Source organism: Eublepharis macularius, chromosome 6 (assembly GCF_028583425.1).
Source record: "Eublepharis macularius isolate TG4126 chromosome 6, MPM_Emac_v1.0, whole genome shotgun sequence".
Classification (NCBI taxonomy): domain Eukaryota; kingdom Metazoa; phylum Chordata; class Lepidosauria; order Squamata; family Eublepharidae; genus Eublepharis; species Eublepharis macularius.
This window is the reverse complement of record NC_072795.1, coordinates 2,322,235-2,393,394: the sequence shown is the minus strand read 5'-3', so window position 1 is coordinate 2,393,394 and position 71,160 is coordinate 2,322,235. Positions and strand designations below refer to the sequence as shown.

Here is a 71,160-nt window from a genome sequence, read left to right as displayed (position 1 = left end):
CATTCAGTCCACTTGTGGGAAGGTGGAATAGACATGTGAAATAAAATAAATAAAATAAAAATAAATAACAGAGCCACTGCTCACCATGGAGCCAGCTTGGTAATTCAGTTGTCCCCAGTCAGCACCAGATGCAACTTCTTGTGTCTCCCTAAGGCTGACATGGGCCAGCCTTTGAACAGATGGAGCTCATGAGTGTTGGAGCATAGCAACATTTTGCGTACAAAGAAGAAGAGATGCTGCAGGGGTCTCCTTGTCTGTCTGCAGACTGCTACTCGAAGAGAGGCATCTCCTCCTTCTTCTAAGGACTCTCTTGAACTCTCTTATCTAGCAAGGCAGCTAGATTTATTTTCTTCTCTTTCCTATCCACTTTGTTAGTACTATTAAAAAAGCTTTTCTTACTTTAAATCAGTTGAGTGTCCTCACTGCTGCCTAAGCACTCTGCCAACAATTAGGAGCTGGTTGGGTGTTGTGGCCAAGAGTGAAAGTGATGAGGCGGGACGCTAGCATGGTGTAAAGGAGAGAGTGACCCAGGATCGGATCCCATCTATGCTATGGCAGCTTCCTGAGTAATAGAATTCCCAGCCCTGTGCCAGCAAATGCCAAGAGATGCTGGGAGAAGTACCTGGGAAGGGCGGAGTTTGAGATGTGACATCACTTCTGGGTGACGTTCTAGGAATGGGGAAATTCCTAAAGCATTGCCCTCCATGCCACCCCATCTCTTTTTCCTCCCACTCCTCCAAATATCGAGAGCAGCTACCAGCGGGGAAGTGGCAGCCCTTCTTCTGGGGGGGGGGGCTTGGGCCCCTCAGTCTTTCTCTCAGCCTAACCTACTTCACAGGTTTGTTGTTGGTATGAGAATAAAATGAAGGAGGGGAGAATGACGTAAGCTGTTTTGGGTACCCACGGGTGAGGAAAGCTGGATAAAAATATCTAAAATGAAAAAAAAATACTTCCAGTCTCATCTCTGCCCCAAATTCTCTGGGTTCCTTTGCAAGGGGACTGGTACCTCAGTCTAGCCCTTGCACACATAAACAAGGACTGCCTCCTCCCGCATGCAACCATCCAATCTGATAATGTACTTCATTTATTCTCTGCCTTTTCCTCCAATGGGGACTCAAAGCAGTTCATGTCATTCTCGATTTTAGTCTCAACAACAAACCTGTGGGGTAGGGTTAGGCTAAGAGAAGCTGACTGGCCCAAGATCGCCCAATAAGCTTCTGTGGCATGTTCAAAGCTGGGCCTCCCAGAGCCGCGTCTGACTCTCTAACCAATGCCTCCCAGGTAGGTAATAATTAAAGTTGCCCCCAAAAGCTGGCCTGGCTCATGCTTGGCCCTTTTAGGGTAGGAAGGTTTCCGGACAGAGCTTCCCCCAGGGCCACAGCATTTCTGAGCTGGGGAAAAGCCAAGAGTAGAAAAGCATCTGCTTTGCATACAGAAGTTCTCAGGCCTTCAGGCCTTGGCGTCTCTGGACGAATGCTGCGGCAGAGCCTGGCTGGGAAAGGCCGCGGAGACTTGCTCTGACCGGCAGAGACCCGGCATCCGGTTGCCTCGGAGATCACTTCACATATTCAGCGGCAAATCATAGCTCAGTTCAGGGGTGGAACTCTTGCTTCGCGAAGGTCTCAGGTTCAATCCCTGACTGTGGTGTATTTCTTGTGTACATTACAATGGAACAGCCTATCCCCCTCCCTCTGCTATTGTGTGCTTTGTTCAGTCCCATGGGTAGAGCCCCTGCACAGTTACTTCTGTTTGTCAGCTGGAATTGTAGACTGCGTGAGCTCCCTTGTCCAGAAACCAGTCACTCCCCATCCTGGAGTCTCCCTGCTAGTAAATGGATGTTGTTATGAACACACACACAAACACACACACCTCTGCAGTGTGAACCTAAGAACGGCAGTCTGAGGAGTGCCCCGTTCCTGACTTGCAAGCAAAAGGGAACATCGCGTGGTGTCAGAAGCGGCCCTGTGATTTCTTTTGGTCTCCAGTAGTATCCTGGAAGATTCCAGTCAACAGTTGAGCATTTCAAATCTCCATCCGATCTACCAGTTCTGGGGAATTTAGGGGAGAACTGGAGACAATGAGGACAGACTGTCCCATTGTAATGTATACAATGAACACAGACCTCTCTGCCTGAGCCACTGGAGGACCAGCTGCAAGAAAGCCATTGGGGAATGCAAGCTCTCTCTTCGTAACTGGACAGGGACCTACCCTGCTCCTATTTGGAGCCCCCAGCCCTGACCCCTCCTTCCCTGCCCATGTCCTGTGAGGTTAGGAGTTTCAGCCGGCCCAGGAACCTCTTGCCGCTGCAGATTTGCCACTCAGCTTGAAGATGCTGCAATTTCCCTCTCCAGAGAGGCAGCTCCAGGGCCAAGCCAGGGACGCCCTGTTGCCTCTGGCAAACAAGGTTTGCCGATCCGGCCGGCTGGCATCCAGGCCTCTAGCTTTGTCCATTGTGGCTGGCATCAAGAAGATGCACAGAGTGCCAGGCAGAGATTTCATTAATCCCACCCTCAGTTGGTCTGAATTCATGGCCTCTAATACAATGCCTTTTTCTGTGTGTGATGCCAGGGCTGGGCATGTTTCCTGTGCCATGTAGGACCGCCTGCGATTTCTCGACAAAAGCTGGCAAGCACAACACAGCCGGTGGAGCAAAACAGCCCAGCGTGTCACGTACGACTGAGTGCACACGGGCTGGAACCGATGTCAGGTTCTGAGAGAAGCTCAAACAGCGAATAAATCAATCAGCATCACTCCAGAGGATGGGAGGCAGTCAGGAGATTGGCCCAGTCCCCGGTCTGCTCTGGCACTTCCACCAAGTACAGAACGGAGGGGCTGCTCCAGGGAGCGGCAAACTCAAACACTGAATCAGGGCCCAAGCCCATCCAAGAGCTCTGGGTCCCAACTCTGCCCCCAACCCTCCCTCGTGGGGAGTACCCCAGAACCCCACATTCTAAGTTTGCACGTCCCGTGCACTCTTATTGGGAGGGCTTAGTAATTCTGGGACCTGGGCAAAAGTCCAAAGTGGGGCACCAGAATCACCGCCATCCCCCACATACAGGGGCCACCCCCACTGCTGGGGCCAAGCAAGGAGCGGGCTTCATCCCGTGTAAGGCAGGTGTGAGGAACCTGCTGTCCATGTCCCAGAGAGGGCAGCTGCAAATGGTAGCAGCAATGGAAGCCCTCTTCTTCTTCTTCTTCTTCTTTTTCTACTACTACTACTACTACTACTATTCAGGGCTTTTTTTCTGGGAAAAGAGGTGGTGGAACTCAGTGGGTTGCCCTCGGAGAAAATGGTCACATGGCCGGTGGCCTCGGCCCCTGATCTCCAGACAGAGGGGAGTTGGGATTGCCCTCTGGAGGAGGGCAATCTCACCTCCCCTCTGCCTGGAGATCAGGGGGCGGGGCCACCAGCCATGTGACAATTTTCAAGAGGTTCTGGAACTCCATTCCACTGCGTTCCTGCTGAAAAAAAGCCCTGACTATGATGATGACTACTTCCATTTCCACTTCCACTTCCACTTCTCCCCCCTCCATCAAGGGCTGCAGGGGGCTAGAGTGAGCCAAGATCTGTTATGGCTCACATAACTGTTTAAGCTGGGCACCCTCTGTCATTCTCCCCACTCCCTAGTTGCCTTTTTCCAAGAAAGAAAGAACGAAAGAACGAAAGAACGAAAGAACGAAAGAACGAAAGGTTCCCCCAATTCTTTTCTACAGGTTTTCCAGCTCTCCTGTATCACTTTTGAGAAGCTTGCTTGGAGCAATAACAACATTCATTTTCAGCACCATAGCAAAGAACTCATTTGAGGAACTTGGCTAAAATCTGCCTGTTTCAGAAAGCCTGCTAGATTCTTAGGATCGCTGCTGACATGCTGGAATCGGATGAGTCGGCTGTTCTGGGTTGGATCGGAGGATTTCTTTCTGCTGAGCCTGCCGTGAATGATGGTCCATTATTGGTTTTCTGTCACTGGTACATGATTTTATATTGTCAGCTGTTTTGGATGGACTGTCATGAGCTAGTTAAAATTTAAGCATAAATACAATGCACCCACATGGAAACTCCGCACCGTATCTAAAATAACAGGTGCTAGTTGCACATGTAATAAATGGCTAGTTTGCACATGTAAGGCTAGTTGCACATGTAATAAATAAATGCCATTTGGATTGTCTGCAAAGAGAGACTACAATGGCCTGGCAGGAACAAGGCAGTTTGAAGACAACAAACTGCACATATCTTCGGCATGAGACGGGTGAAAGGAAGAGCATGCATAACTATCATTAACTAAAGGGAAGTTGTATTGTCGAAGGCTTTCACGGCCGGAGAACGATGGCTGTTGTGGGTTTTCCGGGCTGTATTGCCGTGGTCTTGGCATTGTAGTTCCTGACGTTTCGCCAGCAGCTGTGGCTGGCATCTTCAGAGGTGTAGCACCAAAAGACAGAGATCTCTCAGTGTCACAGTGTGGAAAGGATGTTGGCAGGTCATTTATATCCACTCAGGAGGGGTGGGGTTGGGCTGAGTCATCCTGTAAGAGTTTCCCAGGGTGTGGAATGCTAATGGCGGGAGGCTTCACTGTATCCTGAGGAGGTTCTTTTGCATATGGATTGGGGCTTGATGTGCTAATCTTCTCTGCAGGGCTATTGTCGGGTGTAGAGTGTTTTGTTAGCCTGGTGTTTTTCAGAACTGGAAACCATGCTCTGTTCGTTCTTAAGGTTTCTTCTTTCCTGTTGAAGTTTTGCTTATGCAAACTTCAGCTAATGGGAAGTTAACTAATCAACTAAAGGGAAGTTAACTAATCAGGCCACACCCCAAGACGTCAAAATGACAATAGCTTTTTTGAAAGGCAAATTTCAGCCCACGTCATGCAGTCTCAGCTCTTATCTGTAACTTGCTTCTGTGATACTGATTTAAATGAACCCTTCTCTATTTATTTGGTGTATGTGTTTTCATGCAATAAGGACACATAACCCTGTCCTAGATCCAGAGGAGTTAGCCATGTTAGTCTGTAGTAGCAAAATAGTAAAAAGTCCAGTGGCACTTTTAAGACTAACCAACTTTATTGTAGCATAAGCTTTCGAGAACCACAGCTCTCTTTGTCAGATGCATCATCAGCTTTCAAGAACCACAGCATTCTTTGCCAGATGCAATGTCAGCTTTTGAGAGCCACAGCTCTCTTCATCAGATGCATCATCAGCTTTCTATAACCACAGTTCTCTTCGTCAGATACATCGTCAGCTTTCAAGAACCACAGCTCTTTTTGTCAGATGCACTGTCAGCTTTTGAGAACCACAGCTCTATTATGCCCCTGTCCGTGTCTCATAACATTTGGCTTTTTCTATCCTTCTGCACTTCCATTTGAAACATGTCCCATTCAAATAAACATAATTCAGAGAATTGAAAAATAACCAATAAACAAATGATCAAGGAACTGAAAGTCAGGGCCACCAAGAAAGGAGGGACCAGGGGCACAAAATTCCTGGAGCCGGAATTGCTCGGGAGACATCCAAAATCCAGGAAGCTTCCCAGACTGATTTACAGGGGAGCAGCCAGCACAATGCCTGTGATGCCAACATTGATTCAGGACAACGGCCTAAATCTTGGGGCTTCAGAGACGGCTAGAAGCTTCTTCTAAAATCAGTAATTCTAATACTCATTTAATCCTTTGCTTGACTCAGAACTATAGCAAATGCTCTCCTGCAACCAAGAGTATTTGTTAGGATTTCCAGATTAAGCGAAAGGGTCTTGAGTCACTGTTTACACACATTTTTCTCTGACTCTCTTCCTTCTTAATTTCATGTGTTTGTTAGATGTGTGACACAAAACACACACACACCCAGAGGGGGCTTTGTCCAAGGAGCACTGCTGGCTCTTCATAGAAGATGGTTGACAAAACCAGACATCTTGGGCAGCTCCTGTTCACGTCAATGAGTTTTACACAGTTAGACACCTTGGTGGATCATGCCCCCCCCCCCAGTGAAAGGAAGAGAAGTCTCCCAGCAGGAACGAGAAGCAAAATTCTGCACGTGTTCGAAACGTGAGTGAATCTTTTTGAAACATTTGCACCTGGATCTCCAGATTTTGATTTCAAAACTCAAGTCATGGGGCACAGCGTGTTTGCGAACGTCGGTTGTAATGCACATATTATGATTCCCCCTCCCCCAGAATCTTTGATTGTACATTAGAATATTCATTCCATTTATTTAATTGTGCATATTCATTTTGAAGTTGCAGTAGTTAGCAAGTTCTGGTGGGGTTTTTCCTTGTTGGTTTGGCTATTTTCCGTAACACTCTTTTGTGGTTGGAATATGTCAAACTGACAAGGCTGAACTGCAGGCCTCGTGTCCCCTCTTCCCCACCCACCCATAAATCCTGTCATAGCAAAAATAGGAATGTGCCGCCTTCCACCTGAGTGCAGAGAGGGGGGTAGGCAAGACGCTGTTCCTTCTCACCTCCTGAAGGAGGCCGAGCCAGCGCCCTCCCCATCAGTTGTGTGACAGGCCTCTCCACGGTACCAAGCGGAGCTGACAAGAGCAGGGCATTCAGTCAAACCAACTCCCCGGATCCATTTTTCAGCTGCCTGTCAACTGGGCCTTTTCCAAGCTAAGGAGGAGGGCCTCATCCATTTGGAGGCTTCAGCCTTCAGGCAGATGGAGAGTGCAGGAGGCTGAAATACTACCCAGGGTGTGCTGGTGGAGCCACTGGGGCTTGCTGTCCTTTTACTCAGGCCAAGAAGGAAATGAGGGAGGATGGGGAGCGGGGGCGGGGGGGGGGAGCGGCCAAATGGCACAGAGAGGCACCAAAGGTGACTGCAGGTGGGTGAGCAGCTCCTGGGCTCCTTGTCGATCTTTAAGGTGCTATTGGGCCCGGATCTTGCAAACCAGAGCAGTGTGATTGATAGAACATGGGACTGGAGATTCCGTCTTGCAAATCCTGCTTTGCTACAGAGGTTTCTGGGGAACTTGGCTAAGTTTGGTGCAGAGGTTAAGAGTGGCAGGACTGTAATCTGGAGAGCCGGGTTTGATTCCCCACTCCTCCGCTTGAAGCCAGCTGGGTGACCTTGGGCTAGTCACAGCTCTCTCAGAGCTCTCTCAGCCCCAACCACCTCACAGGGTGATTGTCGTGAGGATAATAACAACACACTTTGTAAACTGCTCTGAGTGGGTGTTAAGTTATTCTGAAGGGCGGTATATAAATCGAACGTTGTCGTTGTTATTATTTGTTATAGTTCATATCTAGCCTACCTTACAGTGGTCTTTTTCCTCCCCTCCAGCTGCTTCCTTCTTTTTCTTGGCTACTTTGCATCACAGCTGACTAGGCTGCCTTGATGTGCATCTCGCTGGGTGGGTGACATGAGCATTGACTTGGAAACATATGAGTTGAGGGGAGGGGCCATGGCTCAGGGGAAGAGCCTCCGTTTTGCACGCAGAAGGTACAAGGTTCAGCCCCAACATCTCCCATTTAAAAAGTCCAGTCTCCAACATCTCCAGGCAGTGGGTGATGTGGAAGACCTCTGCCTGAGATGCTGGAGAGCCACTGTCAGACCTTATTGGACTAAGGGTCTCTTTCAGAATAAGGAAGCTTCATGTGTGTTCATGTGTCTGCCAAGTGTCATGGCCCATAGCACAAAAAGGCAAAGAGAAGCCAGCCAGGACAGCTACTGTGGTGTTGAGATTGGAGTGCTGGGCTAGATCCTAAGAGTCCAGGGTTTGAATTCTCAGTCTGCCATGAGAGCCAGTTTAGTGTAGTGGTTAAGAGCAGCAGAACTCTAATCTGGACAGGCAGGTTGGATTCCCAATCCTCTGCTTGAAGCCAGCTGGGTGACCTTGGGTCAGTCACAGCTTCTAGGAGCTCTCTCAGCCCCACTCACCTCACATATACTAAGACACTACACAATGCTGTCATTATATTCCATTAAATGGTAGAAACAAAAATGCAGAATGTTTAATTCCTATCACACCTACAAGCTACAGTAAGTCTAATATTTCTGTAAGAGCAGCAGGATGCTAATCTGATTCCCCACTCCTCTGCTTGAAGCAGCTGGGTGACCTTGTCAGTCACAGCTCTCTCAGAGCTCTCTCAGCCCCACCCACCTCACAGGGTGGTTGTCGTGGGGATAAAAATAACTCACTTTGCAAACCACTCTGAGAGGGCATCAAGTTGTCCTGCAGGACGGTATAGAAATCACATGTTGTTGTTATTGTTACTGTTGTTATTATTATTATGCAGTTTGCTTGGTGGCCTTGAGCCAGTCACTCTCAGCATAATCTAGCTATTATGATGATGATGTTGTGAGGTTTTACTTGGGACAGCATTTGACTAATCTTTTTTCCCCCTATTTATTGACCATCATAAATTGTGATTTTATGCTGTGGTCTTTTAAGTATTTTTATGACGGTTTATTTATATTGTAAGCTGCCTTGAGTGCCATAAAGTAGAAAGGAAACAGAAAACACAGAAACTAGGGATCTCAGGTCCCCTGGTGGGGGCAGGGGATCCCCTGTTCCCACCCCCCCACCCTCCACCAACACTCACCTGGCAGTTGGGGAGGGAGAAGCATGGGAACAGGCCACTTGAGAGTACTCCTGTGCTTTGCAGCAGGCTGATTTGGGCCCCAAATGGGCCAAGTCAGGCCTGTTTGGGGCCCAAATTAGGGTTGCCAGCCTCTAGATGGTAGCAGGAGATCTCCTGGAATTGCAACTGATCTCCAGGCCATAGAGATCATTTCCCCTGGAGAAAATGGAAGCTTCATATGGTGAACTCTATGGTATTATGCACTGCTGAGGTCACTGCTCTCTCCACTCCCTGTCCTCTCCAGGCTCCACCCCCAGATCTCCAGGAATTTCCCAACCTGGAGCTGGCAACCCTAGCCCAAATTGGTCCGGTGAGTCCTATGTGCATGCTCCTGTATCTGTGCAATGATGTCACTTCCTGGAAGTGATGTCATCGCACAGGCATGGGAGAGTGTGGTGTGAAGAGCAAAAAGAAGGTGAGTGCCAGGTCCCCTCTGCCCATGAGGAGGGTAAGGAGACCTGGCAACCAGAGTAATCTAGTCCAGCCCCTGGAGGAAATTCACCGCTATCTACCCCTCTCACCTCCCCCAGTGACCCCTGCTCTATGCCCAGAAGAAGGAGGCTAAGAAATGTTTTAAATAAATACATAACATAGAGGAAGAGAGAACAACATATTCCACTGCAAGTTCCCTAAAGGAAAAAAAATGAGAGAATTAGTCAGTGACGAGACTGGAGTCCAGGAGTCAAGGCAACTTTAGAGGTCCAAGCTTTCCAGACGGACTTTCGCCTTTCAGCACCTTGGTCAGAGACATGACCTCTAGCTGAGGGAAGCGGTTTCCCAAAAACGGGGAGCATGGGGGTGGGGGGTAGGTCCACAGGGGCCAGAAAGGGACCTTAGGGAGAACTGCAGAAAGAATCTGTGCCCCCCCCCATTCCTGGTTCCTGTCCCTCCCCCCCAAGACCTGCAGCTTTCTCTGCTAAGCGTCAGCTGATTTGTCCAACAAGAATCAGTTTTAATTGATGGGTTGGATCTTGCCTAAAACATCTGTGCATAAAAGGACTTCCGTGTACAGAATTGTGACGTAGCCCCTCCTGCTGCATCCTGAAATGTCCCCCGAAAGGATGCTTTTGGGTATGGGGGATCCCCAAGGGAAGCTGGGGGGGGGGAGGCTCTCATGAGAGGGGGGATGGGCAGAATTGCCCTCCCCCCTTGTGCACACAGATCTCTTCTGATGGGATTCAACCCCATATTTAAGAAAACGTTAGATGGCCTTTCCTTCTGATGACTGGTAGCTTTTGATAAGTAAGTTGAAAGATGTTTCACAACAAGGTCTCAAAAATGGAGTATCTGCTGGCCCATATTAAGCTTCTGGTCCACTAGAACCCCCAAATCCTTTCCCCAGGTGGTGCTGCCTACCCAGGTTTCACCCATCCAGTATTTGTACAACTGATTTTATCTCCCAAGTCCAATTCTTTACACTTGTCCGTATAACACTTCATTTTATTTGTCTTGGCACATTCCTCCATCTTATCCAAGTCCAACTGCATCCTATTCCTATCCCCCAAAACCTGATGAACACCTTCTGTACTCCCTCATCCCTGTCATTTATAAAGATGTTAAACAGCACTGGGCCCAAAACAGAACCCCGAGGCACCAGACTTTACACCTCCCTCTAGGCTGACAGGGAGATTTAGCAATCACACCGCATCTCTCCAAACATCCACAACAGCCCACTTAATAATTTGTTCTAACATCTTTTCTGGAATTAACATCAGACTGACCAGCTGATTAGTTCCTGGGTAATCTTTTCCCAATCTCTGGTACCTCCTCCATCCACCAAGAGATCAGGTAAAGATTTGGTCTGGGATCAGAATCGACGGGATTGGTTTAAGTTCTCTTTCTCTTTCTCCCCCCTCCCCTGGGGACGCTGGCTCTGATCTTTGGCTGGGGGCCCCAGGGGAGGTCTCCTGGCTGACTTCGTCCCCCCACAGCATGGCGCTGGTCAGCTTTGCCCTCCTTTCCAAGCCAGTGGTTTTGCAGTCACCCTCAAGCATCCCACTCCTTGTAAAAAACAACAACAACATTCCAGTTTTTTCTTTTGGATTTATGGATTTTTTTCTTTATTTAAACTATAAACAATAACATAAAAGCCATAGACAACAAACATAGAAGATTAAAAGCAACATTCTAAAAAGAAAACACACAAACAATACGTAAACAAGTGAAAAAAGAAAAAAAAGAAACCCTTAAACTAAACTACGGATTTGAGTTCTGATTTTCTCCGCTACAAATATAGATCATTTTCAGACTCACTTATTCTAAGTTAAACCTAAAAAGCCCTCTTTTTTCTATTGCTCAGGGTTCTTAATCCATAAACCCAGATGTCATCAAGTCCTTATTATCCATTTCGTGTAAAAAGTCTATAAACGGTTTCCATTCAGTCAAAAATGTAGCTAATGTCTTTTCTCTAGTCAGCGAAGGAGGTTTTGCCTCCTTCCAATCAAGGGCCCCAGCGGTGGAGAGAAAAGGACTGGGGTGGAGCGGCCATTTATCTTCCAGGAAAAGCTCCCAGTGGGCCACTGTCAGCCACAGAGAAGCCGAGCTAAGCCTTTGGCTCAGATCCGGCCAGTGATAGCCTGGCCTAGGTAAGTCCATGTCTACAACCCAGTCTGAGCATTCCTGATGGGATGGTGGCGCAGCTCCCAGCTGGCCCGTTTTCACATCCCAGCCCGTCCTGAATAAAGTCACAGCCCCTGGGTCTTGGGGCTGGAGAGTGCCTGAGAGCCTGGTGCTCTTTCCCCACTCAGAGCCAAGCTACAAGTGACGCCTGACACAGGTTGGACACTAGTCGGCTTCCCTCAAGTTTTGATGGGAAATGTAGGCGTCCTGGTTTTACAGCTTGGCTCTTCATTACAGCTGCAAGACCAGGGTGCCTACATTTCCCATCAAAACTTGAGGGAAGCTGGCAAGTGTCCAACCTGTGTCAGGCGTCACTTGTGGCTTGGCTCTCAATTGTCAGGGTCTCTGCTTTGGGGTATTGAGCGGACGTAGGAACCAAGGAACCACCTGAGCCACCCTCTGCTCCTTCCAGCAGCACCTGGCTTCCATCCTATTAATCATTCATAGATCACTTGATGTTGCCTAGGGGGAGACGATGATATGAAATCGGCAAGAGTCCAGCTCTGGACTGGACATCAAATGTGGCTTGCAGGGGGGCGACAGGAACTGTGGCACAGCAGGTGTCTCTTTGCATTCCAGGAGAAGGAACATCTCTTTCTGATCCCACCTGGTCCAAGATTACTCATCAACCTGTCCAGAGGGAGGAGTTAATCAGTAACGGGTCTGTCCTTTAGATGAGGCTCCAGTGACTTGCTCAAGAATCCGCATTTTCAGCCCTGGCTTCAATCTCACAACGCCACGCCAGGTGCGGTCTCTCTCTCGGAGGCAGGAACAGGCAGTGGACACAGATTCAAGCATGGCAATAAGGCCCAGCTTTGTGGCCCGCTATGGAAAGTGTAGAACCTCTATGGGGAGAGGGATCCGGGGTGGTATTAGTGGCACTGGGTCCCTGGGTAAAAATCCAGGATGAGGTCCCAGAGTGACTGCTGCCCTCCACAAGGCCCCCTGCCATGCCTAGAGATCATAGAATCATAGGGTTGGGAGGGACCTCTAGGGTCATCTAGTCCAACCCCCTACACAACACAGGAAATTCACAACTACATCCCCCCCACACCCCAGCGACCCCTGCTCCATGCCCAGAAGATGGAAAACCACCATCAGGACCCCTAGCCAAGCTGGCCTGAGGAAAATTGCTACCTGACCCCCAAGGTGGCAATTGGCCTTACCCTGGGCATGTAGGAAGGGGCCACGAGAACTAAGCACTGATGCAACCCTTCCTGCCCTCCCTCTCATCATCTGTCCAGGTTCACAGAATCTGTTAGAGGGCCATCTAGCCTCTGCTTGAAAACCTCCAAAGAAGGAGAGCCCACCACCTCCCGAGGAAGCCTGTTCCGCTTAGGAACTGCTCTAACTGTCAGGAAGTTCTTCCTAAAGTTTAACCAAAAACTCTTTTGATTTAATTTCAATTTGCTAGTTCTGGTCCGCTCTTCTGGGGCAATGGAGAACAGCTCAATGCCGTAGGGCAGCCCTCTCACTGAATAAGATGGGTGGGATAAGAGGCGAGTCCTCGGCAGCAGGGCTTGCCGGGGAGGTCAGACGTAGGCGCATGCCAGGCCGCTGGCATCCCCCTGTAGCACTCCCCACCACTCCACCTGCCCAATTTGGCCCCAATGGAGCCAAAGTCGGTGGCTACCACCTGCCCCCTCCCCCCAGCAGTGCTCCTGCCATGCCAGCAATCTGGTTCAGCCCTACAGGGCCGAACCAGGGGGCTGGCAGGCTGGTTCTGTTCTTGTATTGATGTATGACTATTTATTGTAATTTATTGTAATAGTATTTATTGGGTCATTGAGCATTGTATGTATTATTAATGCGTACTGTCACTTTAAATGAGCTCCGAGAGGAACGGTTGCGCTGGTGTCTAAATCAATTTGTAAATCTGCATTTATGAGTTTTGCACGAGCACTTTAAATTACAATTGTTAAAAATGATTTGTCATTGTAATACTGTGTTAATTATGGGAACAGTGGTTTTCTATTGATTGGCAGCACTCCCTGTGGCTCGCTGCAATGCCGGGCTGCCCCGCCCAGTGGTCCATTGCGGTGCAGGGCGGGTCGGCCCGGTGGCCACTGCTAGAGCCTGTTGTATTATTTCACAACGGACTCTGGCGCGAGTTGTGAATATTTTCCCTAAGAAGATCCCTCCTCTTTCACTCTCTTCCTGCCCCTTCTGCCTGGATCTGCCCACCTAGAACCTCAACTGCCACTCCTGACGTCCTTGATATCCCCGGTTTCCATGAAAACTCTGGCGCAACCACTTTAGCTGCCTTGAGCCACAACAGAAGGAGGGAGTACAACTATCTCAGTGAATAGGTGCTTCTCCTTTCCATAAGCCTCTTCACAGCTGCCTGCAACGGACACGGAGTTCTCTGTCTCCCCCCCCCCCTTTCTTCTCTTTGATTTGTCCCTTAAGACAAATTTTCACTTTCAAGCTGGCTTTCTTTTGAATGGATGTGTTTCAATGGTATTATTACCTTCGCTGTAAATTGTAAGCCACTCCAAGGAGGCCTATGGACAGGCGGCATATAAATGTTCTAAATAAATAAATAAATACTCAACATGTGATAAGGCCTATGGACAGGCGGCATATAAATGTTCTAAATAAATAAATAAATACTCAACATGTGATAAGGCCAGCTGGGACCAAAAATGGTTTGCAAGTTTGAACAAGTTTACGCACAGTATAAAGAACATGCAAAACTCCAAAAGGTAAACAAGACCTCCTGGGCAGATATTCAACAGATCAATCCTACTGGCCAAGGCTACAGAATGTAATCTACAAACTATAAGTCACAGGCAAAGAGCCCTTTGACAATACCTGCAGCAAGAGAAAGAACATTCCACCCAGTCGTTTCAAGCTATGCTGCTATCTTCCGTGAATTCTGTTGGAAATAGCAATGTCTGGTGTACAACAGCAGCAAGAAGGAAGAAGAGCCTACCATGCAGGGGGCAGCAAGGGTCACTTAGTTAGGACAGTGAGGGCAGTATCTCTCGTTTCCTGGGGGTCATTTCCTTGTCTTGTCTCCTGTTGAGCTCAACAGGGCAATATCCTGCTTCTTCTCTCTCTCTGCAAGATGTAGCCAGATAGCAAGGAATCTCTCTCTCCTCTTTACTCTCAAGTATGTGACTTCCTCAAATAAAACTTTTTTGCCTCTCTAATCAGCACAGCGTAATTCTGCTGAGTTATTTACACTCATTCCATCAAATTCCACATATCCACACATTTCCAGCTGAAAGGGCCATTCCATACATGGGGAGTGTTCGGGAATTTTTATGACCCCTATTCTAAAAGTCCTATGTATGAACATTTCTTGGAGTTGACCTGTTGCACAGAAGGCAAACGTTATTATTTATAAGCAGATTCCTTTTCCGATGCTGCTGTGGTTAAGTAAAGTTAGAAAGACCTGTTGCAAGGACATTATCACTCTTGTTTTGACTCTGTACTCAAGAATTTACCTTGGATAATTTGATTCTGAAGAATTGTTTGTGTCTAGTTTTGTGTAACAATTTTATCTCTTCTGTAAACAATTAACTTTGGAAAGTGTATAAGATTCTCTGCTCTGGCTGATCTTGATGCATGTGTCGGAGCGTGGCTCTGCATCCGAGTTTCATTGTAAATAAAGCTCATTAACTCTTTATGGATCACATTTTTTTGGTGTCTTGATTACTAGTGATGGCTACTGGGAAACATAATCTGAATGCAGAGTCCCTTTAAGAAATTTTTCCTTAACAGGGACAAGGGTGAGAAGTTCTCCCCAAAGCTTTTCTAGTGGTGTCTGAAGAAGGGAGCTCTGACTCTCGAAAGTTCACACTCTGAAAATCTTGTTGGTTTGTAAGGTGCCGCTGAACTCAAATTCTAGGGGTCACTAAGCTTACCCCACAACTGCTCCCTCCATTTAGAAGAATTTGGGCTGACTCAGTTGGGCTAGGAAGACCGAGCAAACAGAAGGCAAGTGGGGCATCCTGAGCCACTGATGCTGTTCTGTAGACAATTCTACATTTCTACGTCAGTTGCTACTTCTATTTTTTCAGGATGTGACAAGCAAGACGGTCAGCTGAACCCAGAAAGGAAGAGTCACACCAAGACGGGTGGTGTGTTTGTGCAGCTATTTTTATTAGATGTAAATAAAGGCCCCATACGCCAGGGTACCACTCGGTACTCACACAGCCCACTGAAGTGAATCAGAGCTGCTCAAGAGCGCTGCTGGGCCCATTCATCCCAATGGGATGAACGGAGGAGAAATCCGCCCAGCCTTTTCTCCCCTCATTATCTGAGCTGAATTGTCAGACGCATCACTAGAACCTCTTCGTTGGTTTGTTCTTAGAAGAATCACAGATGCACACAAATAGGGGGAAAGAAACACAAGCAACATTATGCCTCATTCAGTTAATTGCAGTTATCCACTGGACTGCCCTGACTTGGATAGCCCAGGTGAGCCTGACTTCATCAAATCTCAGAAGCTAAGCAGGGTCAGCCTTGGTTAGTAATTGGATGGGAGACCTCCAGTGAAGACCAGGGTTGCAGAGGCAGGCAATGGCAAGCCACTTCTGATAGTTTCTTGCCATGATCAAAAAGAGTCCAGTAGCACCTTTAAGACTAACCAATTTTATTGTAGCATATGCTTTCGAGAATCAAGTTCTCTTCGTCAGATGCATGGTACAGAAACTGGTTTCTTGCCATGAAAACGCCACCAGGGGTCACCGTAAGTCAGCTCTGATGTGAGGACACCACACACACACACACAGGATTAAATTAATAGCTGTTGACCTTGCGCCACACAGCTCACTGTGGCCTCAGCTAAGAAGATGGCGATGCCACAACTACCGAAGGCAGGTGGTGTGGGATGCGCCGGTGGCCCCAGCTGGCTCTGTGCATCTCCAGGAGTTCACAGCACATACCACAGCACACTGGCACATGAACCAGCCACAAGGCTTGCCTCCCCCGCTCAAGTTCATTTCCCAAATGGGGAGAAGAGTTTTCCAGATCAGGCCTTTGGGGCTATTGATGTCCCCTTGCCTCTTTGGTGCTCCTCCATACATGAAGGGATGGGGGAGAAAAGTTTTTCAAAGGCGTTGTAATGATGTGCAGCACAGACCAAGAAATGCTGAGCATCCTCACAAGGTGCAATGCAGTGAGACTCAGGGGGGAATTGACGCGGGGGATCCATCTGAGCCTGCAGCCCTCTGCCTACCATGCAGCTCTTCCCTCCAGGAGCACAGTTGGGGGAGGCCTGCATGTGCCTGGCACTCACTACACAGACCAGAGATGTAATGCAGAATAAGGCTGCCTCAGATGCTCAGGTGTATCCATGTGACACTGCAGCATAGTGGTTCCGTGGCTAAGCTGTGAATCAGCCCTCTGCTGGTTCGAATCCCACTCCTGCCATGAGCTCAGCAGGTGGCCTTGGGTCAGCCCCTCCTCTCAGCCCCAGCTCCCCGGCTGTATTGTGGGGATAATAACAACACTGACCTTATTCACCGCTCTGAGTGGGGCACTCATCTGTCCAGAAGAGCTGCGTTTCTCAACATGGATGTGATGGCTCCCAGTTGAAAATGTGCACTGGCTAAACCAGGCAGAATGGTGGTTGCTGTGCAGAGGCTGTATGTGAGACTGACCCATTTTGTGTGATCTGCGTCACATGTGGGTCATTCACACACATAAAAGTCACCTCTGATGGCTGCAGCTATCACCTGAAGATGGTGCCTGTGTGAACCTGCCTAGGTCCATCTTAACCTGATTTGTAAGAGAAGGTGAGCTCCTAGCTGGCCCTCAGACTCCTTATGAAAGTGGAGGAGGAGAGAAATGATGTGACTTGGAAGAGCTTTAGTGGATGCTTAAGAAGAGCACAGCATGAGGCCGAAAACTAGTCTGGGCGGCGTTACACCAGAGAGCAGCTGGGGGCTCACGTGACCCAATCCTCCTCCAAACAGAAACTTCTCAGTATGTCGAGAACCAGGAACCAGAGAGAAGTGCTCTAGCGCGGCCAGTCAGGAGTCTGTCTGCTGGGAGCCTTTTTATAGGCAGGAGCGTTCCATTGGGTGAGGCCACCCTTGCAGCCGGACATGGTCCAGTCCAGAATAGATTCTCCCACCTTCCAAAGGTCTCACTTCCCATTGAGAGCTGGACCAGCAGGACAACTGCAAGATCCCACAGGGGGCATCCCACCCCCACCCCATTTTCTCCTTCCCTTTCCTGAAAGCCCCAGTAGCCCCTCCTCTTTTCCTGCTTCCTTCACTCCTGCCCAGGCACCAGCCAACCTATCTTTATCTGCTCCTCGCCCACTTTTCCTTCCTTCCTTCCTTCCCTCCCCCCCCCACAGCCTCCCTCCAGAACTCTGGGCCAGTTGTGTTGTGCCAGCCTGGCTGCTGGGCTAGGCCCCCTTGCCCAGTGAAGAACCTGCGAGGACTTGTGGGGTACACCGTACTTCTCCCTGTATCCCCCTCACCACTTTATTCATCTCTTCCTGGCAGCCCCAATAGCCTCAACTTTTCCTGTTCCCTCCTCTCCTTCCTAAACACCAACCGTTTTATCTGTTCCCTCACCTTCAGCTACATGATTTATTTACTTCCTGTATACCCCACCTTTCTCCCCGATGGGGACACAAACCAATTTACATCATTCTTCTCTCCTCCATTTTATCCTCATAACAACCCTGTGAGGTAGATTACGGTCAGAGTATGTGACTGGCCCAAGATCACCTAGTGAGTTTACATTGCCGGGTGGAGATTCGAACCTGTGTCTCCCAGATCCTAGTCTGAAACTCTAACTGCTGCACCACACTGGCTTATGTGGGTGGCAGCTGTTGATCAGCAGCAAGCAGCTGGACATGGGTGAGTCATGCAGTTTAGGTGGTAGCAAGTCACCTGGTATTTCTGCCAGGCCTTGCCTCAAGGAGTCCTCCCTCAGATAGCTCTGGAAAGAGCCCTGCCCCCTTATCCTACCTTTTACTTGCAGGCACCAAGGTTTGAAGCCTGGTAATACTGTTGAGTTGCCTAGCAACCCACACAACAACTTACTGAGAGAGCATTCATTTCTTAAAGATACAGGCACTCTATTTCTTATTTCTTATCATTTTGGATTTCAGACTCCATATATATTGATATGTGCACACTGTACAAAACTGGAGCATTTTTTGAAGTTCTGAGCCCCCCCCCCGTTCATTGCCCAGGTGTGCAAGTTATCCACACAGAGAAAGATGCTTCCTGGAAGCACCCTTCTGCACTTATGGAAACCTGCTTGGGTGTGATGCAAATAACACAACGAAGCACAGTTGAAGTCAATGCAGAACAATTTGAGAAATTCTCTTTCCGCATTTCAAAAATCTGAATTTATATTCTTCCAATGGATGTTTTGAGATGTAATGACATTAGTGAAATGTTGAGTGAACTGTTAAGGCTCATGAGATAATTAATAGTTAAGGCAATTGCTTTATAATTGTCTCAGCAATGTTTTCTAACAGAGTCCAAAATCCACCTTTGAAACTGAAAAAACCAAAGCCTTTGATTTGACAAAAAAATACAGCAGATTTGTGCCAAATGTCATCCCCATGTTGATGGGGAGCGCTATTTTCACACAGTTCCTCTTGTATATAATTGCTCCGTTTTCAACGGCAGTGATTGACCCATGCTAAAGGCTACAAGATTGCTCAGGCCAGCATTTCATATTCTGGCAGTCCTAAAAGAGACCCAGATAACTGCCTTCTGTGGTATCAGGAAGCCTTACAAAATTCCCAGGTAACTGCAGGTTAAACCGCCTTAGCCAACAAAGGAAATTTTCAGGAACGGATCAGTGTGGGTTGACCCCTGGAAACTGCAAAAATAGCAGCAGGGAACTGATCTGAGGAAAGCTGTCTTCACGGACGGTATCCAAAGGCGAAGGACCCATTTGTCCCTCTCCGGGCTAGTCATGTGTCGAGAATCTCATGGGGCACAAAAGGTCATGTCAGAAATTGTCTTGGGAACATGTTTCCACTTGCCAAGAAACTGAATTTGAAAGGGATGAAAAGGGAAATGTGAAGCCACAATCCTAGGCAGCAGCCGATGTACGGGAAAGCAAAAAAGGATCAGGCAGTGCAGGCATCCGGTTCCGGCTGACGAGCAAATGTGAAGACCGGCAAGAGGGCAGAAATTCTCCCCCCACTTGCTGCAGCTTTTCTCCAGGGAGTTTGTTGGCAAGCTTTCTAGTCCCGAGTGGTTCTTCTTCATGCAACAGCAAGGAACGTGCAATTCCTTTAAATGCGGGGAGCGAGGAAAGGCTGGGAGATCTCACCCTCTGGAATTCATGGGGCAAACTCAGGAAAATGGGAAAGCGAATGCGGCCCACGGCTCACTGCTGCAGAGCCCCGGAGCTGTATTCAGCATCAGAGCTCAGCGGACAATACTGAAGAAGAAATGCCTCTGACCACAAGGGGTAAACGCCGATCAAAGGATGTGGCTCCCAGGGAGGCCCCAGTCTCCTAAAATCTCTCTGTAAATTAACCAGCGACAATCACGGGGGGGGGGAGTTCTGTTCTGGAGCTCTTTGTGGAGACAGGACTTCCAGCAAATTACTCTAGAGCTTCACACTCCCCAACTCACATATTTACGTGCCCCCGTCGGCTTGCAGGACACATGGGAGTCACTGTCTGGGCAGGACCTTTCCGTTTCCTGCTTGCTCTCCGTTTAGACTTCGCTGGGACTTTGATGGCCTGCCTTGCAGCTTTGCCTGCAATAGTCTGTCATACAGCGGGGGTGGGGGGTAGCCCAGGCAAGCCTGATTTTGTCAGATCTCAGGAGCTCAGCAGGGTTGAGCTTGGTTAGTAATTGGATGGGAGACCTCCATCGAAGACCAGGGCTGCAGAGGCAGGCAATGGCAAACCACCTCTGTTAGTCTTTTGCCCTGAAAATCACCAGGGGCTGCCATAAGTCAGCTATGGCTTGACAGCACTCTCCACCACCACTACAACTGGGGCTGGCTGGATTTTTGCTCTAGCTAAAAACAAATGAATAAGGCTTTCATTTTCAAAGAAGTGCAACACAGGCCTGTTTTGGGGCCTAAATGTCTGTCTGTAAACATAACATTTGCTGGCAGTGTTGGGGTGGCTGGCGGCCAGGGGGGCCTTCTTCACTCGGGCTTCTTGGGCACCCACGTCAGCTTCCACCCCCCGTCCTCGTCTCGGCGCACAAAGGCCTGCCCCTGGCGGAAGGTGTGTGTTTTCACATTGCAGTGGGGGCTTACGGATGTGGTGAAGGCCACGTGTGCTTTCGGCAGCGAGATGTTGTCCGAGCAGCTGGGCAAGCCGCAGGACGCCCGTGGGGTGTTGCTGTGTGGTAAGGAAGACGGGAGCTGTGGGGCAGCAGGCAGAGGCTCTTTCCTTGCATTGGCTGGGCTCCTGTCCATGGGGGCCAAGGCATCACACCTGTAAACAGCTGGCTGGCCGGTGCTGATGCCAAAGTCTGTCGTCTCTGCTGGGCCACAAAGGAAAGAGGCCGGAGCTGGGTCCAAAGTCAAGGCACTGTAGTTAGCTGAAGAAGACTCATCGATCGTGTTGATGTCTTTTAATCCCAGGGTCCTCAAGACCCAAACGTCCACGTCGGCACTGGGCTGCTCTTCGCAGGCAGAGAAGTCCCCAAGGAGGTTCCTCCTGGCCTTTGGCGCGGGGGGAGGCTCACGAGGAGGGTGGGGGCCCTCTGCTTTCAGGTGCCTCTTGAAAGCGCCGCAAGCTTTCCGACCGTTCTGCCACAGCAGCTTCTGTTCAAGGCAAAGAGAAAGAATGGGGTGGAGGGTGGCTTAGCAGCTGGGGGAGGGACAAAGGGAATACTCAAGAAGGCAAAATGCCCTGCTCTAACTCGTGAATGGGGAGTGGGGGGGGCATCCCACAGCACTGACTGCTACGTCAATGAGGTCTCACCTACGTGCTCATTGTACTAAGCTCATACTGTGTAATCTGCCTTGGGTCTCGGTGAGAAAGGCGGACTATAAAGGGCATAAACAAACAAACAAACAAACAAACAAACAAACAAACAAAGGGCTTTTTTCTGGGGAAAGAGGTGGTGGAACTCAGTGGTGGAACTCAGGACCGCACAATGACGTCACTTTGGGTAGCTGGAACAAGGGGGGAGTTTTTTGAAGTTTAAATCGTCCTCGGTGAAAACGGTCACATGGCGCAGAGGGCAATCTCAACTCCCCTCTGTCTTGTGGTCAGGGGGCGGGGCCACCGGCCATGTGACCGTTTTCAAGTGGTGCCGGAACTCCGTTCCCCTGCATTCCCCCTGAAAAAAAGCCCTGAATAAATAATAAAAACATTTACCCGAAAATATTTGTACCCTGCCTTTTGACCCAGGCAGCCCTGCAGCAAACTGTAGAAAGCCACAGCTCATTTGCCAGCTAACCTGGAATAGCTGCCACCAGCAGCTCTGACCCAAGAATCAAAGAGACAGTTCACACTCATCCCACTGGAGCCTCAAGCATAGGGTAGGCTCGCCATTTGCCTACTTATGATTGGCAAACTCCTTTGATCCATTGCATGGTGGGAGAAAAGTAAGGACTAGTCACTGGCACATCCGGGTTGTATCCAGAAGTGACAGGGTGGTAGCTCGACTTTCAGCTCAGCAGCCATGTTGGTCTACAGTACAACAGCAGGATTTGAGCCCAGTGGCACCCAAGGGACCAACAAGATTTTCAGGGTGGAAGCTTTTGAGATTCAGAGCTCCCTTCTTCACATGCAAGGAGGACCCTGAGCCTAAAGGCGGCACTTGGAAATGGGGATAATCTCAGGTGGGTAGTTGTGTTGGCCTGCAAAAGAACAGCAGGATTCGAGTACAGTGGCACCATAGAGAACCACAAGATTTTCAGGGTGTCAGCTTCCAAGAGTCAAGACTCCCTTTTTCAGATTCCATATCTGATGAAGGGAGCTCTGACTCTTGAAAGCTTCCACCCTGAAAATCTTGTGGTTCTCTATGGTGCCCCCGGGGTTCAAATCAGGTAGCTCTAGGAATCTCCATAGAGTTTAACCATGTCGTCTACAGCAATTCCTAGAGTGACAACCCAGAGCCAACATGCCAGCAACTAGGCCGGAGCCTTTTCTTTCTTTCTTTTTTTATCCACCACCACAACAGATCGAATCCCTGGGGGTTCTTTTCTTTCTTGTCAGCTGCCGGCAAACCCTTCAGTGCTCATTACTTTGAGGACTACTCATCTTCCATGCTAGGTTTTAAAAAGTACATTTTTTGTTCTATGGTGGGGTTTAACTGCTCCTGTTCGTCTCCTTTTGATCCTTCTGTTGCTGTTTAAATGGTTTTCAAGTGTGTGAGAGTTTTGTTCAATCGTTGCCTCCACCAGTTGCCTCCATGAGAGAAAGGTGAGTGAGCGAATGAACGGTTTATCAGTGGCTTCTAGCCGCTGGCGATTAAAAGGAACCTCCATATTCAGGAGCAGTCTACCACTGAACACCAGTGTCAGGAGGAGACAACGTCAGAGGAAGGCTTCCGTCTCGGTGCCCTGTTGACCCTCCAAAGTAACTGGTTGGCCCCTATGTGAGACAGGATGCAGGAACAGATGGACTGCACGTCTAATCCAGCAGGGCTCTTCTTGGGTTCTGAATGAATAATTCAAACGAAATATATATAGCTAAAATAGATACTGGATTTCTACTGAGCCCTCCTCGGCACAGCTGCTTTGTGCAGGCAGCAACTCAGTCTGAAAGGACCCCTGCCTGAGTCCCATGGCTGAGGAGTTTCACCTCAAAAGTCTCAGATTTAGACCTGAGTTATCGTTCACACATATTCATTCATTCATTCATTCATTCATTCATTCATTCATTCATTCATTCATTCATTCACACTCCACCTTTCTCACTGAGACATAAGATGGATTACACAGGGCAAGCGAATACACACACGCATGCACAAGCAATGCAAGACCGCCACTGTGGTGCAGCAGTGAGAACGCTGGTCCTTGGCCAGGGAGGTGCAGGTTCAAACCCTTGCTCAGGCATAAAACTCTGAGCTTGGGCCGAAACTGTCAGCCTCACAAAGTTGTTGTGAAGGCTGAAATGGAGCGAGGGAATCCTCTGTGGGTGAGCCCTTTGGAAGAAGGGCAGGAAAGAAATGCGGCCAATGGCCAGCTTACCTTGGCCTTTTCCTCCAACTGTCTGACCAGGGTGGAACTGAGGAACTGCTTCAGGTGCCTGTTCTCTGCTTGGAGCTGGGCCAGTTCTTCCTCCTTCTGCAGCAGGGTGTCTTGAAGCTGCAAGGTACGGACACGGGTGAGTAAGATGGCTCCTCTCTGTCCTAAGTTGCCACTGCTCTGCCCTGTGTGTGTGTGTGTGCTTGTGGGCCTTTGGAATTTGATCCCCAAGAACCTGCTGTCCCAGAAAAGTCACAAAGAATAATGGCTGGTCCCGTCACACTTCTGACTTCTTCTATTCTTTTGCTTAATGTTGGAGGAAATTCCTTTGAAAAACCTAACCACAAAGGCACAAAAAAGGTGTGCAGGCATATTTTTTTTAAAGCTCTGACAGCAAACAACTTCTTTAAATACACAAAGATTAGCGCAGTCTGGGTGGTGTCAGGTAACCAGTTCCCCTCCTTCCCAGTTTTCAAGGGATATTTCCCTCTGAAGGGAAAGAAGCAGGAAGCAGCAGATACATAAAGAGAGGAATGCAGTTGAGGCGAATTTTGCATACCAATCTGAGCTGGGGTGGTAACAATTCAAAATCTGAACCCAGCGTACCCCCTTCTTATGATGACTAATCCAAGATGGGAAATTAACAACAGCCAGTAATACTGGGCTCAGAACTCATTTGATCCGCCTGCTGCTCTGGCTCTTGCCTGCCTGTTTGAGAGTTCAGGTTAGAGGAAGAACAGAAAGCTACAAGTGACGCCTGACCCAGGTTGGACACTTGTCAGCTTCCCTCAAGTTTTGATGGGAAATGTAGGCGTCCTGGTCTTACAGCCTGGCTCTCCATTTAATTGAAGTTTACAGAACCCCCCCCCCACACACACACACAGCAGAGGGGAAGGGGGGTGCCTGGCAAGAGCCTGACGCCTGCACTCCCCTCCCGGCCACATGTTCTCCCTCTTATAGACTGCCACTGTGTAAACTTTAATTAAATGGAGAGCCAAGCTGCAATGCCTACATTTCTCATCAAAACTTGAGGGAAGCTGACAAGTGTCCAACCTGGGTCAGGCGTCACTTGTAGTTTGGCTCTCAGGGTCTCTCTGCATGAAACATCTTAAATGGGGATGCCCAAAAGTAGGGAGATGCTATGTTAGCCAGGAAGCATAGTTTAAAAAGACAGAGCCAAAGGCTTTGTCAATTTCACCTCTCTACAGGAAGGTAGTTTTAAAAGACAGAGCTGGCAGAGATCGCTCCTCAGAGGGTTTGTTAATTTCATCTTTGCCTCTGGGAAGGGGAGGTGAAATTAACAGAGCCCTTGGGGAGATGGATGAAATTAACAAACCCTCTGAGGAGTGATCTCTGCCAGCTCTGTCTATTTAAACTACCTTCCTGTAAAGAGGTGAAATTAACAAAGCCTTCAGCTCTGTCTTTTAAAACTACGCTTCCCAGCCAACATCGCATCTCCCTTCACTTGAGCATCCTCATGTAGAATGTCTTGTGTAGAAAGACTCCCAGAGATATGAAAATGACAGGCACGTTTTCCTAGCAGCCTACAGATTTTGCCACCAAAGAGGACTTTACTTAACACTGCATCTGTCTTTTATGTTAATCTCTGGACTGGGGTGGAGAGGGCCTAGATTCAGTTCTATAAACACACAATGGTTCCTGCTAATCATTTCTCTTTGCGAGGAAAGGGTGCTTCCATACCAGGGGATATAATCTGTTGCTGCAGTTTTGGGGAGGAGACAGATGCCACACTGGCTCCCTCCGCGTGATAGGCAGGGTCTAAAGTGCTATCTGAATGTGTGCACACTGGAGGTGCAAGAAATCAGTAAGATGGAGTAAAGAAGAGTCCAGTAGCACCTTTAAGACTAAGTAACTTTATTGTAGCATAAGCTTTTGAGAACCACAGCTCTCTTCATCAGATGCATCCGACAAAGAGAGCTGTGGTTCTCGAAAGCTTATGCTACAAGAAAGTTGGTTAGTCTTAAAGGTGCTACTGGACTCTTTACTCTTTTGCAACTCCAGACTAACATGGCTAACTCCTCCGGAGTAAGAAGGAGAAATCTGAGATTTCTTGGCATCTTTAACTGGAAAGGCAAGACAATAGTAAACAGCCGGCTATTTCACATGCTAGCGAGACTCACTTTTTGGGACAACTGAAGACAATTGTAATGTCAAAAATGTAACTCTCTCTCAGTCTCTAGTGAGCATCTTTTCCATCTCTAGATGGGATTGCTGTTACCTGCTTGTTCCTGTAGATCTGTGTGGACAACTGGTCTCCAGGTCTGACCTCCACATCAGGGGCAAAAGGCAAGCTGCCAAAGTGATCCGGCCCTGAATGGAAAGAGAAGGCGTTAGAACCCAGATCCCAGTCTGTGAGAAACAGAGGACAGTTAGCCCCTCCCTCCACTCCATCTTCCCTCCAGCTCCCTTCCTTCACAAGGGTTGTGCTTTCCAACCTTCCACTTCCACTAAAGGCTCAAAGCAGCTCAGCTGTCATCCAAACAAACCTAGCCGATCTCCAAAAGGTCAGACTTAGTATTCTCTCCTTTAACAACAACAACAACAACAACAGTGTGCTTATATACTGCTCTTCCAGACAGATCAGCGCCCCACTCAGAGCGGTGAACAAAGTCCGTGTTCTTATTATCCCCACAATGTAGCTGGGGAGCTGGGGCTGAGAGGAGCGGCTCACCCAAGGCCACCTGCTGAGCTCATGGCAGGAGTGGGAGTCAAACTAGCAGAGTGCTGCTACACAACCCAACCACTAAGTTAAAGCAAAACTCTGTAATAACAACTGTGGTTATATGCCGCTCCTCTAGACAGATTAGCGCTCCACTCAGAACAGTGTAGAAAGTCAGTGTTATGATTATCCCCACAATGCAGCTGGGGAGCTGATCTGAGAGGAGAGTCTTGCCTAAGGCCACCTGCTGAGCTTCTGGCAGGAATAGGCATCGAACCAGCAGAGTGCTGATTCACAACACAACCACCATGCTAAAGCAGCTCTCTATAATAGGAACTGCACTTATATACTGCTCTTCTAGACCATCTCCACAATACAGCCAGGGAGCTTGCCTGAAAGGAGAGGTTTACCCAAGGCCACCTGCTGAGCGCATGGCAGTAGTGGGATTCGAACTAGCAGAGTGCTGACTCGCTACCCAACCAATTAACCTCTATGCCACAGAAGCTAGGCGGCCATTTTTAAAGGTGATTCTTTAGTGAAGCTGAGATTACTGTTGAATGTGAAGGGGCCAGTGAGGCAAAGGGGTGCAGTTCAGAATGCCCCGTGTGGACAATGCCTGTGATGGCTCTCTTTGCTTCCTTTAACGGCCTCCCGAGGGTCCCCCTGATGGGTCTCCCCCTTGCCCTGAGCTGGGGCTGCCCCTGAGGGTAACTGGGCAGCCAGGCTGCTCCCTGTTTCATGAGTAGTCCTGGAGGCAGAGCCAGGAACCCTCTGAAAGGCAAAGAGAGCACTGTTCTGTCAAGGCTGTTGGCCTCTTTTAAAATACATTTCTTTCACTAAATAATTTTCGATCGCCAAGCTGTGGGCTGTGTTTGGCCAAACATCCCCATTTGAATAGTTCTTGGCACCTGGGGACAAGAGGAATAGAGAGGCCCAGAGGACTTTACAGGGCCCTCTCAGGGGACAAAGGCAGAGCCTATTTTCCTTTTCTTGCCACGAAGGGGCTTGTTCTCATAAGCTCTTTATCAGAGGTAAAAGCCCTTTGCTTTGCCCCTCATGTTTGTTCCCAGGAGAAGAAGGGTTAATGAGCAACCAGGAGGGAAGGAGGGGGGCCAAGCACCTCTTCTGGAGAATTCAGGCCCCGTCCTTTGCAGCACTTAATGGGTAAAGAAAGGGGGTGATCCAAAGCTGCTGGCAACGCAGGTGCCCAAGTTTCAAGGACACCAGTGCACACACACGAATCCTGTGTGATGATTTTCAAAAGCACATACAGAAAGCAGCTAAAACAGGACTTCATTTCGCAGTCTAAAGTCTGATTGAAGAGTGACATGGAGGGGGGGCGGTGTCTCGGGGAGGGCAGCTCTTACTCGTGTGGCTTTCCACAGGCCAAGTCATGTCTTGTTGAAATGGGGCTGTCCCACTTGCACAGGGGCTGCATATGCCATGTTAGCACACCAGCGCAACCTCGGCCCAGGCTGTCGATCTCTGACAGGCTCACGCTGCCCAGCTAGTAGCTGACAGTCAAACCACACCATCCTAAGTAGTTACTCCCGTCTAAGCCCATTGAAAATCAACCAAAGTCTAGGGCAGGGGAGCACTTTTGTCTTGCCAGTGTCTCGTTTAAATGAAGGCCAGTGCTGGGTGCAGGATGGAAAAGGTCAAGGAGGGAGATGAGAAGGCGGTGCCAGAATCCAGAGGTGGGTGTGGACCGTGGGCTTGTTCCACACCCTGATCTTTCCCCCAAAGGATCCAATGAAACTGTCTGACACGAGCTTTGAGAAAAAGGATAATTCATAATCCATAGAGGGAATTCAGGGCCATGTTGTGGTGGCCCCGAGCAGAGGTGGCTTTTAAAAAAAATTACAGATGCATCCGTAGATGAGGTCAGTTGGGAACCAGCATGGTGCAGGGGGGTTAGACTGTCAGACTAGGATCCTGGGAAATCCCAGTTCGAATCCCTGCTCTGCCGTGGAAGCTGGCTGGCTGACCTTGGTCCTGTCACTTTCTCGCAGCCTAACCTACCTCGCAAGACTGTTGTGAGGATTTAGTGGAAGAGAGGAGAATGTTGCGAGCCATTTGGGGTCCCCATTGGGAAGAAAAATTAAGCCAATGAATATTCGTCACAGTGGCTGATTTCGCATAGGACAGGGAGCAGGTCCCCGCTGCAAACTTGCAAAGCTTCTGGCACAAGAAACGTGCTTGTTTGTAAGCACCGCAAAAACAAGTTCCCCACATAGACTGGTTTTGGAGCAGCACTCCTCCGTGGTTCAGTAGGGGGCTAAGAGAACCCCATAAGTAGGCGAGAGAAGAACCCGAGCTGCTCCCGCAGCGCCACAGCTGCGAGGGGAAAGGGACACCCCGAGCCCTCTCCTGGGCATCGGGTGCCTCTCAATTGGCAGGACAATTGCTTGGCATGCAGAGGAGACAAGGAATAGCCACCGAAGGGCTCCCCCGTGGAAGCTGGAATGCTTCGGGACTGCCCGTGTCTGTGATACCAACATTGCCACCCCGCGGCTGCCATCTGCCTTAGGTCCAAGTAACCCGCTACTGGCTGTTTCTCTTGGAAGAACAGCCTGCGACAAGCCTGAGCCCTCCCCTGCTGCTCCTGCCCGGGGGGTAGCTGCACCTGAGGCCGGAGGTTTCAGTCAGGCAGTCCCATGAACGCGTCTAGCTCGTTTCGAAACCGCCGGTCTCCGACCCCTCTTGTGGCAATGAGTTCCGCAAGCGAATCGAGCGTCTCCTCCCGCCTGCAACCGCTGCCCGTCCACCTCCTGCGCTGGGTGGCCCCGAATGACCGTCGGCGCTGCAGGACCGTCTGCCCTCCGAGCTCCGCGGGGCCCGGGCGAGCGCAGCGGGAGCGCAGCGCGACCCGGTCGGCGAGCGCGGGAGGCCGTCGGGGCGCCGCAGCGCAGGGCGCGGCTGGAGCCGGGCAGCCCCGCGGGACTTCCGCGGGAGGGCAGGCAGCGCCTTCCTCGCCGCCCTCGCCCGCCCGCCCGCCCGCCCGCCGCGGCCCGACGGCGCCCACTTACCGCCAGCTCCCTGCTGCGGTCCGGGGCCCGCGCCGTCCTCGTCCTCGCCGCCGCCGCCGTGCAGGAGAGCCGCGGCGGCCGCCCAAGCCGAGTCGAGCCACGTCTCCGGGGCAACCTTCGCCGCCGCCGCCGCCGCCGCCGTCGGGCCGGGCCGGGGCCGGGCGCAGACGGGGCCCCCCGCGAAGGCCGGCGCGGCGCTGCTCTGGCGGGAGAGGAGCGGAGCGGAGAGAGGGGCGCTCAGGAGGGGCGGCCGAGGCGCCTCGCTCGCTGCTGGGCGCCGGCCAGGAGCGCGCCGGCCCAGGGGGCGCCCCCCGGGATGGGCAGCGATGCCCCCGGGGACTCGGGCACGGTCCCCCCCTGCCCCTCCTCCGTCTCCCGCCGCCCCCTCCACCTGGAGCGCCGCATGCCGATGCTGGAGCTGCCGGCAGCGTCTCCGTGCTGGGGAAGAGGCCCTGGCAAGGGGGCCCCCATCCGGCGCTCCTTGCTCCCACCCCAATTGATGTGGGGGGCTCCCTGTTGCAACTGCAACCCCCTCCACCTCCCCCCCCCCAAGATGGACAGCGAACAAGCTGGGAGGGGCCCCTTCTGAAAGGCTGCCTTCAGGGACTCTGGGGGCATCCGGCCACCCCGGATAGAGCAGAAGCCCGGCTGCAGGGGCCCGGGAGCTTCCTCCTGATGCCCTCCTGCCCAGCAGCCCACCCCCAGTCTCTTACCAAGCAGCCCACCCTGCTGCCCTCTGCCTGGAGCTGAGGGTGCCTCTTCCTTGGGCCAGGCTCTCAGGGCAGAGGAGTAAGCAGAGCCCAGGGCTCTGCTGCCCCCCAGCCCCCAGTGAGGAAGCCCCCCTGCTCTGCCCAAGCAGCTCCCTGGACTTACCATCTGGGAGGCTGGGGATCCCGTCCCCCTGCAAGCTCCAGCCAGCTCCGAGTGGCACTGGGCAGGGAAGGGTGAGGAGGCGAGTTCTAATCTAATGGAGTTTCACTGTGTGACGCCTTCTGAGCTCGCCTGCCACCAGCTGCCTGATTTGGTGCAGAGCTGTCAAACTGGTGACGTGAAGAGAGAAGGAACAAACTTGCTCAGGTCCTGACAAGGAAGGAGAGAAAGAGGGAAGAGAAGAAAGCCACGGCAAAGAGAGGAGGAGGCAGAGCTCAGCTTGCAGTCGGCGGAGGCTTAGGAGGAAAGGCAGCCCAGGGGCAGAGTGGGGGGCTCTGGGGGTGTTTGCTGGGAAATACAACAATCACCTGGTTAGCCAGTAAAAACCCCTTAGGAAGAGAAATACTCTTGGATCTGGTGAGGAACTGCCCAAGATCCAGAAAGGTGCTCCGCAGTAGGATAGGAGACAATGGGCTGGAACCATGAGGTGGCCAGAAAAACGTCTGGAGCAAGCCCTCCAGATTGGGCCAGGAGTCGAGCCCTGGGGCAGGCTGCTTTGGAGGAGGCCGGGCACGGTGGTGGTCGGGGTGAGCACTGGGACGCCTTCTTGGGCCGCGTTTGGTGTCCAAGGCAGGCCACTTGAGAACCCTCCTATACTGCAGCAGGAACAGAAACGAACTCTTTCAAAGCAGGAGGTGGATTTCAGTCAACGCCGACCTTGCAGACAAAGCACAGATGAAAGGATTGGGGGGGGGGGAGAGAAATCACCAATTTTAGCAACGTTTATTTACTTATTAAAAGTCTGTGGCAGCTAAAGTGGTCCTTAGGGTGGCACACCAAAAATAAAACATGCAACTAAAAAAAAGTACAACTAAGGACTGTACTGCTAAGACATGATGACTATAAATCCAACTAAATTATGGCAAATAAATTGAAAGCCCACCCCCCCATCTTGCACTAAGCCAGGCTGAAGAACTAAGCTGGCTTTCTCCATGTGAGGAGTAAGTAGGCCCGGGGTGGCGAGGGGGGAGGAATTCCCCAGCAAAGGAGCGGAGATCCGTCTCCCCTTTCACCTTCTTTATTATTGCATCATTTTCTGCCCACTGTTAAAAATGCACAATATTGGTGGAGGAGGTGGTGGTGTTTTTAATCAGCCAGCTTTGTCTGTTGTGTCCTGCTATTGCCCTGTAGATTGCAGAACACCAATATTCAGACCCCCCCAGAGTTATTGAAATGGCTACACAGCAAGTGTGAAGAAAATTCCTGACGTGATACGCTCAATGAAACTTAAGACAGGCTTGTGTTACATTTTAAAGTCAATGTCTTTCACAGTGGCAGAGAAAGTACAGAGGGGCTAAACATCCCCTACAGAATGCATAACCATCTGTTCTGTGTTAGAATTTGGATGACATTGATTGATTTGATTGATTGATTAAATTTATAATCCACTCTCCATGAATGGGCTTAGAGCGGATAACATCAGCACTAAACTTTACAATAAAATTGGCAATAAATCCATAAATAAGCATACAGTTCAGTAATAAAACGGCTCTAGATGAATAGTTAAAGTTTCTGCATTTTGTATCTGGCTGCACCCTGGAAATTGAGTTGGTCTCTAAGGTGCTATTGGACCCAAATCTTGATCAGCTTTACTTTAAGCACCCCTGGAAGTGGGCCTCAGTGACCGCTACACCTCTAAAAATATCTTGCAGCTGAGCATCATCATTGGATATTCCCGTGAACCTCTGAGCTGGTTGGCAGAAACGACTAAGCATAAGAAACCTTCTCTTTGGACGCCTCCTGTTTGGTGGGTCAACCCATCTCTTAGCATTTGCCATTCCTTATCAAAGAGTAATGAAATGGGAGGTACCATTTCTAGCCTGCACCACTTCATGAAGTACCATAATCCATTGGCCTTGGTTTTGTTTGAAAGAATAGTTACTATCTGCCTCCCAGAGCTGTTGATTTCTCTAAATATGTTATTTACTGTTCTGCTTTTTCTTGAAGGCAGCTACAAGCTTCCAGAAGAGGGGAGAAAGATGCCTCCCCTTTACACAATGGTAGCTTTGTTTGTGTGTGTGTGTGCATGGAGGAAGAACAGAACGCAGAACGTGTGTGGTTCGATCTCCGGCATCTCCAGTTAGAAGGTAGTAGTTGATGTGAAAGACCTCAGCCTGAGACCCTGGAGAGCAGCTGCCAGTCTGAGTAGACAATACTGATCTTTATGGACTGGTGGTCTGACTCAATGTGGTGTTAAGCAGACACCACTGGAGAATGTCACCAGTTCACCTGTCTGGGGGCTTGCGCAGTGCTGCCCTTTTGCCTTGTCCTTCTGGGAACCTTGCGAAAGGCTGCAGTGCGCTCTGCCCGTTATAAACCTTGGCTTGGGCTCAGTCAGTGAAAACAGGAAACATTTTCAAGGCAAAAGTCCCTCTCCTCCTCCATTTAGACCCAGACTGTCTCCTTATTCAGAAGGTTTTAAAGACGAATATCCACAAGGCTTTCTTACTGGGTCTAATGGACGGTTAGAAGCTGTTCATGCTACGCTTTTTGTGTATATAACAGCAACGAGAATGTTATATGCTCAAAAATGGAAATCTACTATTTTACCTACAACAGAAGAATGGCTGGAGATGACGACGGACTGTGCTGAGATGGCCAAACTTATGTCTCTGATAAAGGAAAATTCATTGGACAAATATATTATTAGCTGGAAGACCCTTATTGACTTTTTTGCAGGAAACAGAGAGAAATGAATGGATGGTCTGTGTGTTTGAAGAAGAAGGATTGAAGAAATACGTTCTAGAGGGAAAGGACGGATAGTGTTAATTTAGGATTAAGGTATAATATTGAATATGTGTACATCTTTTCACGGAGAAAATTGGTATCTATTCCTAATTCCAATGGCTTTTTATATCTTTTTCTTTCTTTTCCTTTTTTTCTTTCTTTTCTCATTTTGTATTAACTTGGAAATACTTTTCAATGAAAGTTCTCAAAAGCAAAAAAGATGCTAGTTGCCATAAAGGTTGTGTGCTGGCCAGTGAGCGATCCTGGCACAGGTGTGGCTGTCTCCAATACACTCCCTCTGCCCTGCTTATCGCATCACAGCTGAATGGCACCCTCTCCTTCCACGGCTAGCAAGTGACAAGGAGCTGGAACTTGACAGCGGGAGCTGCAGAATTTACTGCCATCCAAGCCCAAATTGGATCAAGTGAAGCAGAGAGAGGCTCTTCTTCTGTGTCCTTCCACCTAGTCAGAAACAAAATGCAAGAGCTGAAACGAACTTTTGCAGTTTCCAAATTCAGTCTGCATCCAACCACTCCATGCATAAAGCACAGAATTTTCTGTTCTTTCTTACTGTGCAGCAGCCCCCTGTGACATCCAGAAAGATCACCCCCGGGGTCACAGGGCCTGCATGGAGGAATAGCCACAAGGCTTAGGCAGGGTGGGAGTGATGAAGGACAAGGGGGTGTCATCTCTCTTTCTACTTCCACAGATCCAGAGGAGTTAGCTGTGTTAGAGCGGGACCACAAGTGATGCCTGACACAGGTTGGACACCTGTCAGCTTCCCTCAAGTTTTGATGGGAAATGTAGGCAGCTTGGTGGAATGTTGGGCAAGTGACAGTTGAAAAGTCCATTGGACAGCAGTTGGAGAGCCAAGCTGCAAGACCAGGATGCCTACATTTCCCATCAAAACTTGAGGGAAGCTGACTAGTGTCCAACCTGTGTCAGGCGTCACTTGTGGTCTCGCTCTCAGTCTGTAGTTGCAAAACAGTAGAGAGTCCAGTAGCACCTTTAAGACTAACCAACTTTATTGTAGCATAAGCTTTCGAGAACCACAGCTCTCTTTGTGAGATGCATCTGATAAAGAGAGCTGTGGTGCTTGAAAGCTTATGCTACAGTAACATTTATTCCTCTTGAAGGTGCTACTGGACTCTTTGCTGTTCTGCTTTCACAAGCCCATCTCCCAGGGCCGGTGTCAGGTGGGAAAGCAGCCGGGGTCCAGGGTTTCTGGCAAGGCTTGCCTGTGAGTGCTCCGCCAGCCGCCGCCCAGGGCCATCCGGGGAAGGGCTGCCAGCAGTGCTGACGGCTGTCTGCTGTGGGAAGTAGAGTTGTTAAGACTACAATTCTCTTTACTCATCTTTACTCAGTTTCTCTCTGGCAATCCTGCTCCCTCTTTAGGAATTTGGAGTCAGTTTCTGATCCATTCCTTTTTGATCAAAGAGGAGGGGCAGGAAGGGAGGACCCGTAAAATCCCAGAATTTCACTCTGTAGATACTCAGAGGCAGGCAGTGCCTTTCCAAGCCCTCCTCTCTTCCTACTAGAGCACCGTCCTGGGATGTATAACATCTAACAACTGCAAGACTGCAAGACTGACATTACAAAAGGGCACCTTGATTTCTCTTCAAAGAGAAATGAAAGAAATTAAAAAAGAAATCCTGCTCTTAAAATTGAAAAAAGAGAGTAAGAGGTCTCAATGGCTACATGCATTTGTTTGTTTGTTTGTTTGTTTGTTTGTAACCCGCCCTCCCCACAAGCGGGCTCAGGGCGAGGTACAACATTGATTGAAACACAACTTAAAATCAATTATAAAAACAGATAAAATACTGTGCCCCTTTCGGGGCAACCAGCGGGAGTGGACTCTCCATACGCCTTGTAGAGGGAGATGGGTGGAAGTCTTGGCAATGATGGGCTAAAATCAGCCTCCACCATACGCCTGGCGGAACATCTCCGTCTTACAGGCCCGCCTAAATGATACAAGATCCTGGCGGGCCTGAGTGTCCTCAGACAGAGAGTTCCACCAGGTTGGGGCCAGGACCGAAAAGGCCCTGGCCCCGGTAGAGGCCAGCCGAGCCTCCCTAGGGCCAGGGACCACCAGTAGATGTTTTCCGGTTGAACGAAGTGCTCTCTGGGGTACATATAGGGAGAGACGGTCCCTTAGGTATGCTGGTCCCAGTCCCATTGGGATGTGGCTCCTGCCCTGGGAGGCTTTGAGAAGGCAACCGAGGCCCTGGATCTGTACGGTATACCCCCTCACCTCTGCAGGAGTATACCGTATACCCTGCAGCTGTGGACAAGTTTACATCGGGACCACAAAGCGTAGCATCCAGACAAGAATAAAAGAACATGAAAGACACTGCAGACTTGGACAACCTGAAAAGTCAGCAGTGGCTGAACATAGCCTAACTCAAACAGGGCACAGTATCTTATTCCAGGACACCAAAATACTGGACAACACTTCCAACTACTTTGTCAGACTGCACAGGGAAGCCATTGAAATTCACAAGCATAAGCAAAACTTCAACAGGAAAGAAGAAACCTTAAGAATGAACAGAGCATGGGCTCCAGTTCTGAAAAACACCAGGCCAACAAAACACTCCACACCCGACAATAGCCCTGCAGAGAAGATTAGCACATCAAGCACCAATCCATATGCAAAAGAACCTCCTCAGGTTACAGTGAAGCCTCCCACCATTAGCATTCCACACCCTGGGAAACTCTTACAGGAGGACTCAGCTCAACCCCACCCCTCCTGAGTAGATACAAATGACCCACATCTTTTCCACACTGTGACACTGAGAGATCTCTGTCTTTTGGTGCTACACCTCTGAAGATGCCAGCCACAGCTGCTGGCGAAACGTCAGGAACTACAATGCCAAGACCACGGCAATACAGCCTGGAAAACCCACAACAACCATTACTGTTGTTTCTTCTCTTTTGCAGGCGAAAACCACGGGAAAGTCCAGCAATAGAACTTATACTGCTCGACAGGTTGCTAGGAGGCACAGTGTCCTCCTTCTTACTCCAGGGGAAAGATCGCAACTTGGAACGCGTCGACTGCTGTGGAGGCAAGGGAATTCCTTTGCACACTCAAGCCTGTGGTTGAAAGAACGTGGATCTGCACAGCACAGCAGCATTTTCTTCACCTCTTCCCCACCTAAAGGAGGACCTTCCCCTACATCGTGAATGTTGACTATCAGGTTGGAACGTTCTTTGGAGCTGAGAACGTACTATGGACAACTTGTGAACGTAGACAGAGAGGCATTGTTCTGTATTGATTTGTACATATGCAATTCCACATGTAGTTCTCTATTCATTGACTGTGTATTGGTCTAAGTGGACTGTGTATTGGTTAAAGTATTCATTGTGGTAGATAAAACAGTTTTTGCTAGTGGCTGTGATTCATATATGATGTTAGGAGAGTGATTTAGCACAGTAAGCAGACACTATTGGATTTTGTATATAGTTTAAATTTTGGGGGAGACCCTCCAACATGGGAGCTAGTCTAAGAAAAGAAAAATATTCTCCTGGAATTCCCCCAATCGCCCCCCCATCCATCGCACCTCTTCTGTCCCCCTCCTTCCCTGCATGAGATTTCCAGTGGTGCTGAGGCCCGGATCCGATTCGCAATTCTCTCCCCCTTGGCTGCTCCCCCTAAACGGGCAGCAAACCGCCTGGCTTCTTTCCAGTTTTTCCTGGACACAAAAGTTAGGCCCTGTCATCATTCTTGGCTGGCAGCAGGGGGTGGGTAGGCAGTGCTGCCAAGGCTTTGCCAGCCAGGCTCAGGGAGGAGGCGTGGGGAAGGGGGGCGCCCTGCTTTCGGGAAGTGCTGTTACCACCAACGCCAATCAAGGCAGAATAAAAGAGATGCAAGATGGGCCAGGAACAGAGAAGCAACAGGTTGGACTGAGACACGGCGGTATCTGTGTCTCTTGCTCTGGCTGCTTGTTAAATGTTTAACTGGAGGGTGTGCGTGTGAAATACTGATCCTTGCTTTAGAGTATCAGAAGTCGGGAGAATCCCCGTTTAAAGAATGTAGCCCCTTTTTTGTCCATTCAAGAGGACTGGTGGCCTTTGGAGAGGCCCTTGATAGTCCGGCTGCCAGCCGCACTGCTCCAAGACTTCCCAAGTCCATCTCCAACTGCAGACTTCCCGGTGGAAGCGGTTCCCTGCCTAGCTCCCAAATGCTACAGCTCCCATTTGCCCTAACTGGGTTAGAGCACCTGTTTGGCTTGCAGAAGGTGCCCCCGGTTCAATCCCAGCATCTCCCGTTCAATAAGAACCAGGCAGTAAGTGATTTGGAAGAGCTCTGCCTGAGACCTTGGAAAGCTGCTGCCGGTCTGTGTAGACTGGACCGTCAATGGACTGACGGCCTGATTCAGTGAAATGATACCAGAGGGGCCGCAGTGTGAGAAGCGCAAGAACAAGATATACCACTGTGAAACACAGCGCTTTCCAAATTAGAACAAAATGGAAACAAAGACACATACCAACTATTACAAAGAATGCTTTCATTATACTTAAGACGGGGTGTTGTTGTTTTTTTGTCTTTTAACTATGTGTCCTTTAACAACTGGAGTTGTCAGCAGTAAACCTGTGGTAGGGAGTGGCAGTTGTGAGAAGGTGGTCTATGAGCATTTGTGCTGACTGCACAGGTTACAAATATTTTAAACAGATGATTGATGAGTGCCCAAACAAGGCACTCTTTGAGATGCTCGTGTTCCAGGTTGTTTTAAGTTTGGGATAAAAGCGTCAGAACCAACACTGAAAATTGGGCTCAGAAACACCTGGTCACCGTTGTAGCTGTCTCAGAGTATATGTCACATTTCCCTACAGGCCAGTGACAGACAGGCGGTCACATTCTAGCCAATGGAGATGTTCAGGTCATCTTCAATAGCAGCCCCATGAACAGTTTGCTACAGTAGTCTAAACCAGATGTATTATTCAATGTAGTCCATGTGTCATTTTCCAAATGGAAATGGCTCAAAATGCAACCACCTCTGGGGAATAACAAGCTGCTATCAATAGGGCACATTAATGTTTAAGACTTGAGAACAGTGTAATGTGTCTAACTAGGGGGAAACATATTAAAATCATTTCCCCTCTTTCCTCCAGGACTGCAGCCTAGCAGTGAAAAGAGGTCCCGTGCCCAGCCAGCCCCACAACGCATCGGCATTTTGCAGTGAGGGCTTCTTGCCCACCACTGTCTTCCAGCACCCGCCAGAACCAATGATGGGTCATTGGTGGGCAACCAAAGACTTCCTAAATACACTTTTGACAAGCTTCCAAACAAGGGCACCTTGATCAGTAACAGGAGACCTCCAGCCGCAATGTCAGGGGACTAAAAGACTGAAGGAGTCTTGGCTGTCATCCCTGCGGCCTTTGGGGGAGCCCTCCGGGCCCAGCCAGGTTTCACACACCAGCCAGGCTTGGCTTCGGCCTGGGCCTGCAAGCTTTCTCCTCCACTGCTTGCCCCCCCAGCCCCCGCCCTTTCCCCCTCCTCCTGTTCATGTGCTTTATTTTCCTTTCCTTCAGGCCTCTTTTGATTTCACGCTGGCTTTTTAAATTGAGGATAAAGCTAATTCACTTAACAATGCCACAGCTGGAATGGAATATGCCTCGTCGAGGTGGAGGGGAGGGCCTGGTGCTGGCTGGTGGCGTCAATTGGATCAGCCCCCCCTATCCCCAATACCCCTGGGGGTTGTCGCTGCTTTGGCGGTGCAGCCTCTGGCGACAAAGCGAGAAGTTAACTTAATTACGAACATATGGTTCTGGCCTGAGCCTGCCTCAGCCACCACCTTGTTAGCTGGCAGCCAGCTAGGTGTTCAAGAGGAGGCAAAGGGGGAAAGTTTGGGTAGGAGGGTGTGGTTGAAAGCCCCACTGGCAGGCTTCAGGGAGGACCGATTGATCCTAATCTATTCTTTTTGTTTGGAGGTGGCGTGCTGCTGGCAGGAACAGCTTGGTAATAACAGAGATGGGAGGCCGTTAAGACCTTGTGGTTACGGCCGGCACGCGGCGGCACTCAGCCGGCTCCTTGCATGCTCCCTTCGCTTAATTGGTATCGCCAACAGCGGGGACCAAAATGAGACGGGGGCCGAGGAACGACACATGGTCTACCTGAAATTGCACCCCACGAGCTGTGGCACAGATGTCTCTGGGCTTGTTCTGAGGTGGAAGCAGGCTGGGGGGGGATAAGGGGGTGAGGGTCTGCAGGTTGGGGAGGCAATGAGAGATGGGCCCTCAGGAAGCCTGTGGACCTTGGAGTGAACCAGGACTGATAACCATCTTCAAGTACTTGAAGGGCTGCAATATAGAGGACGGCTCAGAGTTGTTTTCCACTGCCCCAGAAGGTTGGACCAGAACCAATGGGCTGAAATGAAATCAAAAGAGCTTTCGGCTAAACATTAGGAAGAACTTCCTGACAGTTAGAGTGGAACAGGCTTCCTCGGGAGGTGGTGGGCTCTCCTTCTTTGGAGGCTTTGAAGCAGAGGCTACATAGCCATCTGACAGCAATGCTGATTCTGTGAACCTGGGCAGAGCATGAGAGGGAGGGCAGGAAGGGCTAAATCAGGGCTTAGTTCTCCTGGCCCCCTTCTTACATGCCCAGAATCAGGAAGCAATTTTCCCTGGCCAGTTTGGCTAGGGATCCTGGCCATGTTTTGCCATCTTCTGGGCATGGGGCAGGAGTCGCTGGGGGTGTGGGGAGGGGAGGTAGTTGTGAATTTCCTGAATTGTGCAGGGGGTGGACTAGATGACCCTAGAGATCGCTTCCAACCCTATGAGTCTATGATTCTAAGAACCAGGTGAAGTGATGTGAGGACTTCTTGGGGTGGCTTCTGAAATTTATTATGGGCTGTAAAACAGGAGACAGAGAGATCTGAGCTGGGAGAGGGGCATAATCTGCCGGGAAGTTCTCCTGCACACAGGCTGTGCTCCTCTTAAAATGAACACGACCAGTGCGAGAGCATTCATTGCCTTAAGGTTTTAAGTTCATCAGTAGTGAAGTGTGTTCAAAAGAGAAGGAGAGACAGACGCCACAGTCCTGGGACTGTAAGAAGCCCCCGTCGAGTCTTATAGATGCTGCGGAGAAATAGGTCACCAACCAACTCTCCTCTGCAAAGTCATTTCAGCCTTCAGAAGGTCACTGACAAACACTAGAGCCATATCTAAGGTTGCCTCCTCTCGGATCCCGCTTTGCTGTGATCTGTCCTTGGTTCTGATGCCCCCCTTTCCTCTCCCACCGTCTGATCCTTGGCTTACACCGTCATTTCTTTCAGTAGGCTTGGTAGCATGGTCTGTCGCAGTGTTTCTGAATTTTTTTCTCCTTGGAGGAACCCCTACGTTAATTTTGCAAATCCTCAGGAACTCTTACCTATGAAATCGTTTGCAGGCCAGAAAAAGTTGATAGTGGGGAACACAATTCGGTTGCTGCTAAATTATTGTCATTTGTAACGAACACAGGCACAATACAACTAAATATAAGCTTAATAGCTGATATTTTGAGTGATATTTGGAATTTTTCTTCGTATTTCATTTTTTTGTTCATTTATTCTACAACTGGTAACAAAGCCCTGATCTGGGCTGGGGGAGGGCTGGGCGGCTGGGCCTGGCATTGCCCCCTCCCCAGGACCCTGATCTGGGCTGGGGGAGGGCAGGGCGGCTGGGCCTGGCATTGCCCCCTCCCCAGGACCCTGATCTGGGCTGGGGGAGGGCAGGGCGGCTGGGCCTGGCATTGCCCCCTCCCCAGGACCCTGATCTGGGCTGGGGGAGGGCAGGGCGGCTGGGCCTGGCATTGCCCCCTCCCCAGGACCCTGATCTGGGCTGGGGGAGGGCAGCAGCACCAGCTGATCACAGCAAGGAAGGGCTGGAAGGCGGGCCCATTCATCCTGCCACCTCTTTGGGCCGAATCAGGCAGCTGGGGAGACCAGGAAAGCTGCCAAGGGGGCAGAAGAGACCCGGGAGCGCTCCTGCGCTCCATAGCTCCCTGACTGGCCCCCATTCAGTCCAAATTGGATGGCTGCAGGTCCCAGGAATGCTGCGGGGGGGGGGGGGCAGAAAGGGACCTGGAGTGCTCCTGTGCTCTGCAGTGGGGTGAACTGGGCTTGGTTTGGGCTGAAATCATCCTACTGCAGTATGCAGGAGTGCACTGGGCCGTCAGGGAGTGTGCCCCAAGAGGTGTATTCCCCCCCACCTCCCCCCACTTCGACCTCGCCTTCGTGGGTATGGAGGTCAGGTCTACCTGCCCTGGAACTCTGTTGCAAGTAGATCTGGCCTCCACATTTCTAGAGGCCAGGTCTACTCTCTTTGAAGAACTGTTGCTGGTAGACCTGGTCTCCAAGAAGTCAGAAGCCAGGTCTACCCACCTTATACAGCTATGCTCAGTAGACCTGGCCTTCACAGGTCCAGAGGCCAGGTCTATCTACTTTGCAATACATAGTTGGTAGACCTGGCCTCCAAGGATCTAGAAGCCAGGTCTACCTACTCTGCAAATCTATGGCTGGTAGACCTGGGCTCTATAGACCAAAGACCAGGTCTATTCATCCTACAAAGCCATAGCAAGTAGACCTGGTCTCCACAGGTCCAGATGCCAGGCAAGCCACACTGTTCCCCTCCCATGCCTCCTGCCACAAATTGAGGCTTGGGGGAAGGTTTGGGCCTGGGAAAGGGACGGCAAGCAACACAGCCCCCCCCCCTGCACTGCACATCAAGGCTAGCAGGGAAGGCTTGAGCCAGGGGGAGGGCAGGCACCGAACCGTACAGCCCTGCAGTGAGGACAATGCAGTGGTGCGCTCATTATAACTAGGGATGCACAAACTTCTCAGTGAATGTTTGGCAGACAAACCTATTTGGTTCAATGTTCATGATCAGACTGTGAACCAAGCCGGGATAATGTTTGGGTTGCTGCCCAACACTTGTGTATGCATGGGCCTCCTGTAGGACAGAAGCGGACTCACAGCTGATCTGGGGATCCGTTGGGAATTGTGTTCTGAGCCTGCCACACTCAGCAAAAGAGCTGCACAGTGAAGTTGCAAGCTGGGCAGGGACAGAAGCAACGCTTTGGCTCTCTGCTCTGCAAAAGGGACCGAAAGAGCTCTTTTCTCTTCTCTCTCTTCCAAGCTGGGTGAGGATAGATGCAATGCAATGCTTTTAACTTCTGCTTTACAAAAGGAAGATGAGAAAGAGCTGGTTTCTCTCCTTTTCTATGCAACTCAACATGAAAGCCATTTGGTGCACCTCAGCAAGTCTGGGAGGCAACAGTTTCCAGGGTGGGAGATCAGAAGAACTTGCCTTCCAGATGATGACTGGAGAGTTGGATCCTGATACACGCCCCCCCCCCTGCCCCCCTGCAAAACCTTGCTGAGTACAGAGCAAAATTTCCGCTGCAGGAGATCAGAAGCTGAGCCCAGCTAATCTGTCATCAGCTGGCAGTCGGCTTCTGGTGGCTGCAAGTAGCCTGTTCCTGCTACTTGAACAGGTTGGGTGAACAACAGGTCATGAACCACGAACAGCCAGTTGATTAAATGGCTGCAGGAGCATCACTTGTGAACAGGAAGTGAGCCGAACTGACTGCTGTTCCACCTTCCCTAAGTCTAAGTAGGCAAATGAACAAAGTCTGGCTTTTCTTCTGGCAGAGGTGGAAATTCTAGTTGGACATGAAACTATCCATCTTTCTAAAGTAGATACATATCGGGATTTTGCAATTTTAGCAATTGCTAAAACAAGAAGGTGCAATCAGGAGAGGCACCGAGCTCTTGCTCTTCCGTCATTTTTCCCGAGAAGCGAAGACCAGCTTGCCTCCCCTTTCCCGCCAAACGTGAACTTTGCCACGAGGACGGCTGGCCTCCCCACTGGAAGCAATATGCTGGATCTCTCCTGCACAAAGGCCTTGTTGAACAGCTCTGAACAACAAGCTGGCCCAGTAGGGGGGCAACCTAACCTCCCCTCCCTTATGGGCCCGACAGCCTGTGTTTGTAAACAGACCCTTCTTGGATTTGCAGGGGTCACTGGCAGAAGTCAGCTAGTTAATTGAATGTCAGCTCCCCACGGGGAATGAGACCTAATGAATCCTCCTGCGAGAAGAGAACAGCTCGTGGAGGAAAGCAAGGATTTGCAGGCTGCCCGTGGCGAGAGAGGCACAGCAGCCGCAGGAGACGGAAGAGTCCCTGTTTGCATGTGGCTAAACAGAGATTAAGACCTGCTTATGAATGGATAAAGGACAACGACCGGTTCCTGGGGCGCTCATGTTCTCTTGATGGGAGCTTCTGCTTCCAGAGAGTTCTTTGAAAGTGTCACTACACTCAAGGCCAGTGCCAGGGTTTCTGGCGCCTGAGGCCAGATGCCTGTCCCCATGTGTGCTCACGCAAAGCATGATGATGTCACTGCAAGTTGGCCACCCTATTGGCACAGCAGGCAGCTGGGACGGTGTGCAGGTGGCCTCCCAGCCCTCCTGCTCAGTTGTCCCACACCGCCCCGGCTGCCTGCCACACCTGGCTGGCCCACAGCTGTGTGCTGGCAGCAGAGGTGGCTGCATGAGGCAACTGAACGGGAGGGCTGGGAGGCTGCCTGCTCAGTTGCCCCGCGTTGCCACCACCAGCACATGCTCCTGGCTGGGCACAGCAGCTGCGGGCCAGGTGCAGCAGGTGGCCAGTGTTGCCAAGTAGGCCCCCTCCCCTGCTTTGAAGCCTGCCATGAACTGTGTTAAAGTTTCCTGCGTTACTGTTTCACTGCTGCACCAAAGACTGCTTTGCACGTGTGTGCTCTGATACACGTGTCAGTTTCCTGCCTGCGTGTCAATTACCTTGCTGCTGTTATAGACTGTGTAGTTTACTGACTCCATGTTTGGTTAACTGCACAAAGGACTCTCTTTCTGGGCAGCCCTGCCCTGACCTATATCTGGAATTCCCTGTGTGCGTTTGGACTCTGTTACAAGTGTGCCCCGTGCCTGCTTTGCCATCTGCCACGGACCGTGCCTGTTCCCTGCCTTGGACTGTGTTTTAAAGTGTTGTTCCCCTGCCTCCATGGAAGCCTGCCTCATATGGGCCCAAGCCGCTGCTAGCAGCCGGGCGCCTGCCGGGGAAACCTCCAGCGAGCCTGGCTAGGCGCTCCCTGGTCAGTTCCCGCATGGAGCCTCCCGCGGGCCGGTCGCCGAGCTTGCCCTCGCTACCGGGCAGCCTGCTATCCAGCCCCAGCTATGCCCAGCCGGCATCCATGTTCTCAGGCACCCAGAAGACCCAGAGGGAGAAGACTGCTTTGAGAAGCCATTTCGGCGAAGCGGGCACACCACGTCCGCAGCGAGAGCCCCTCGCCCCGCTCTGCATATCTTAGGAGCCGCCCCGGAGAAGGAACTAAGTGCCGACCATCCCAAGCACTTAAAGAATGCATCTCAAAGAAACCTCCGCATTCCAAAGCTGATGACATCAGGACAAGCCCTGTCCGCTGGAACATCCTTTCAGCCCACTTGGATTTCCCCCTCCCTCTTTTGTCCCCTCTTCCTGAGGTGTCACTTATCACAATCTGATTACCAAAGTGGCCCATCCAAGCCATTCAGTAGCCCATTAGACCCTTTGTTTTAATCTGTGAGAACCACCAAGTAAAGCACCAGCCCCAGGGTACGTTTTGGGGTATTTAAGCTGGTCTCTCAGACCACTCGGTGCCTCGGCCATTCCCATCCAGAACCCCTCGCTGTCTGTGGCCTCGGCCATTCCCTATCCAGACCTCCTTGCTGTCCGTCTGTGGTCCCAGTGCTGGCATTGGGCCACCCTCGCTGCCGTGTCTCTGCTTCGCTCCAGGATTGTGAGTATTTCCCTTATCATCGTTGGGAACCAGCTAATGCGAATGTCTCTGTATTTTCTACGCTATATTTCTTAGACCTTGTATGTTCCTTGTATGATTGTGCAAGCTAGGCTTACGCTACACTCAATACACGTGTTTGAACCTGACTCGTTGTCTGCCTCTTTTTCACTAGAGTGTCTGGGATCAGGACCTCCGTATACATAGGTTAAGATCCGCGCTAAATTTAAGTTACAGACTGCTAAAGCTAATTTCCCCATTATAATAAAAGAGCAGTTCTGGTAACAGTTTACTGGTGGAGAATGCGGGCATAACCCAGTTCGTGTGAATACACGTGAGTCGACACGCGTGTCTTCAGCGAACTGACTTAGAGGAAAATTTTCCAGACCTCAGTGTAAAGAGCGCAATTTAGCTCAGGGAATTAAAAGTGTGAATGTGTGTGGCTCTAGTGAGCATTTCTATCTTGTGGGTTGGCTTTTCCCCCATTTCCTCCTTCAGCCAGCTTTGGACTACTTGCCTTTTGTGGTGCACCGCGAGGCCCTCCAGCCGTTATAACCGGTGTACTGTGGGTGAGGACCTCTGAACTGGTGAAGTTCCTGGCCACTTTCCGGGCCGCCTAAACGCGTCTATGTGGGTGGGATCCCAGAAGTAGGCTCTATAGATATATATATCCTGAAGCAGCACATATAAAATTCTTTTCCGCCCTCCCCCGTCTCTCCTAAGCCCGTCCAAACCCCCGTTCCTGCCAGCACTTAGGCTTCAATCCCCGCTCCGGAGGAAACGTGAAGGGATCGATAGTCCGTTCGTTCAGTCAGTATAGCTTTGGGAATCTAAAGCCAGGTTCCTGAAGCCCTGCGGCAGCCGGCCGCACCGTGCTTAAGAGTTTTAAGGTAGACTCTTGGGCGCCTTTCCGCTTGCGAGTTTTAAGTCAGACTCGTGGGCACACCTCGCTTGGGAGTCAGTGGGACTCTTGGGCGCACCCTGCTTGGGAGTTGTTAGAACTCTTGAGCGCTTTTCCGCTTGGGAGTACAGTAAATTTACTCCTGAGCACTTTCGCTTGGGGACGTGCAGAGGCAGTCCTTGAGCGCTTCCGGTCTTTTGGTCGAGGCTTGGAGACAGTTTAACCGTTTGTCTCTGAGCACGAGGCCTGGGGACACTTTGAGTTTAGTTCTTGGGCAGAGAGCTTGAGAGCATTATTGGCTTCTGAGCAGAGGCTTGGAAGCACTTCAGTTCCTGAGCAGAGGCTTTGGAGCATTTCTGGTTGCCTGAGCAGAGGCTTAGGAGACCCCCCTTAGTTGCAGTTTCCGGGCAGAGGCTTGGGAACACTTTTTGGTTTTCTGAGCGCACAGGCTTGGGAGACCCCTGAGCTTTGGTTTTCCGAGTAGAGGCTTGGGAGACCCCTGAGCTTTGGCTTCTGAGCAGAGGCTTGGAAGCACTGAGCGTTTTTGTTCTTGGGCTTAGAGAGCTTGAGAGCACCCTCTGAGCCAGTACACTTTTCCTGGTCCCGTGGCTTGTAGGCAAGCTTGAAACGGGAATAGGAATTCTTCCTTCTCCCCCGGTGGAGAAGAACCGAGTGTAGGACCCTTAAAATACCCTTTAACCCTAAAAGTAGGACCTTAAAACCCCCTGGTAAAACCCTTGAGGACCTGAGGGAAGGATAAACCTCCCAAAAGGGACATAGAGAGGAAGAAGTTGTTAAAACCCTTGAGCAGCTTTAATCGCCCCACCCCTGGTGTCGCTGATCTACTCTTTAACCTCCCCCGAGATCAGCCTTAAACTAAAAAGGAAAAATGTACCGGGCAGCCCCCACCGTGCCCCGCCTGGAGAAGTGGCTAGTTAAGAAGGGAGATTGCCCCTGGGAAGCCGGTTCCTTCAAGGGACCCGACCCGCTCCAGATAGTCAGAAGCGCCTTCCAAGATTTTTGCGAAAAAGAGAAACCTAGGTCAAGTAAGAAGGATAGGTATGGAGCCTGGGCACTTTTCACCGCCCTACAGGACAGCGTGTCCCTAATTAATAAGCTACAGATAGCTCAGGAAGAACAGGAACAGGAGATAGAAAAGCTAAAGAGAGAAAAGAAGGAACATGAGGAAAAAGCAGCCGAGTGGCGTTCAGAACGCGTTAACTTCATGCTGGAGAAGCAGGGACTAGCCGCTGCCCTCCAGGACGCCCAGCACAAGGCTGAAGTAGCCACCGCTCGTGCCGATATGGCTGAGCATGCAGTAATTGAAGGTCAGGAGAAAATTGCCAAATTAACCCATGCTGCCCAGTTCATGGCAGAGCAGAAGGTCGCAAAGATAGCCGCAGCAGACCACTCCGCTTGTAAGAGGGAGCTAGAGGCCCTAAAACAGCACCTGGGAATGCAGCAGGCCGTAATTTCCGCCGTGCATCCCGCAGCCCTCTTGGCCCTCCCCGAAGGTAGTACCGACAGTTGGTCACCTCCTTCATCCCAGCCCGAGGAAGCTCCACAGCCCCTCCATCCGATAGCTACCAAAGAAATTGTCACCACAGACGATGATGGCAGGAAGACAGACCGAATAGTTAAGGAAACCCGCAATTGGAGGCCAGATGAGCTCCAAGCCATAGCGGACCGCATGGGACCCCTGAACCGAGATTCAGCTATACAATGGTTTGCACACGTGACCATGTCCCAGCCCTCTGCCAGTGGCTCCGATGTAGCTCAGCTGGCTCGCCATTGTGCCAGCCCCGAAATAGTCACCTCTCTTAACGCATATATTTCCAACCGGAGACTAGCCACTCGCAGTCAGTATGGTGCCATGAAAGAGTTGTGCGCCTTCCTGTGGCCCACCAAGAGTTTAAAGGCCCTATATATTGCCGAATCTCAAAAACCCGGAGAGGACCCAGAGGCATATTTAGCCAGGAAACAGCTCCTAGCCGAACTAGCAGACGAGGTAGATTTAGATTTAAGTGACATGCCGGACTTCGACGACTTAGAGTTCAGGAGAGCAGTCATAGATGGACTCAACAGCACCACTCGCCTAGCCCTAGCAGGAGTAGAGCCCGGGAGCATTACATGGGGAGAGCTGGAATCCCGCATCAGGAGCATTGCTGGCCTGTTGCGAGAGACCGGCGCCATCCGCCATGTGAAGTCCCCAGCCTCTCGTAGGAAGGAAAGCGAGCCGATTAGCGCGGTTACCTATGCCAATCATGGCCCTCACTCTCAGTACCGACCACAGGGACGCAGCCCGTATCCGGAGGCAAGGGGAGGAATCCTGAGGGGAAGGAGCAGTAGCTTTAACCGGGGAAGAGGACCGAGGGACTACCGCCCGGGAGTTTCCTTTGCGCCTACCCCGAGTTACAGTTCCTCCTCCCAGCAGGGACCCCACGAGCCCCGACTACAGGATGCACCCATAGCCCCTTCTCACTCGCGAGCATCGCACCCGTACCACCATCAGGTCTACCCGCCTCCAGATCAGTCTAATGCTTGGGGAGCATCGCAGGGCGACCACGAGGGCTACCGGGACCGCGGCAGCACGCCCCAGTCCAGGGACTCCCTCCGTTGGGAACTTTGGATGCGCCTCAAAAACATTGGAGCGAACATGGAGCTCTTCGACGGAAAGCCCACGTCCGTTCTAATGAAGGCGATCATGGAGTGGGAAGACCAGCAGCAGCCCCCAGTACCTCCGTCGGCGCCCCCTTTGCCGCCAGACCCTCCCTTCTCGAGTCCCCCGATAGCTGCGGTCCGGGAACGCCCGAGCCCCAACAACCCCTTTAGAGGAAGCGCCGCTTCCACCGATCAGAGTGCAGGATCAGCATAGGGTTGCCCCGAGTCCCAGTCTCCTTCCGTGGGCATAGTTGCCAAACTAAAGCCGGACACATGGGGGAGACCGACAGTGAAGGCAGGGATCGGGACTCCCGGGGAAAAGAAGAAGCCTGCCACTCTCCTCATAGATACCGGAGCTTCACTTAATATACTCCGGCCCACCTTAGTCACAAAGGGAACTCAGACCCCCACAACCATGCAGCTCGCCGGTTTTGGAGGCGGCACGCAGGAATCCCCGGTCTGGCAGGATATCCCCCTCTCCGTTGGGAGCCTGGCCACCCGGATTTCGGCATGCGCAAACCGGGGAGAAGATGATGGACTTTTGGGCATGCCATTTTTCCGTGCCGAGGGACTGACCATTGACTTAGCGAACGGGCTCCTGTGGCGCATCCCGGGAGGCCCAGACTTTGTTAATGCAGTCCATCGATGCGCAGCCCTCAAGGCCCCCCTTCCTCTCGCCCCCATCACAGGAGACCCCTGGGTTCAGGACTTTCCCGAAGTGTGGGTGACAGACAAGGCCGAGTGTGGGATAGTGAAGGGCGCCTGCGTCCTGATTGAAGGAAAGGACCCCCCTCCCCAAAGACAGTACAAGTACCCAGCAGAAGCTGAGGCAGGGATAGCCAAGACTATAGAAGGACTCCTTGAGTGGGACGTCATACTCCCGATGCAGTCCATCTGCAACGCCCCATTGTGGCCAGTTCTGAAAGCAGATGGAGTGACCTGGAGAATGACGGTCGACTTCCGTGCCCTGAATGCCACCACCCCTCCAGTTGCCCCGGTTGTGGCCAAGTATAATGAGATCCTAACGGCCATTGCCGCTGGGTCACGGTTCTACTCGGTCATAGACCTGGCCAATGCTTTCCACTCCATCCGGTTGCATGAGTCTTGCTGGTACAAGTTCGCGTTCACTTTCCGCGGCCAGCAATACGCATTCAAGCGGACCCCCCAGGGATTCCACTCCAGCCCCAGTATTTGTCATGCCCATGTAGTTCAGATGTGGGAACGCCTCCAACCCTCCTCGAGGCCCCACGTACTGAGCTACGTGGATGACATTTTAGTCCACGCCCCCACGGAAGAATTAGCCCGCCAAATCACCAGGGAAGTCCTGGAACTCCTCCGCGAGACTGGGTTCAAGGCAAGCAGGGAAAAGGCCCAATTGGTTCAGACCAGCGTCAAGTACCTGGGTCTGACCCTGGGACCCGAGGGTCGCACCCCGGACGCCCAGCGAATGGAGGTCATTTCCAAGCTGCCTGCACCCACCGATGTCCCCTCCCTCAGAGCCCTTCTAGGAACTTTCAACTTTTCCCGAGACTTCATTGAGTCCTTTGCAGACAAAGCTCGCCCCCTTTATGCTCTCCTCAAGAAGAACACCCCCTGGGAGTGGGGACCGGAGCAACAGACAGCCTTAGCCGAGCTAAAGCGCAGCCTGGCCGCAGCCCCGGCCCTAGCCCATCCAGATGTTACCCAGCCCTTCTTTATCCAGCTAGCAATATCAGACAAGAGCATAGGAGCCACGCTCACCCAGCAGCAAGCGGGGACCGCTAGAGTAGTAGCCTATGCCTCTCGCAACCTAACCGCAGTGGAAGCTAAGTTCAGCCCATGCGAGAAGACATGCCTTGCTCTAGTTTGGAGTCTGACCCATTGGGAATTTATCATAGGAGGCTCCCGCACAATAGTTCAAACTACCCACACGCCTCTCAAATATATCCTGTCGGGAAAAATACAAGACGGACAAGTCTCAAACGCCCGCATAGCGCAGTGGACCCTGGCCCTGGTCAACCGCGGAGTAGAATTCAAAAAGGAAACCACTGAGCCACCAGCCCCCTATGGCCTATTGGTAACCGGGACCGAGCACGAGTGCCCCCTGGACCCGCCACCACAGGTTGTCTGGCCAGTCACTTGGGGAGTCCCGCTAGAGGAAGCCCGACAGAACGGCTTCACATGCTGGTTCTGTGACGGCTCCTCCTTTCACGTTGGAGGCTCCCCTCGGACAGGCTACGGCGCCGTGCGAGTGAGCGACGCCCATACCCTCAAAGGTCCAGCCCGCCCCCATTCCAGCCAAGCGGCTGAGGTGCAAGCGCTTCTGGCAGTGCTTGAGTTTGAGGCCCCAGAAAGCCCACTTGCCATTTATACAGACTCAGATTGGATGGCCAAAGCCGCCACGGTCTGGCTCCCGGTGTGGCAGAATCAGGGGTGGAGAGCCAGCGATGGGAAACCCGTAGCCCACCTACAGCTATGGCAGCAGGTAGCAGCACTCCTCCAGTCCCGCTCAGGCCCAACACAGGTGACCCATGTCAAGGGACACCAGAAGACAAATTCAGAGACCGCTTATTGGAACGACCAGGCAGACCTTGCAGCCAAGGCAGCCGCCACTGAAAATGCTCCCCTACCGGAATCAGCCACCGACTGTCCCCTCCGCCCTGTCACCACTCGGGCACAAGCCCGCAGCCAAGCTCAGGGAACCGCAGGAACACTAGACCTAGCACGACTGCAACTATCTGACCCAGAAATAACTGACCTCCTAGCCGCAGGAAGGGATCAGACAGGGAGACTCATGATCAGAGAAGAGGAAGGCATAGTCTGGGCAGTAGATGCAGCCGGCGAACGCCATTGGGTAGTGCCATTGGAAGTTAGGGCTGACTTAATTCAGTTTGTCCACGAGCAGGGACACCGAGGCAAGGATCTGACTCTGGAAAGGGTAAAAGAGGTTGGTTGGTGGCCTGGCATGCGCACCGAAGTAGCGCAATGGGTAGACAACTGTCTGTCCTGCGCTATGGTTAATGCAGACCCCACCGGACCTAGAGCTCCCCTCCAGCATCAGAGAATTGATGGACCCTGGGCTCGCATACAGATTGACTTTATCGGCCCCCTTCCCCCCACTGCTCGCGGCAATCGCTACTGCCTCACTGTCATAGACCCCTTTAGCCAATGGGTCGAAGCGTTTCCGTGCAAGAGCAACAATGCAGCCACCACAGCCAAACTACTGTTCAATAATGTCTTTTCAAGATGGGGCATTGTGAGAGTCATGGACTCTGATTTAGGCTCACACTTCATCGGAGAAGTAACACAGGAGCTTTGTAAAGCACTGGGCATCCAGCAACGCTTCCACATAGCCGGCCACCCTCAAGCTTCAGGCGCCATAGAAAGAACCAACCGGACCCTCAAGGAGGCTCTCCGCAAGATGGTTCGCTCCTCCGGGAGAGACTGGGATGAAAAACTCCCCATAATCCTAATGGCCATTAGAGGCACTACCGCAGTTCACGGGCTCACACCCCATATGGTAATGACAGGGCGAAGAATGCAGCTCCCGGAGGCCTTCTGGCTAGATACGCAGCTCCCTTCCGATATGCAGCCTGTAGTGATTAATGATGCTTGGGTCCAGGACCTGCTCTCATCCATACACGCCGTCCACATGCAAGTGGCCCAGAAGTTGGGCACAGCTCAGAAGGATATGGACCGCAAATTGGGATGGGTCAGGAACCCCAGGCAGTGGGAGGAAGGACAGCTCGTTCTGTACAGGAAGTTTTCGCAAAAGGCGCATTCACTAGCAGCCAAATGGCAAGGCCCAGTCCCTATCACAAAAAGAGTCTCCCCAGCTGTCTATCAGGTAGCCATCCAGAGAAAGACAGGAGGAACGTGGCTAAAATACTTTCATGCCTCTCAATTAAAAGAATGGAAAGGGAAGCCGCTGCAAACCGCCCCCCCTGTGTATGACCCTGGGGGAACCACCACCAGCCCAGCCCCCCTCTGCCCAGTGATTCGCCAGATATCACTCCACCCTGGGCCAGAGATACCGTGTGTCCCCTTAGACCAGACTTTTGTAGCTTTAGAATAAAAGAAACAATAGAATATGTAGATATCGGTGTAAATGTTAAAAGTTTTTCCAGTTCTATTCTTTAACTTCATTAGGCGGGCCCCACAGTTGGGACCCTTAGGGAAAGACACGGCAATCAAAGCCAAATAGGACCACCACCGAAAGTGATTCTTAATTGGATTGTAAGCCGCATGTTCGGAAAAAAATTGCACAGGCAAAAGAGATTTGCTGTGTGAAAGTGGTTGGAGAGGCTTTAGCCCAGAAGTGAATGCAGTCTTCCAACGTTGAAACCACCAAATAAGGTGATTTCTTTGTTTGAAAACATTTCACCCGCCGTGCTGGTGAAGATCCCGCATCTACGTAGATTCGGGGTCTCACCTGCCAGACCCACGCTTTCGCATGATGGTCGGCTTTGGCTTTGAGGGCCGTGCCTCCCCTGGAAAAGGATCCCCAAATAGCCCAACATCCCTCTTTTACTAATGTTCATATTCGTCATGGTGAGTTGCTATACGGCGCCACCAGTCAGTACGCTTTAGTGCAAAGGTAAAAGACCCGCCAGTATTTTGTAAATATGTGCCCTCTGGAATATGTTATTGGGGTGCGTTCGCCACGCACAAGGGGCAGCGTACCTCATTTACATAGCCAGGATCCCCCGCGCCAGGACGACCCCCGATTAACCCAGACCCAGTGGCGCCGGCAGATCTCGGCCGCCTCCGCCGCTTTTCGATAAACGCCGCCGAGCACCTTCGGCTCCATTTCGGCCCTTTCCGCCAGCAGCCGCCCGCCCCACGTAATCTTTTCCCTTGCCCGTACCGTACAAAGGAAAAGAAGGGGGGGAGACATATTGAAGTTTTAATGAAGCCATGCCAGGCCTTCCAAGTGAGGGCAACCCGAAAGTACCCCATACCCGTATGCCTCTTGCTCCGTGTATTTTTCTTTCGGCTCAGTGCATTTTTCTTTTACTCAGTGTATTTTTCCTTTTTGCCCGGTGTATCGTTTTTCTCTTAACCAGAAAATGGGGCCTCCCGAGGGAGTCCCTCCAAAAATTGCTAGTCCTGCAAACATATGACGAAAGCCCATTTTCGAAAAATTAAAACAAGGGCCCCCGTCTGCAGCAACCCTTATAGTTAATGTAAGCCGCTCTCTAGTTTTTTTCTCGCTTTAAAACGGCAAGGCCAGGCCGAGCCGGACCGACAGCTCTCAGCCCGCAAAATAAAAATAGCCCGCCACCGAGCAAGGGGCACCTGAAGGCCACATAGCCTAGGCACCCAGGGACCCCTGGGGCGAGTTTGCATAATCCCGCCTAACGCACAGCCGACCCTTGCCCGACGTAAAGACGTCCCCCCCTGAAATATACATGCCTTAGAAAGAAACCTTCGCACAGGAGTTCCCCAGAGCAACAAGCTGGAAGGCTCGCTTAGTGCTCTGGGACTTCTCGTTCGAGCCCCAATCAGTAAGAGTGCTGGCAGAAAAACCCCCTCTCTTTTTCCCCGCTTTACTTCATTTATTTTTGCTGCAATAAACTCAGGGAACCTGTACTTATATCCGCAGGTCTCCCCAGGATATTTTCGCCACAAAAAGGAAAGGAAGGCCAGGAGATGAGGCACCTGGCTACTCTGTGTTTGCTCGTGCTGGCAGGCACCCTAATAGAGGGACGCCCGTCCAAATTAATGCCCTACCCCCACTGGAGATGTATCAATACACTAGCAGGAAACGAAATGATGGTCTGCAAGGTTGTACAGCAGAGCAATATGACCACCCCCACGGACCGCACTAACTTCCGCAGTTGCGAAGAGCAGTGGATCCGACCCCCAGAGCTTGTTATTTTATGTGTGGGAGTGAAAACTCTGTCCCAAGAGCTAGTGTGCTATTCACCTACTGACACAGTGTCACCACTTGCTCCGATCCCATGTATGTTTCTTCCCCGTATAAGGCCAGCCCCCACCGCAGTCCCGGTGGTAGACAAATATACCACCCCTGCCAATTTCGAAACCTCGCCATTTGTTACTGAGGCTTTCGGACCATACTGTGAAGTTATTTTAGTGTCGGCCGCAGTATGGAAGGCAGGAGACCCCTTTAGAATGACCATCCTACTAGGCACTACTACCACTGAATCTGCATCGGTCACTATCACGCCCCCTTCAGGCACAGTTCTCTCCTTTGCTATAGAACGCTGGGAGAACTTGACCTGGATTGTGAAGGAGGAAGACCTAGCCAAACACGGCCCACCCGATTGGATACTGGTTCAGCAGACGCCCGAATGCCAAACCAAGCCCCTAGTAGAGAAATTTCACCGGCTTGGGCTGCTCTTTGTAAATTTGACTCATGAACCAGGCAATTATTCCCTGCTGATCCGGACCCAGGAGACCCACACCATCCAAATTGACCCTTTGATTGCTAGCAATGAACAATTGAGCCAAGGCGGCACGCATATAGTGGGCTCCCATGTTTTGAAAACTGACATTCGAGAGAGAGTTCTAGTCCGCCCGCAAATGTCTTTAAAAGAGATCCGCATAGACTTAGCTGAGCTAAATGTAACCCAGAGGCTGCCGCAGTGCGCTCCCTATCTGGAGGCCGGTAGCAAGGGTTGGAATGCATGGCTACAACTGTGGATCGATCCCTCCCCCTCTCTCTCGCGTGCCAGACGAAGCATTGCCGACTGGACTGCTCCTGCAGCCGGAGGCTTAGCAATCATGGATTCGGTCAATATTGAGACTCTCGCTAATAAGTTTGCCCATGTCACGACTAGCATCTCCGACTTAGGTAAACCGGTGGTGCAGTCCCTAAATTCCATTTCGAATGGGCAACACGAGATCAGCTCCATTTTAGTTAACTGGGAGAGTCAAATTGAAAGAGATTTTTCTCTGCTGCTCAAAGGTACACAGTCTTTGGAACGCAACATGTCAATAGCCATGGCATGTATGCAAGCCCAACAATTAAATCAGGCTGTGGCCATGGGGCTAATTCGGCAAGCCACGGATGGGCATTTGCCCCTGGAAATTAAAAGATTGATTATGCCCAAATTGTCACCCATAGAACTGGAGCTTGAATCCTGGTGGTCTCTCGTAAATTCCTCATTCTCACCGACCACCCAGGAGCTTAAATTATTTTTATTAACGGCCAGTGCGCACGAGTCATTCCATGCGTATCCAGTCGTGCCTCTGGGACTCCAAGTCAGCGACACCGAGGTCCTCTACGCCCGCCACCCCGACCATTGGGCCCGCTTCACCCCGACCGGATGGCAGCTCGTCAGCCTCCAAGGGTGCCAGCATCGAGACCAGACCGGCTTCATTTGCCAGGACCAAGCCTTTGCACCTCACCACCCCTGTGTAGCCCCGCAAGTCGACGCCCTCAACGAGTGCCCTTTCGAGGTCGTCCGGGAGAACAGCTCCGCCGTGGTCTACATTGGGAAAGGATGTGCCTGCGTGCGAACGGCCTGCGACTTTGTGATCCTGAACTTGTTCCAGCTCAAGCCCGTGATCCCGGGAGTCAACCGCTGCTTTTGCAACCTGTCTTCGGTGGCAGCCTGCGACTTCACCTACACGGTACCGGTCTGGACCCAAGAAGAGATCCTGGTGGCACCCTCCATCTATCGTTATGTGAAGCCCATTCCCCTTGGCATCGGTCTGGAGCTAATCCACGAGCTCCTGGCCCACCCGCAGCTCCACCGCACCCTCCAGAGCATCCAGAGGGACGGGGACACTAATGCTTTGGTTGTGTCCCACAACGGAAAGGAGATTTTGGATCTGGTCCAGCGGATTAAGACCACCGGTGAGCACTCGTGGTGGGAAACCCTCTTTGGCTGGAGCCCCACTGCCACTGGAATTTACAATTTGGCTTTGCACCCGATCATTGTTATTTTGGCCTTCCAAGTTTTGTTGTGTGCCTCATTACTTTATTTGGGCTGTTGGAGCCGCCGACAGCTCCAGCAACTCCAACTATCCCACCGTCTGGACCATTACAATCCAGACCCACTCTTGCCCTAATGGTGATTCTTGGCGCCCTCCTTTAACCCTTGTTCGTTTTATTGCTTATGTTGTTATGAACTATGACTATGTTTTAGTATGTGTACGGATCCTGAACCAGCCCCATGGACGCTTTGCTGCCGGACACCGCTCCGAGGCCCTCTTGTGGACTAGGGGGGGGCATATCTCTCTGCCTCCCAGCCCACGGCCCGTCTCCAAACGACCGCCAGCAGCGCCACCTCCATGAGGACTAGAACTGTGTGCCTGAAGCCCTTCTCGCCGCTCACCGACCCTGCTCTGCGGATTGACGCTGACAGCAAGGGGGGGTGGAAGTGTGTTTTGGAGCACATGGACTAAGTTTGCTTGTTCTTGTAAATATGCAACCCAGTCCAGCAGCTGTACTGCGGACTGAGCCGTCTGTGATCTTTGTAGCTCTATTGTTTTATGTATTTCTTCTCATTGCTTTTATGAATTTTAACTCCCATGAATTTAGCCCCGAACTAGTCCTTCTCTCTATCTATTGCAAGTGCGCCCATGAACTTTATCCCTATGAATTTGATTTTAACCTCAGGAATTGCCTTTTTAACCCGACTCCCTCCGCCGAGGTAATTCTAGCATATCTATTGTTTTATGAATTTGGTTTTAACCGGGACCCCTCCTGAACGGTCTCTTTTAAAGGTTATTTTATTTCTGATTTTAAGCTCGATGAATTTGGTTTTAATCTGACTATATGAGTTGGTCTTTTAATTGCAGAGTTTATTTTTCTGCCCCCATGAGCCCTTCCGCCGCCTACCCCTCATGAATTGTTTCCACGCACTTGCTTTTATTCTTGCTGCTTTTGACTTCATGAACTATTGCTTTTAATCACATATGTATTTATGATTTTAGCCATGTATGAATTACTCTACCCTTGATGAATTATGCCATGCTTGCACATTTCACTTTACCCTGTATGAAGTGCTTTTAATTGTCCCTGCTTTTAATCCTATGTATCTATTTATGATTTTAACTATCCATGAATTGATCCATGTATATTAATTGCTCCTGGTTTTTAATGCTTTTAACCCGTCATGAATTCCATATGAATTACCTTCATCCATGAATTAATCAATGTACCCAATTATGAATTATTGCTATTTATATGCATGAATTGATCATTGCTGCCTATTACTATGAATTACTATTGCTATGAATTATTACTATTTATTCTGACAATTGCACTTAGCACACCCCCTGGTGTGAACCCAGAGACCTGCAGCCCATTGGCTGATCTAAATTGCACTTATTCGGTTAGGTGGTTCTCCAAACTAAATTTTTTGAGTGACGCCTCCCCCTCCTTCCCTTCCCACTCCTCTTCCGCTCGAAGCTCGACCACCGGACATTGCTGACCACCTCGCCTTTGAAGTCAAGTTCGGAGACCCGCGCGCCTGACGTCCCGGGGTCTCCGAGGGGGGGAATTGTTGCCAAGTAGGCCCCCTCCCCTGCTTTGAAGCCTGCCATGAACTGTGTTAAAGTTTCCTGCGTTACTGTTTCACTGCTGCACCAAAGACTGCTTTGCACGTGTGTGCTCTGATACACGTGTCAGTTTCCTGCCTGCGTGTCAATTACCTTGCTGCTGTTATAGACTGTGTAGTTTACTGACTCCATGTTTGGTTAACTGCACAAAGGACTCTCTTTCTGGGCAGCCCTGCCCTGACCTATATCTGGAATTCCCTGTGTGCGTTTGGACTCTGTTACAAGTGTGCCCCGTGCCTGCTTTGCCATCTGCCACGGACCGTGCCTGTTCCCTGCCTTGGACTGTGTTTTAAAGTGTTGTTCCCCTGCCTCCATGGAAGCCTGCCTCATATGGGCCCAAGCCGCTGCTAGCAGCCGGGCGCCTGCCGGGGAAACCTCCAGCGAGCCTGGCTAGGCGCTCCCTGGTCAGTTCCCGCATGGAGCCTCCCGCGGGCCGGTCGCCGAGCTTGCCCTCGCTACCGGGCAGCCTGCTATCCAGCCCCAGCTATGCCCAGCCGGCATCCATGTTCTCAGGCACCCAGAAGACCCAGAGGGAGAAGACTGCTTTGAGAAGCCATTTCGGCGAAGCGGGCACACCACGTCCGCAGCGAGAGCCCCTCGCCCCGCTCTGCATATCTTAGGAGCCGCCCCGGAGAAGGAACTAAGTGCCGACCATCCCAAGCACTTAAAGAATGCATCTCAAAGAAACCTCCGCATTCCAAAGCTGATGACATCAGGTCAAGCCCTGTCCGCTGGAACATCCTTTCAGCCCACTTGGATTTCCCCCTCCCTCTTTTGTCCCCTCTTCCTGAGGTGTCACTTATCACAATCTGATTACCAAAGTGGCCCATCCAAGCCATTCAGTAGCCCATTAGACCCTTTGTTTTAATCTGTGAGAACCACCAAGTAAAGCACCAGCCCCAGGGTACGTTTTGGGGTATTTAAGCTGGTCTCTCAGACCACTCGGTGCCTCGGCCATTCCCATCCAGAACCCCTCGCTGTCTGTGGCCTCGGCCATTCCCTATCCAGACCTCCTTGCTGTCCGTCTGTGGTCCCAGTGCTGGCATTGGGCCACCCTCGCTGCCGTGTCTCTGCTTCGCTCCAGGATTGTGAGTATTTCCCTTATCATCGTTGGGAACCAGCTAATGCGAATGTCTCTGTATTTTCTACGCTATATTTCTTAGACCTTGTATGTTCCTTGTATGATTGTGCAAGCTAGGCTTACGCTACACTCAATACACGTGTTTGAACCTGACTCGTTGTCTGCCTCTTTTTCACTAGAGTGTCTGGGATCAGGACCTCCGTATACATAGGTTAAGATCCGCGCTAAATTTAAGTTACAGACTGCTAAAGCTAATTTCCCCATTATAATAAAAGAGCAGTTCTGGTAACACCAGGGCAGTGCTTGTGCGTCCTCCCAGCCCTCCTGCTCAGTTGCTCTGCATGCCACCCTGGCCGCCTGCTGCACCTGGCCTGCAGCTGCTGTGCCCAGCCGGGAGCACATGTTGGCGGCGGTGGCAGCATGGGGCACCTGAGCGGGAAGGTTGGGAGGCTGCAGCAGCTCAGCTGCAGGCCAAGCATGGCAGGCGGCCGTGGCAGCATGTGGGCGGCTTCCCGCTCTGCCACCAGCACTGCCGCCGCCAGCTCTGCAGTGCGCGCACCCACCCCTGGTCAGCGCTCAAGGTGGCTGCCGGCACCGCCTCCATGGACGCACTGGCCCTGACTACGCTTCTGGGTAACCTTGATCCAACAGACATTATACACTTGGGCTTCCAAAGAGTTTTCAACAGAATCTCTCACCCAAAGGTCCCTTTGCAGCCAGGCCCTGGCCTTAGACAGGCCCTGGCCTTAGAAACTGGATAAAGAAAGGGATAAAGAAAGGGAAGGAGACAATGGGAGTAAACGGACAGCTCTTTGCAGTAGAGGGAAGCAAGTCTTAGGGTCTAAAAAGGGATCAGTAGAATCATAGAACCATAGGGTGGGGAGGTACCTCTAGGATCATCTAGTCCAACCCCCTGCACAATTTTTTATTTATGTCATTTATAATCCGCCTTTCTCACTGAGACTCAAGGTGGATTACACAGTATGAGATTAGTACAATCAGTATCAAGGACAATTTCATAAACAATGCCACGGGGTAAACAAAGGCAAGTTTACAAAGACACAGCATTAGCAAGAATCCAATGCAGAGTTGAAGAAATGCTGAAACAGAACAAAATCGAAAAGAGTCCAGTAGCACCTTTAAGACTAACCAACTTTACTGTAGCATAAGCTTTCGAGAATCACAGTTCTCTTCGTCAGAAAGCCTATGCTACAGTAAAGTTGGTTAGTCCTAAAGGTGCTACTGAACTCTTTTCAATTTTGCTACTACAGACTAACACGTCTAACTCCTCTGGATCTATGAAACAGAACATAAGCAATTCTAGAGCTGACATTAGACAACATGAAGCACAGGCAGTATATAGGAACACATAAAAGCAGGAAAATCACAAATTCAAAGTAGTAAATTCACAGCCCCCTCCCCCACACACACACAGTGACCTTTACTCCATGCCCAGGAGATAGCAAAACACTGCCAGGATCCCTAGCTGAACTGGCCTGTGGAAAATTGTTTCCTGATCCCAGGGTGGCGATTGGCCTTACGCTGGGAATGTAAGAAGGGGCCGGGAGAACTAAGCACTGATGCAGCCCTTCCTGCCCTCCCTCTCGTGATCTGTCCAGGGTCACAGAATCAGCATTGCTGTCAGGTGGCCGTCTAGCCTCTGCTTAAAAACCTCCAAAGAAGGAGAGCCCACCACCTCCCGAGGAAGCCTGTTCCGCTGAGGGACCGCCGTAGTGGCACCACTTTAAGTTACTCATAATCCTTTGGAGTCAGCAGTGGGACCACACTGGTTAAATGTAGTACAATTACCATCCTTTGGACACACCGTTAGACTAGGTGGCCCAGTTGACATTATCCTCAGTCGTGTTCTTTCCCCATTACAGTTCTGTTTATTCGCAGGAGCAGTTCTCTTGTTGTTCTTTTGTCTTTGCGCACACATCTGTGTGATGCATGCACAGCCTTTATGCTGCTATTTTGCCACGCGTCTGGGAAGCATTGTTCCAGTTTTCAACTCCCAAATGGCTTTCTGCAGCCACCTTTTAAAAAGGATGGGTGCTATTACACCACTGCGAATGGGGCCATTTCTATGTCTACCAGTTCCTGGTGTCCTGACATGACAGCACTAATAAAAAATTACAGAAGTATTCTCCTGCCGATGTCAGTAAAGGGATCAGAAAAGAGCAGATCTGCTAATGACGGAACGGCATTGACTTTTTCATGGAGACTAGTCCCGGGGTATAAACACCCAGGGAGGATCCGTGAGGCAGCCGCAGTGTCATTTGCATATCTCAAATTGTTAATGTTCCTTCCACCAGTTTTCACTCCACCTTCTTCTAAAGCTAATCCATCTTTCCTTATGATATGCTCTGCATAGAGGTTGAACAGGTAGGGAGATAATATGCATCCTTGTCTGACACCCTTGCCAACTGGAAACCGTTCTGTTTCCCCATATTCTGTTCTGACAGCTGCCTCTTGTCCAGAGTACAGGTTGCGCAACAAAACAATCAGATGTTGTGGCACCCCCACTTCTTTTCTCTTCTTTTGTCTGCTTTCTAAGGACTTTCGTGGGAGAACTGGTCCAGCCAGCCAAGCCCGGCAAGGCACATTCACGAGTAAATGTGCTGTCGTTGACCAGGCAACACTGTATGGATCAACCAGTTGCAGGGCAGCTGCAGTTAACAGTGCCAGGGAAGGCGTAGCCAGTCCCGGGCAGCATTTCCTGTCCCCAGCTGCCACGCCCCCACCCTACAAGGGGAGACCCCCACGACTGGGCTTGCTGCACCCCAACAGAGATGCCTGCTCTGAGAGGAGCCCCGCCCTAGGGGGTGGGACAGACGGTGCTGACAGGGTGCATGCCCACCAGCTCTTCCAACCCCATCCCCAACAAGGGGTAGGCTGGTGGCAGAAACAACTGCCACCACCCTCACCGCTGCTGCCCCAAGGAAGATGCACCCCCTTCCTGAAAAGTGAGCCCAGAAAGGCGGCAGGACCCAGTGGGGGTCGCACTCACAGCCTGCAGCACTTGGGATCAGCCTCCAGGCCCCGGAGGGAGGGGCAGGTTCTTCAGTGAGTGACTGGAATGTCCAGTGGAAGCCACACGAGAGGCCAGAAGGCCCACTGGAGGCGATGAGAGTGAAAAGTGCCCAGAGACTTGCGGCGGCACTTTTTGAACACATCCCTGCATCACAAAGTTGCGAGGAGAATGCGGGTTGGACCTTGAGAGCCATGCTCTGGTCCTGGGGTGACGCCCCCCAGAGTGGACTGATGGCCTGCAGGACCAGGGGAACTGCTCTGGGGGCCGTCATCTACCCCACCCCCCTGCGCCAGATTCCCCAAGTCCATCCTTGCCTCCACAAGCAGCGAAAAGGAGGGTGGTTCATCCCTCCCAGAGGAGGAGCCCTGGCGATCCCAAGACGTCACTCCACACACCCCGCCTCCCAGCAGCAACCGCCCCTTCCTCGGCATGCAGCGGTCATCTGCCTGGCTTATCAGGTGCCAGCAGCTCTGTCTGTCAGAGAATGAGAGTCCTCAGCAGTGCCCCCACCCTGCCCTGCCAGACATACACGGGCCACAGCACAATTCCCACCCCACTTCCTGAAGTTACATTGGGGTGGGGGAGGGTGCAGGGAAGCTGATCGGGGCTCCAAGGCACGCCTGGACACCTGCTCCTTCAGGCAGCGGAGCCCACCCCCTCCATCCCAGCCCTGAGCCAGGAATCAACCTCCGGGATGTGTGAAAAGACATCCCTACAGGGAGTGATGGGGGCGGGGGGTGCTACTGTCACCTAAGAGCAATCAACTAGACAGGCAGTTGGTTGTTTTTCAACAGATATTTTATTAAACTGGAAAAGGTGAAGAGATTGTCAGGACGTGGTGTCTTGCCAGTGTCCCTCGGCTGGAAAGGAAGGAAAGGCAGTTTGCGCAGCAGTCAAGATCTGCAAAATCCGTTCCTTGTCCTGCCCTCTCAAGTGCAAGGGGGAGATGTGGACAGCCCTGGGGAACTACTGCCTGGGCTGGACCTGAACGGCACTTGCAGAGGATCACTGGGGGCTGGGACAGCAAGGGGCTGCTGGGAAGAGCCTCCGGATGCCTCCCTACTTACCTGGGTTCATGGGCGGCACAGCCAGGGGTTATGTAGGGTTCCTGGGGAGCTGATTGGGTGCAGGGAGGGGGGCTCATCCACCACAGGGGCACACGTTGATTGCTCCCCACAGAGGTTGCCATCCTATGCCCCATTGCTCCATGTGGGTAGGGTGGAGGGGCCGGTCAGAGAGCCTGAGTTTCCCCATTCAGTGGGTACCTATGGGCTACACCTCCTTTTTTCATAGCATAACTTTCCATCACTGTAGGAGGTGTCCAGGGCCTGGGCAACTTCGGAAGCTGACTAGCCCATGGCCTGGACCCCACTCCACCCCCTCTGGTGCTGGCAAGGGAACTTGCACCACACCTAGGCCTCTGTAAGGCTGCCAAGTGTGCCCACAGGCAGCAACCTGGCAGCGGTAGCATGCCGCTGGTGGTCAGGGCCAGCGCCACCATTGAGGCAGTGAGGCGGCTGCCGTGGGTGCTGGGGCACCCGAGGGGGTGCTGGAGGGGCTGCCGGAGGTGGAAGCACATGCTGCGGAGCTGGCGTGCCTGCCCTGCAGCTGCTTCAAGCCAGCCAGCCCCGCGCCGCCGCTGCTGCCACACACCCTGGCTGGGCGCAGCAGCTGCGGGGCAGGCACAGCAGGTGGCCGGGGCAGCGTGTGGAGCACAGGCAGCCTCCATGCACCGCCCCAGCCACCTGCCGGCCAATGGGCCCCCAGCTTTGCTGAGTGATGACGTCATAACATGATGATGTCATCACGCAGTCCGGGGCACGTGCGTGCACGTGGGTCTGGCCGCAGGCACCAGAAATCCTGGCACCGGTGGTGCAGGTGGCCACCGGCAAAATGGGGGTTAGGCCCGCGTGAGTGTGATTTATGCCCACGTAAGCCTTAGTCATCTCCCTGAGCACTTTCCAACCCCCCTCCTTAGGACTGGGTTGCCCATATTGCAGAATAACCAAACCGGGGCTCTAAGAAATTAAGAGCCAAAAATATACTCTAATTTTCTGTATTACAAAGTGCAAACAGTGCAATAAATACAAACATGGATACAGAATATATTATATAAATTTTGGAAGTGCAAAAATACAGAGTCCAAACATATATCACAATATTTTGTTGTCCGGAAACATCAAAAAGGTTTTTATAAAGTGCCAGTTGCCAGTTGTCAGTACATCAAAGGGAGCCGGTAGGTAGGGAGTTGTGCACAGTACTTATATATTCTCACAGTCCAAAATCATGAATGTAATTAGACGAACGCCGACGGGAGTTTGCTGGCAAATATCATTAACCCGTTTCGTGAGTACCACGACTCACTTCCTCCTGGGCTTAAAACAATTCGGACTGGTCATAAGTATGTTACAAGCACAAGGCATACTCTCCTACCACTCCACACTTTCCTCGGAGGAAGTGAGTCGTGGTACTCACGAAACGGGTTAATGATATTTGCCAGCAAACTCCCGTCGGCGTTCGTCTAATTACATTCATGATTTTGGACTGTGAGAATATATAAGTACTGTGCACAACTCCCTACCTACCGGCTCCCTTTGATGTACTGACAACTGGCAACTGGCACTTTATAAAAACCTTTTTGATGTTTCCGGACAACAAAATATTGTGATATATGTTTGGACTCTGTATTTTTGCACTTCCAAAATTTATATAATATATTCTGTATCCATGTTTGTATTTATTGCACTGTTTGCACTTTGTAATACAGAAAATTAGAGTATATTTTTGGCTCTTAATTTCTTAGAGCCCCGGTTTGGTTGTTTTGATTGCTATTGGTACCGGGGCCGCCCGTTGTTGTTTTTCTTCATATTGCAGAATAAGCAGAGATTCATACTGAAAGCACTCTGAAATAAAAATTAAAGACAAGTGTGTGTGTGGGGGGGGGCACACATCATACTCTAAGAATTAAAAAATCCAATTTTCTCCCACTGCTATCTAGCAGGGCATTAATCATAGAGAGTTGAATGCTGGCCTAGAAATCACCTAAATTAATATGTATGAATAAATATTAAAAAACAATTAATAACATGTCAAATGTTGTGCGTCTCCTTCGTTTGTCTGGAAGATACTTAGGACTAAGGCAAGCCATTCTTGCAAGAAGGGAGCAGCAATTAGTGAGCAAAAGCTGCCATTTGTGCATGAAATAATTTAGTGATATGAAATATAACATCGTCACATATGTCTGTCCCAGATTCCGTATGTGGTCCTGGCTATTATGTTCAGGAGCCACTGCGCAGCCATAATTCCCTGGCACATTCCTGACTGTATTTGGAGGGAGCTTTATCCCCTCCCCTGCTGTTCCTTGCTCTGCCCCTGGGTTACTAACAGCCCCACCAGACTGCCTGGATCCCACTGCCTGCTGTTTCTCAGCAGATTAGCTTCCCTGCCAGCCATCTGGGCCACCGGCTCAGGCAAATTCCTCTCCTTTTGCTCTCCGGATTGGAAAAGCAAATGGGCTGGAGGAAGGAGCCCAAATGCCGCAATGCCCGGCTTGGTCCGTAATCGCCCAGAGAGCAGCTCCCCCTCCACCTGCTGGCGAGCAGCTGCATCAGCGGGGCAGGCATGGAGCCTTCCCCCACCTTCTCCCACGTAGGACTTATTCGCTGAGAAGGCTGTCCTTGGGTGAGTTCAGTTCTCAGAAATTAGTTTTTCTGTAAATCATCCATATTGCTTGTTCCAGCAATGTACTCTTTTAAGATTCTTCCCTATTTAAGCAATTTCTGTCCTGCCTTTCCAAAAATATGTCCAGCGTGGCTAGAAAAGCACAATGCTTGTGAGGCTGCGCTTCACCGGTCTAAACAACATGTAACATTTTGTATATATTGACTTATATAGGTTATTATCACCCTTACTTGGATAGCCCAGATCTTGGAAGCGAAGCAGGGCCGGCCTTGGTTAGAAATTGGACTGGAGACCTCCAACGAAGACCAGGGTTGCAGAGGCAGGCAATGGCAATCCGTCTCTTTTAGACGCTTGTTTTGAAAACCCTACAAGGGGTCGACCATAAGTCAGCTATGACTTTAGGGCACTCTCCACCATCAATGTTTACCACAACCCTGTAAGGTAGGCCAGGATTATCATCTCCATGTTGGGTGGATAGAGAATGAATGAGTTCCTGGTCATAGGAGTACCAAGAGCTGCCCCGGGCCCCAGACACAGAATCCCTCTGGGCTCCCCCTCCCCTCGCACCAGCCAGGCACAACCCAAGCTTTATACGAAAGCTAGTCACATGGCATTCCCAGCAGCATGGGCTCCTAGTGGTGGGATCACCCCCCCCCCAGTCCCCCTCCTCTTGACAGACCTGCATGGTAGAGGCAAGTTTGGAAGCTGAACCACGAAGTTCCTGATTCATGGCCCGGTCTGATAGCTGCCATGCATAAAATAGACATGTTGCAAAAGCAAATCACACAGTGCAAGTCAATAAGAAGAACTGCTAGGACATTCAGTGAACAGATATAATAGGGTACGGCTGCAGAAATCTGAAACAGGCATAAATCATAGAAACACAGAGATGAAACATTGAAACAAAGCATAAGCAATTAATCATGACATTTTCATTCTTGATTCCTTTGCAACAATAGCAGGATTGAAAATTAATACAGCAAAATCAGTTATACTTCCTATTAATACCCCCTTTTTAAATTTTTATTATTAACACATTGGTATCTTACACCTTAAAAAGTATCCAAAGTACACCCAAATTGCTCACCCACCTGTTGGAAAGGTTGTGGAGCTGTGGGCACATTTGCGCATTGTTGGTGGCAAAATCCATGTCATGACATTTTGGAATGAAGTTCTCGCCCAAATAAAAGAGATTACAGGTTATGACCTTAAATTTGATCCCCAAATTATCTTCCTTGACTTCTGGCAAAACATAAATGTTCCAGCAATCAGGCGTGAATTAATTGATAGCTTACTGGTGGTGGCTAAAACACTAATAGCAGCAAGATGGAATCAGAGAAGTATCCCAAATGTAGATCAGTGGTATGTTAAAGTCTGGGATCAGTTCATATTAGAAAAATTAACATATGTTGTACGCAAAAACGAGAATCTCTCTCTCAAATGGTCTTTCTTTGAAAAGTGCTGGCCCTTCTTTGAATTTATTGCTAGTAAAGATATGTCTCCTCCAAATGACTTATACCAGATAATTCTTGATAGGCAGATTCCGCACACATTGGATAATACACTTTCAGTGCACTTTATCAATCGTTTGAGGTGGATTTTTTGTTCCGCACATGAAAAAATCCGCTCCAAATTATCTATAAAGGGGATTGGAAGTGCATTATCCAATGTGTGCGGAATCAGCCATAGTTAATTATTCCATCTGTTAGTATATATAGTTAAGACTGTTCTAAGTGTATCTTATCTTTGCTGTTGTTACTCCATGATTTTACTGTTATTGTTTAACTTATTATTGTTACTTCTGTCTGTAGTTATGTTTCTTAATAATATATATATTTTTAAAAAAACATGACATTTTCAATGATGTGGAGCATATGTACATCAACAGACAGTACCCAGTAGAATCTTCTACAGACCCTGTCCCTCTCTGGGCCATTTCTTATGACACAGCTCTATAACTTGAGTAGAAAGCCTTCCTGAATAAGTCAGTTTTTCATAGTTTGCAGAAAGCCCAGAGAGTGGGAGCTTTCCTGACCTCCTCAGGCAGACTATTCCAGAAGGTGTGTGTGTATCAACACTCACACCAATGGTGTATCAACACTCACACCAAGAAAGAGTGATGTCCTAAATATGCATTTCCTACTTCATTGCAGTATCTCAGAGCTAAGCTACAAGAGACGAATTACATGAGAAGGAGCAAGTGAAGGGAGTCGCAATATTAGCCAGGAAGCTGAGTTTTAAAAGAGATGGGAAGGCTCTGTCAATTCCCCCTCTCTACAAATTGCTGCTCAGGTGGTTTGTCAATTTCCTCTTTGCCTCCAGAAGGCTCTGTCAGTTTCACCTCCCCTTCTAAGAGGCAAAGAGGAAATTAACAAACCACCTGAGCAGCATCTCCCTGGCTCTGCAGAGAGGGGAAATTGACAAAGCCTTCCGATCTCTTTTAAAACTCAGCTTCCCCGCTAACATTGTGACTCCTTTCACGTGCTCCTCCTCGTGTAACTTGTCTCTTGTAGCTTGGCTGCCAGCGGCCCAGAGACGGATCACCTGGATAAATTCCATCTCTATGACTCCACTGAGCTCCTGCCTTATTTCACTGTTTCAGCTGCCCGCCTCGAATTGCCATCACCTGGCAGAGTATCTTCTATCTTTCCAGTCTTCCTGCTTTTAAATCTTGAGCCCTAGAATTGCGTCCTGGATGTGCACGTCAAGCTTCATTCCAGTACCTTAATGCCTGAGCCAAGGGTCATTTCATGTTGCAAGCAGAGGCTGCCAAATCAAACGCTTGGTCAATAACAAGACAAATTGCTTTTTATCAGTCTCACAGCCCTTTTCAGCATTCAGTGTCCTTTGCAATAAAAGCTCTTTAACTCTGTGGTGCATCTGTGCGGTTGGTTGCCTCAAGGCTGTGCAGTGAAATTCACGGCCAGATTCTGTCAGGGCTTTTCCCTAAGACTGACCTTATTGTCGTGTGCCTCCAAAAGTCAGTAATATCCTGCCAAGTGGAAAGGAGAGCCACATCCCATCAGAAATCCAGGGAAGCTAAGAAGCTATGGTACCATTCTCCCCTCAACTTGGCGGGGACAACAGAGAAGGGAATACGAGGACAGTCACCTCAGACTTGCAGAGAGGGCAGAATAAAAAAAAAAACTAAAGCAAATAAAATAAAGACCAAGTGGAAATTGGTCACCTGGCAGGAAGCAGCCAGTCGCAGAGCCCATGTTGGCATGGGGAGAGGCCTCTTGCTCGCCTGCCACAGAAATTTCCTAGCACAGGGCAGGACAAGATCGGCAAGCAGATTGCCAAGGGGCTACCAGCATGGTTCAAATATCACTGCATCCTAAAGAGGAAAGCTGGGGATGCCGGAGAGAGTCTAATGGCAGATTCACGTATTACCTTTCTAAGATGCTCAGTTAAGGTCCAATAAATATAACCTGTAAAGGGTGCACTTGTAGGTGTGTGCCCATATTTTGCACGGAAGGGACCTCTCTCGAGGACTAGCGCTGTGTGCAAAAGGCCCTTCCTTTCACCGCTGGCATTCCTGGTAACAGTTCAGGTGCTGGGAAAGACCTTTTGTTGTGGAGACCCTGGAGAGCCACTGCCGGTCAGAATGGATCATGCCAAAGTAGGCGGACAGCTTGGTACAGGGCAGCTTCATTTGCTCACTCGGCAGCTGGGATTGGCAGTCACTTCTCGCTTTCAGTAGGAAAGCCTGAGTTGGCTGCAGCATCACGTGAGAGAACGCTCTAACCTGCCACTCTTTTCAAAAGGGCAGGGAATAAATACCCACCGAAATTTCTGTTCTGCACCATCTCAGTTGTGCTTTGCTGAATTTGTTGTTTTAGAAGTCTGCGCAGAACCTTGGGGTCGGGCGGGCCAAAAATCATGTACACATTTATCAAGAACGCATGCACACACCCGCACGCGCAGGGGCACACACACAGCCGTGCCAGTCAGCAAGAGCAACAGAACTGCTACTCCAGTCTCTGCACTGGTGAGTATCTCGCATTCCCACTAATCCACCTTCATCTTGTCCAAAGAGCAATGTAATGAAGTTTTCCCAGCAGGCTGGTGGCCTTGTCTCTCGGCCTCACACTTGAGGAACAAGGACGGAGACTCCTGTATCAGCAAATACCTTGCCTAAAGGGTTGCGGGGTGTTTAAGGAGCACGCGGAGGCTGCCGCACGAACGACGGGAAGCGTTGCTCTTAATGAAACTCTTTGACGGGAGGGTCCGCCTGACCTGGCCTGGCCACCAAAGCTCACCTCCAGTGCAGACGCCAGTAACTGTTTGCTGAAATAATCCTCTTAGAGAGAGAGTCTCAGAAAACATTTCCAGTTATTTGGGGCTCTGTCTGGATGTACTTTTGCCACTAGGTTTCCTCTCCCCTTGCTACGACTCTCTTGTGGGGATTTTCCAGAAGGCCTCTTGGCGGAACTGTGTAGAATACTGAGTTTGTCTACCTTTTCTATTTCTAGGAACTGGAAGGGGCTGTGTGGGTCATGCCATGACGCAACACAATTTGGGATTGCGCTAATAGATCACAGGAGAAGGTCTCTCTTATTCAGGCTCCTTCCCAATAGAAGGATTATCGCTTTATCGCACAAAGGAACACCACAACAGAAAAGAGGAGCAGCCCTACCGGATCAGACCGAAAGGTGCCTCTAATCCAGCAATGGTTTCACAGATGCTTCCAGGAATCCCCCAAGCTTGGAATGAATATAACAGGCCTACATTTCTTAACCCTCAGCGCCAGGCATTCACAGGTATACTGCTGCTGGAGATGGTGGTTCTATTTAGTTAGTATGGCTAAATAATAGACATTGACCCTCCTTTGATTTTTCTGATCTATTGTTAAAGCCATTTATGCCAATTTTTCCTGGAAAAAGCATACCTTACCGTATAGACCGCCTACTCCCGTACAAACCTGCCCACCCACTCCAGCCATTTTCTGAGCCCTGCTTCAGGTTCCCGGGTTTTCAAAGACTACAAGAGAGTCAAAATTATGGCAGTCCCTCTCCAGGGACATTCGTCTGTCCCTTCAGTTGCTGTTTTCTCTGAAAGTTCAGCAGCGGTGGGAAAAACACTGGAGATAAACATATTTAGAGCTTCCCAGACAAAGCGACATGAAAAACACACAGGGACTATTTTTAGTATCGCTATAGTAAATTTTCACCTTCCTACTGCACCACAGGTATTTGGTCTTGGTTTTCTTTTCTTTTCCTGGTGAACGGTGCAGCCCTCTTGTTTTCTTGTTGTCTCAGTCTAAGGCAGCCTCGTTTAGGGAGGGGCTGAGGCTGTGTATCTGTGCCGCTTCTGAAGTTCCCAAGTACAATTTCTGGCATCTCCAGTTAAAAAGGTCAGGTAGTGAGTGATCCGAAAGACCCTCACCTGGACAGCCTCTGCCAGTCAGCAGGAACAAGAATAGCTTGGATAGAGCAACCGTCTTGCTCTGTAGAAGACAGCTTTGGGTGTGCACATGCTCCAAATCTGCCAAGATGACTGGAGTTAAACAAACGGAATGTGTCAGAAGGTGCCTCTGATCTCCCAGAGGGAAATAGAATGAGCAGAACACAGAGATGTATAAATGATATATATACAGGGCTTTTTTTCAGCTGGAACACGGTGGAACGGAGTTCCGGAACCTCTTGAAAATGGTCACATGGCTGGTGGCCCCGCCCCCTGATCTCCAGACAGAGGGGAGTTGAGATTGCCGTCCGTGCCAGTGGCGCGGAGGGCAATCTAAACTCCCCCCTGTCTGGCGATCAGGGGGCGGGGCCACCAGCCATGTGACCATTTTCACCAAGGGCGATTTAAACTTTTAAAAACTCCCCCCTTGTTCCAGCTGACCCAAA

General features: G+C 50.6%; 1 protein-coding gene across 1 annotated transcript; it reads right to left on the bottom strand.

Moving 5' to 3' along the window:
• Window positions 1–20,284: 20,284 nt before the first annotated feature.
• Window positions 20,285–62,704, bottom strand: GMNC (geminin coiled-coil domain containing). Its single transcript, XM_054982651.1, has 5 exons — window positions 62,695–62,704; window positions 28,997–29,434; window positions 25,527–25,618; window positions 23,291–23,407; window positions 20,285–20,911 (listed from the first exon to the last, which is right to left on the bottom strand). Exons 1-5 carry the CDS (start codon window positions 62,702–62,704, stop codon window positions 20,285–20,287), a joined length of 1,284 nt encoding a protein of 427 aa, XP_054838626.1.
• Window positions 62,705–71,160: the final 8,456 nt, after the last annotated feature.

Bases quoted from the DNA above. Each gene is read 5' to 3' on its own strand.
- GMNC (XM_054982651.1), bottom strand. The intron at 25,619-28,996 runs GTAAGTGGGCGC...CTTTCCATTCAG, and splicing joins ACCGCAGCAGGGAGCTGGCG to GGCCGGATCACTTTGGCAGC. The intron at 20,912-23,290 runs GTAAGCTGGCCA...TGCCTTGAACAG, and splicing joins AGTTGGAGGAAAAGGCCAAG to AAGCTGCTGTGGCAGAACGG.